The sequence below is a fragment of the Ammospiza caudacuta genome, chromosome 25 (genome assembly GCF_027887145.1).
Source record: "Ammospiza caudacuta isolate bAmmCau1 chromosome 25, bAmmCau1.pri, whole genome shotgun sequence".
NCBI classification, from domain to species: Eukaryota; Metazoa; Chordata; class Aves; order Passeriformes; family Passerellidae; genus Ammospiza; species Ammospiza caudacuta.
Window position 1 is genome coordinate 7,915,743 of NC_080617.1, and position 67,471 is coordinate 7,983,213.

The 67,471-nt window shown below is 54.4% G+C and overlaps 4 protein-coding genes and 1 long non-coding RNA gene across 7 annotated transcripts; 1 reads left to right on the forward strand and 4 right to left on the reverse strand.

Moving 5' to 3' along the window:
• Nucleotides 1-9,939: 9,939 nt before the first annotated feature.
• On the reverse strand, nucleotides 9,940-16,854 carry LOC131568051 (transcription elongation factor A protein 3-like). 3 transcript variants are annotated; one of them, XM_058819914.1, is made up of 14 exons: nucleotides 16,448-16,846; nucleotides 14,941-15,003; nucleotides 14,733-14,838; nucleotides 14,254-14,419; nucleotides 13,935-14,003; nucleotides 13,661-13,729; nucleotides 13,461-13,535; nucleotides 13,118-13,195; nucleotides 12,865-13,019; nucleotides 12,511-12,572; nucleotides 11,487-11,636; nucleotides 10,819-10,965; nucleotides 10,668-10,739; nucleotides 9,940-10,530 (listed from the first exon to the last, which is right to left on the reverse strand). In XM_058819914.1, the coding sequence occupies exons 1-14, from the start codon at nucleotides 16,844-16,846 to the stop codon at nucleotides 10,522-10,524; spliced, it is 1,620 nt and encodes a 539-aa protein (XP_058675897.1). In that variant the 3' UTR covers nucleotides 9,940-10,521. The 3 variants fall into 3 exon arrangements, with proteins under 3 accessions (XP_058675897.1, XP_058675896.1, XP_058675898.1); XM_058819913.1 differs by lacking the exon at nucleotides 9,940-10,530 and having other exon boundaries at nucleotides 10,635-10,739; nucleotides 16,448-16,851; XM_058819915.1 differs by lacking the exons at nucleotides 9,940-10,530; nucleotides 14,941-15,003 and having other exon boundaries at nucleotides 10,635-10,739; nucleotides 16,448-16,854.
• Nucleotides 16,855-17,092: 238 nt separating this feature from the next.
• Nucleotides 17,093-35,182, reverse strand: ASAP3 (ArfGAP with SH3 domain, ankyrin repeat and PH domain 3). The gene is made up of 27 exons (XM_058819904.1): nucleotides 35,144-35,182; nucleotides 34,413-34,568; nucleotides 30,565-30,637; nucleotides 30,056-30,201; nucleotides 28,492-28,566; nucleotides 28,318-28,367; nucleotides 27,933-28,059; nucleotides 25,842-25,927; nucleotides 24,998-25,073; nucleotides 24,788-24,874; nucleotides 24,430-24,539; nucleotides 24,129-24,198; nucleotides 23,506-23,593; nucleotides 22,952-23,000; nucleotides 22,676-22,863; nucleotides 22,428-22,561; nucleotides 21,927-22,021; nucleotides 21,483-21,663; nucleotides 21,065-21,150; nucleotides 20,842-20,957; nucleotides 20,685-20,752; nucleotides 20,405-20,512; nucleotides 20,047-20,290; nucleotides 19,686-19,959; nucleotides 19,051-19,195; nucleotides 18,781-18,903; nucleotides 17,093-18,511 (listed from the first exon to the last, which is right to left on the reverse strand). Exons 2-27 carry the CDS (start codon nucleotides 34,533-34,535, stop codon nucleotides 18,437-18,439), a joined length of 2,997 nt encoding a protein of 998 aa, XP_058675887.1. The 5' UTR covers nucleotides 34,536-34,568; nucleotides 35,144-35,182; the 3' UTR covers nucleotides 17,093-18,436.
• A 2,846-nt stretch (nucleotides 35,183-38,028) lies between these two features.
• On the reverse strand, nucleotides 38,029-45,078 carry E2F2 (E2F transcription factor 2). The gene is made up of 6 exons (XM_058819824.1): nucleotides 44,794-45,078; nucleotides 39,866-39,953; nucleotides 39,295-39,514; nucleotides 39,033-39,191; nucleotides 38,754-38,868; nucleotides 38,029-38,514 (listed from the first exon to the last, which is right to left on the reverse strand). Exons 1-6 carry the CDS (start codon nucleotides 45,076-45,078, stop codon nucleotides 38,029-38,031), a joined length of 1,353 nt encoding a protein of 450 aa, XP_058675807.1.
• A 6,843-nt stretch (nucleotides 45,079-51,921) lies between these two features.
• On the reverse strand, nucleotides 51,922-53,546 carry ID3 (inhibitor of DNA binding 3). Its single transcript, XM_058819795.1, has 3 exons — nucleotides 52,977-53,546; nucleotides 52,706-52,777; nucleotides 51,922-52,241 (listed from the first exon to the last, which is right to left on the reverse strand). The coding sequence occupies exons 1-2, from the start codon at nucleotides 53,295-53,297 to the stop codon at nucleotides 52,721-52,723; spliced, it is 378 nt and encodes a 125-aa protein (XP_058675778.1). The 5' UTR covers nucleotides 53,298-53,546; the 3' UTR covers nucleotides 51,922-52,241; nucleotides 52,706-52,720.
• A 6,779-nt stretch (nucleotides 53,547-60,325) lies between these two features.
• Nucleotides 60,326-61,696, forward strand: LOC131568016 (uncharacterized). The gene is made up of 3 exons (XR_009275687.1): nucleotides 60,326-60,657; nucleotides 61,151-61,319; nucleotides 61,482-61,696. It is a non-coding gene; the product is annotated as an uncharacterized LOC131568016 (long non-coding RNA).
• Nucleotides 61,697-67,471: the final 5,775 nt, after the last annotated feature.

Consider the following 67,471-nt stretch of genomic DNA (forward strand, 5'->3'; position numbering starts at 1 on the left):
GGGCTTTAAGGTCCCTTCCAGCCTGAACCATTCTGTAATTCTGTGATCTTGGATCAAGTCCTGCTGTCTTGCAGGGATTGCTTCTCTTAGGAAGTCCTGTGTGGCAATGCCTCAGTTCTTATTTTCTCACCCACACCCTGAAAAATAAATAAGATATCAAATTGAGATGGTGAGAGCAATGCTGAGGCTGTCGAGTAGCACAATTCATGTTGCTCCTTTGCCCGGTGAGCTAAGGTCCATCCAAGGGGATTTACAGCTGGAGCCACTAATGGCAGTGTTTTGATTTACTCAGAGACTGAGAAATTGACAAAGTGTATTTCATGGTGAGAAGATACTCTCCTCTGGAATTTATTGCTTTTAATCAAAATGGACATAAAAATAACATGCAAGAGCCATTAATCTGCTCTGGCTGGACTCCAGTCAAAATCCATGGAAACCTCCAGAGGTTAATGAAGGAGGAAGCAGGGGAGATGAATTCTTCATGAGGATTTTTGGAAATTCAGAAGGACACTGAGACTCCCTAACAGTACCATGGCTCTCACCTTGCCATGATGCTGTTAGGGAGAGCCTTGCACTGGATCTCTGGTGACACTGGGACAGCTGTGTCCTCTGCTGAGGTGGGGGCCAGGGCATTCTGCCCTGGTATAGAATTATGATAGAAATATAAAAGTATCTAAAATTTAAATATATAAAAATATTCAGAGCTGTGATCCAGAGAGGGGAAACTGCCTTTTTTATTCCCCCTTCATAGTGCCTATCTTCATAGAATCATGGAATGATTTGGGTAGAAAGGGACCTTAAAGCCCATCTAATTTCATACTGCGCCACTGGCAGGGACACCTTCCACTAGACCAGGTTCCTTCCTTCCTAGCCTCCTCTCCTCCCCCTGTGCTCCTGTCACCATTCTCCAGTGTCTGATCCCACCTATCCCAACTCAGAAAACCAAGTAGTCAGCACAATGGGGGCACCAGGAAGGAGCTCAGCTTGTGGTGAACCACATTGCGGGGGCTCCATTGGCATCTAGCTTCCCTCATTTATAAGGATGACCCAGGACATGCACAGAATCACACCTTGGGGAACTGCAGCAGAAAATGTCACTTTGTTTTCGCTAGCTCTGAGGTGTTTTGGGGTTTGGGAGAGAATGGACCAGATGCTCATTGAGCATCAGCCCAACTGCACTGGTAACCACCGAGTTGCGAGTCCAGGCTGCTCCTCCATTTCCCCAGGGCTCATCACTTCCCCTCCCTCCACTGACAGCTCTAGATAAATCAGCCTTGAAGAGGAAAATGGGCTGATTTGTGTGTTTTGTTTTCCCATGTCAACATATCTGAGTGTTTTCATACCTTGCGGGGCAGCTGCTGCAAAGAACAAAGCCCATCCGTCAGGGGAGTTAAAATTAGATGAGATTCTTCTCTGCCTCACCATTCTGCGTGGCTGCATGTGAGCTGGGGGGTTTGCAGCATTGTTTCCTCGGCACTGTGTGTGGAGGGGCTGTCCCTTGGGGCCGGGTGTCTGCACACTGAGATGGCCAGAGTCGGAGCTGAGTCCAGAGGCTGGATGGAAAATCTCTGCTCACCACCTTGCAGGCAACAATCCCTCTCCCATAGGTTGGTGATATCTTGAGGGTGATGCCACCAGTATCCCAGAGATGTCCTTGAATATAAGAGGGGCTGTTCTCCTGCCAGGCTCAAGCTGGTGTCAGTGCCAGCCTGCCCAGGGCTGGGGGCAGCAAGGTTCCTTACAAACACAGGGTGAGTGCATTTGCTAGTTCATCTTCTTCCATGAAAAATGCCTCCAAAGTGATGATTATTTCATCAGAGGGGTTAATGAGCCCCTTTCCTTCACCCATCGCTGGCCTTGGGGCAGGGACAGCGACAGCGAATGGCTTGTGGGCACCAAGCTGTGCTGGCAGTGAAGGAAGGACGGCCATTTCACCCCATCCCTGGGGAGCTCAGTCCCCACAGGAGCCTTTTTCCCTGATTGTTGCTTATTTAGGTATTTTCACCACCCCACTGCCCCCTCTGTGCTGCCTTTGTCTGACAATGGAGCATTGACTGGGAACCGACAGCATCTCCCTGGATTTTGGGGAGCTGGGAGCCGGAGCTGTGCCCCCCTCAGCTTTGTGCTCAGAGGTGGCAGAGCTGCTTCCATTCAATGCATTAACAGCCTGTGAGTCATCTCAGAAATGAACCATCACAGGGAGCAGGGAAACACAGCAGCATGGAAAAAGAAAGCTTTTTGCTGTTGGTGGAAGGAATTGATGTCAATGTGACCCCTGGGCTCCCGGAGGGGCTTTCAGGGTTTTTCTGGACAAGGAGCAGGTCCTTTGAGACTGAGACATGGGGACTCAGTGTCCTATTGCTTGGGGCTGGTTGTAACATGGGAACCAGGTGTCCTGGTGCCTCGGGCTGGTCGTGACATGACAGGTAAGACTGTTAGGTCTGGGTTTCCCAAGGGATAAGGTCTGTTTGTCTGTCTCCTGTGAGTCTGACAGGAGATTTACCAATGTCTGTCACTGTACCAAGAGGATGGGGGTTAGACCCATGCCAAATGTGGCTTAAACCCCCAGGGCCACCTTTGACCACACTGATCATGGAGGAGGCAGGCTTCTTTCTCAGCATATAAATGTTACATTTTGTGCAGCTTTTTAGCTCTGAGCCACAGTGCAGGGGAGATGGTGCTGCCATCACCCACAGCCCTGGATGCCAGTACCAGATGAGATGGACATGTGGCTGCTCAGCTCATTGATTCACCTCCTTGGAGGGCCCTGGAGATGCTGGGGAAGAGGCAGGAGTTATCTTTGATGTTGGGAATCCAGGTCAGCTGCAATCCTGCTGCTCTCTAACTGTGCCAAATCACAGAGCGCAGCTTCAGAGCCTCTTGCTCTGGACTCAGACCCTGTGTCTTCCCTCCCCTTTTTCATGCTCCTGCAGAAGTCCATGGGACGATTAGGTTTGGGGCTGAGAGAGGACAGGAAACCTCCTTGCAGTGTAAACCTGGTGGAAAAGCACAGGAAGGTTTGGATCCGGTTTAGTTTGGGGCTAAAGGATTGAGATTTAGGGGACTTGTACCTGGAGGCATCAGGAGCTGCAGAAAGAGCATCAGCTCCCAGAAGCTCTTAGTTTTTGTGCCAGTCATTCCCTGCCAGGAGCCAAGATGTAGAGGTCAGGGAAGCAATGGCATGGGAGCAGTTGTGGTTACAGGTGTTTTAAATATGTGATTAAGGCTCTTTCCTGGTTATCTCTGAACTCTTGGTCAGCAGCTGCCAGCTTTTCACCTGGCTCATCCCTGACTTGTCTGAGCTGGATCTCCAGCAGAAAAGCCAACTGCATCACTTGTTGGTGATGAACATTTGTGGTGATGCCACCCCCGATGCAGCTGCCTCCAGGGATTCTCCCTCCAGCCCTTTGTCAGAGCTGGGGATCTTGCTTTGCTTCAGTTCCCAGCCTGATTCCACCAGGTGCCTGCTCCCACATGTCCTGGTGGCCTTGGGAGAGCAGCCAGGGAGGGCAGCGCAGGGTGCATGCCCTGTGCTGTATTTTTCCAGGACAGCCACCTGCTTCCCTCCCTGCTGCCAGGGGCAAAGCCAAGCCATGGGGCAGAGCCTCTGCCGACATTGCCAGTCCATCAGCCAGCACCGGGAGCCTCTGGAGAGCAGGTGGGATGGCACAGCTCTTCCATGGCCATGGTGATACCCGGGGAAAAGCAAGAGACACTAGGGAATGGAGTTGAAACCCATCAGTGCTGGGTCTCAGAGGAAATCTCTGGCTCTGTTTGTATCCTGTAATGAGAGCACCACTGACATCCCAATGCTGGGTGTTTTGGCCATCCTGAGGGTAGGCTCCCCATCCAGGATGAGGACAGGAACAGGAAAGAGCCGGAGGAAGAGGAGCAGTGACAGCAAAGACTGCTGTGCTCAGCCTCTCCCAGCTTCAAAGGCAGCTCCCCCTCCTGCAGCCTCTCTAGCCTGCAGAACCTCAGACAGCTGATCAGAGAAGGCGATTTCTCTCCCTCTTTTCTTCCTTCTTTTGAAAGGCACAAAACTCACCCTTTCACTGCCTGCATTTTGCAGATGTGCTGGGATCTGCACCACCCCCTCTCCCACTCTTCCTCCCTGAAAATATCCCAGCCTAGCAGGAAGCCAGTATCACACTCCAGCCACATCATTGTCCCCTTCCTGAATGCCTCTGCCTTGGGAAGACATTTTCAGGGAAGATATCCCCTCTGATTATCAGATTGTGTTTTTTTTTTTCCTTAAGACCCCTTTTAGGGCTGCAAACCTGCTAGGCTCAGCTGGGCTGTCTCCAGAGAGCACTTGGCCAGCCTGGCCTGTGGTTAAATGAAGACTAGTAATAAGGAAAAATTGAAAGTGGTGATTTAATGATTGGAACAGCTCTTCTTCCACAGCTATCTGTCTGCCTATCTAAATACATATATATATTTTCTAAACACAAAGTGCCAACATCCCTGCTCTGAGATGGGTGAAGCAGCTGAGAGCCAAGCACAAGGATTATAAAGAGCAATATTAAATAACTGATGTCCAATGAAAGCCTTAGGTGGAAGGAAATACTCTGCAAATAGATGCTTATTTACATGGAGAAGAAAAGAGCTGGAAACAGGTTTTTCCTCTCTCCCAAGGTTTGGGCTTCAGCAGGTTGAGGGAGAGGATATTTGATGTGTAAATCCATTCCTGCTGCCAGGTTTGGTGGAGGCAGAGCCATGTCAAGAGCAGCCCTGGCTCAGGACGGTGTTGGCTTAGAGAAAATGTTGTTGATTTAAAGGATTTTTTGAAATTTGAGTTTTTAACTTTCCCTTCTTAGCTCGCCCTCCCATGGCACAGTAGGCAGCAAAACTTGGTCAGGGATGGACACAGCTCCCAGGAGCTGTCCCCCTGTCCTCACCAAGGAGCAACACACACACATCCATATGGATGTGGCAGAGAGACTGGGAGCATCAGAGCAGCAATGTCGCCAGGGATGAAGGAGGCAGTGTTTGCCCATAACCATCTTCAAGGTGATGTTCCAACCTAATTCCCAATTCCAGAATGGATTTTTCCCATCAGCCTGATGGAAAGACCCATTCTCCTCCCTTCTACTAATAACTGCATTCCATTAACAACTTGAATGTTCTAGGCTAAGTGTTCCCATTTCTCCCACAAATGGGGCCCTTCTTACCCACACAACAACACAACACCCCCTCTTCCCCATGGCTGTGGGACCAGAGCTGAGGGTGGGTGCCAAGGAGACAGTTTTTAGTCCTTGCTGTAACCGAGATATCTTCTGAGCAAAGCAATTTCTCATTTTGCCTTGTGGTTCTACCTTCCCCGTATCCAAGCACAGCCAGGATCCTCTGAGGGCCTGGATGACTCACCTCAGCAGAGATGTAAGGGCATTAGCACGATTCCTCCCTGGGCTCTGCATCTCCCACCATCAGGAGTTTTTATATTTCAAGCATCTTTCCTGCCCCGAGGAATTGTCACGTTTACCTGCAAAACGTCTGTGCAGAGGGAGCACGTCGAGGAGACAGCAGGGATGGGGTTGGACCAGGGAGGGGGGGTGTAGGGATCAGAGGGATGGGAGCACACACACGGAGTGTCACAGCCACACTGATGGCAGCGTGACACACGTGTTCCAGCACAATCAGTGCCCTCATCCTGAGTTATAGCTGGGAGCTGCAGCGGGTCCCTCCTCCGTGGCTGCTCTTTCCCCACAGCCCCAGCACTGTGGCGAATTCAGTTGGCTCACTAATTACATGCCATGCCTAGACCGGCTGCTTTGCACAGTGCTATTAATTAGCATTTGTTTCCCCCATGGCTGCTGACCCTGCCAGAGCTGGGAATAAATTGGCTGCTGTGGGTGATGGGTTTGCTGCGCGTGGCCGGCGCTGGTGGCACGGCTCCTGGGTAATGACGTTTTTACAGGACACACTATTTATATTCTCATTTTGGAAAGACAAGACATTTTGTTGGAAGAATGTGGCCCTCAGTGCCAGCTGCTCTCAACTTTCAGGCTTCCAGAGACCTTGGAGAAAAGGCAAAGAGCTGAGACAGGTAGGATTGTTCAGCCTGGAAAAGAGGCTTTGAGGTCACCTAATTGTGGCCTTGCAGCACCTGAAGGAGCTGTCAAGAAAGACAGACAGAGACTATTTACAAGGGTCTGGAGTGGCAGGACAAGGGGAATGGCTTCCCACTGCCAGAGGGCAGGGTTAGATGGGGTATTGGGAAGGAATTCTTCCCTGTCAGGATGGAGAGGCCCTGGCACGGGCTCCACAGAGCCCCTGTGGGTGCCCCATCCCTGGAAGTGTCCAAGGCCAGGCTGGACAGGGCTTGGAGTTACCTGGTTTAGTGGCAGGGGGTGGGACTAGATGGGCTTTAAGGTCCCCTCACACTGCAAGAACTCCATGGTTCTATGACTATGAAAGGGGGCACAGATATGGCTGGGGGAAGAGCTGCCAACCTGCCCTCCTGGGGCATTTTTCCTCAATAAATAATTGACGTGGGGCTGGGAGACTGGGATGGTGTAAAGCAGGTGGAAAGATACTTTGGGGACATTACAAGCAAATGAGGGCTAGAAAATGTGCAAAGATGATTCTTCTTCTGCAACACAAGCCCTGCCTGATCCATGCATTTTGATGCAGAGGATCACAGAGTAGGGATGAGCCTGAATATCCCACTGAGCCCCTTCAGGCTCCTCTTCCTCTTTCCCATCACTTTGGGTGCTCTGCCTGCACTAAACCTGTCCTAAATCATGTCAATCTGTAGAGCAACTGTCCCTCCCTTCCCCTCCCCCCTTGTTCACCAGCTCTGTCCTCCAGCCACCTGGCACTTCATTATATCACTCAAGATTAATCCACAGCTCCTAATTGCCGAGCGCCCAAGAGCTCCTGGCAGGGAGGGAAAAAAGTGTCAGGCAAAAAAGCCAATGTCTTTTTTTTCCTCTGCAATATTTAGGTCGATGTGGGAAGCACAGAGATGGGAATTTGTGCGGTTTGAGGGAATTGGGGGGGGGGGGTTTATAGCATTTATTGGGGTTTTTTTGCTGTCGTCTCCTCCATCCTGGCTATAAGAGGGAAAAGTGTGCATGGTTCCAGCTGAAAGTGAGGAAAAAATGGATTTTGTGGAGGGATTTTTGCATTTAATGGGGGATCTTTGCTCATTTCTCTGAGTATTCAGCTAATGGAGGGGAAAAAAAAAGTCCATGCCAAGCACTGTGATTTTAGGCAGGCTTAGATCAAAGTGTTCTGCAGACTCAGCAAACCTCTCTGGCCAAGAAAAAGAAAAGGCACAGGGTTTTTCTTTAGGAAAGGTATATTCTGTAATTTTTCATGCAACACATTTCACTTTAAAAATAAAGGCCTCGGTCCAGTTTGGGTTTTTTTGATGCTTTTAATCATCACAAAGCCTGGTGTGCAGAATTGCAGCCATACACCTCAACGAATCGTTTCCTTCCAATGGACTGCAAACACTGCAGATGAAAAGTGATTTTTTTTTCTTTTTTTTTTTCTCCCAAGAAAAACACCCCAAAGCAAATACCCAGTCAGCTCAAATCCATGGCTTTGCTCCAAGTATTTTGGCTTGGCTGAAGATCCAGGCTGGATCATGTGGCTGTCCTGGGCAATCACTAATTTTTTCAGAGCTGCTCCAAAGCAATTGAATCACTCACATCAAGACAAAACAATGAAATAGAAAGGAAATTCCATTTGCATCCCAACCTGGGGCTGGAACCAGAAGGAGGCTCAGCAATTTTTTCCTCCTATATTTCAGTGCTACTTGTGCCTCATTCAATGCTGGGAGTGTCCTGCTGGTTACCCCTGCCTGGTTCCTGGGGTGTTTGGGGACCACCACACACTGCATCCTTTGACAAGCACCCCTACGGAATCCAGACCCAAAGCCCTGCATTCTCCTGCCCTTCTAGCAGAGGCAGCACCTTGAATTTAGGAAAACCAGTGCTTAGGGGTTTATTAAAACAAAAAGCTTGAGGTCTGGGGAGGCAGTGAGTGCTTGTGCCTAAGGGATCATTACCTATTGATTGGCAGAAAGTGTAGGAATGAGCAGGGGAATCTGCTCAGTTTGTCGCAGAGACTGCCAGTCATGGAATCATGAAATATTTTGGCTTGGAAGGGACCTTAAAGCTCTTCTCATTCCACCCCTGCCATGGGCAGGGACACCTTCCACTAGAATGGGTTGCTCCAAGCCCTGACCAGGCTGGCCTTGGACACTTTCAGGGATAGGGCAGCCACAGCTTCTCTGGCTACCCTGTGCACAGCGGGAGCACTAGGACCCACACTGAGAGATAAAGACTGGCTCCAAAACTGCTTTAATTCAGTTCAGTTCAGAGACACGAACCACCACCAGCTACTCCATTCCTTTCCAATAAGCCCAGGTGCTTGGGAAGCCCTGGCTGAGATGAGACAGAGTGGAAATTTTCCAGAGGGTCCCTCTGGGATCAGCTGTCCTGGTGGTAGACAGGACACATGATCTCCTGCTCCATCCCTGTGCACAGGGACCTGCCACTGTGCTGTGGGGGTCGGTGACCGGGGCCAGGGGAGATACAGATGCATAAAGTGAGAGGATGGGGAAATGGGGTTGCCAAGGAAACCAGAGAACAGCAAAGTTCTGATTGTTTTCTCAAGGCTGGAAAAATGCGGGGGAGAAGGGCAGCGGCAAAGCCCCGTGCTGCGGGTGAGCTGGGGGGGCTGGACTACGGGGCATGGTGACCCCTGGGCAAGCCAGGATTGCAAAATAAATAAAAGTGGCCACGCGGGAGATTCTGTGTCCCTGAGGTGGCTGAGGGCTGTCTTTGGGGAAGGGATGTGGCCTGGCAGCACCAGTAGTGGCTGTCCGCTCATGGGGAAGCCTGGCTGGAGTTGGACACTCTGTGGAGTTGTTAAAAGTGTTGCAGGTTGGGGATTAAATATAAAAATTCCATCAGATAGAAGATTCAGCATCTTCTTGGAGTCGCCCGGAGGTATTTAAAAGATATGTTGATGCGGCACTGGGGACATGTGGTTAGCGGTGGGCTTGGCAGTGCTGGGAGAGCAGTTGTGCTCAATTATCCTGGAGGCCTTTTCCAACTGAAATGATTCTGTGATTCATGCAGAGATAGGTAGGGAGAGGCAGGAAGAGACGCCAGCCTCTGCTGAAGCGTTGGAGCATCCAAACCTGGAGCTTCGGGGTGGGTAAATCAACCCCTGAGCAGGAACTGTAAGGGCCTTTCCATCATTGCGTGGCCACGACCGGCCCCACGTGGGGCTGGAGCTGCAGCAGAGGTCCTGAGGGCTCTTGTGAAGGACACAGAGGGATGCCAGGAGATCCATCATAACATGCTTGGAGTCTGGCTCCCTCTGGTATCACTTAAACACTTTCATTAGACTGGACTGCAAAAAAATTTAGGTCCAAATTCCCTATTTCAGCCTTGTTCCAGGCAAACACACCCTGAGGCACCCTGGGGATGGCTGGGAGCCCCAGTCCTGCCCTTCCTGTGCTCCCTTCACACCTCAAGGTCACACTGATGTTTTATTCATTCCCTACAATCTGTTATATTCCTTAATTGCAGCCACACACACTGTCACAAGTGTAAATAATTGCCTTGGAGGCTCATTAATCACTTCAGAGTGTTAACAAGCACCACAGCCCAGAGAGCTCTTTCAGAGGGCTTAAGGGTGGTGGGGACCCCCCAAACACAGAGGATTTAGCACCCAAGTCTGGGTACAAATGCCACGGCCCGTGAAAAAATTCACACCTCAGGCCAAGATTTAAAAATTAATGATCGGTTAATTAACAGCTTCACTGTCCTTCTCTGCTCTCACACTCTGGCTCACACAAGCATGGGAGCAGCACCCTCCACGATCCTGAGGCTCAAGCTGGAGAGCTATAAACTCGAGACAGACATCCCAAACCAATCTTAAGAAAGAGTCAATGCTGCAGAGATAGTTCACACCTTTATTACTCTGACTGGAAGGGTTCTTCCTTGCTCCTCTCCCTGCCATCCTTCCTTCTTTCCTGGGCCATAGTGCCTTCAAGCCAGGATGGATGGTCCATTTGTCACAGAGCAGAGGGGCACAGTGGCATCCCAACAGCATCTGGACATGCTGCACCCACCCTGTCCCCTCCATGTCTCTCCCCTCCGTGTGCACTTAGGTGAGGAAGAAGGTGTTTGGGTTATGACCTGGCCCTCTGCCACCCTCAGCTCCCAGGCACAGCCCCATCTCCACGGAACAATGTCTCTCCTGCCCTCAAACCAGGAATGAGTCTGTTTCCAGTGGGATCCCAGCACACGCCAATCAAAGGGCAGGAATTTGCAGGGAAGAACCATTGAATTCACAGGGACCTTCTTGAGTGAACTTGACATTGCCGGAGGCCAGGTCCCCAGGATGTTTGAAGGAGCCCAGTGCAAGGGTACAAAGAGCTGGTGCTTAGGGACTGGGGTCACCCTGATCCCTCCTCCCCAACCCAGCTGCCCAATGTGGTGTCACAGCATCTTGTCTTGCACCATGTTCCCTCCAGCCCAATCGCCAGCCACGTCAGCAGAACTGCAGGAGAAGCAGAGCCCAGGACAGGTGATAAGCCCTCAGCCAGCACCCAAAGCACCCCTTCAGGGGGCTCTGCTACCCCTGAAGGCTAGGAAAGGGGTGGGTTACCCAGAGCCTCTCCCCAGATGGTCACAGACCTTCCAGCGGTTCCCACACTCGTTGCACAGCACAAACGTTGTCATGGGCTCATCGGCGCTGCGCGTCTGTACCTGGGGTGGAGCAGCACTGCCTCAGTGAGACCCTTACAGCATCCCCCCGAGGCAAGCTCCCCTGCAGACCAGGCCTGACCTGGTTGTACGTGCAGTTCTTCTTCTTGCATTTGCCACACTGGAAGAGGTCGGTGACGGTGCCGCCTGTCTTGGCCATCTGGTGCTCCCGGATGGCCTCCTGGGTCATGGCATTCCGCAGCTTCTTCAGCTCATCACTGGCCATCTCCTGCCACCAGCATTGGCCCACATGGGTCAGTGTGGCCATGGCTCTGCTCACATCCAAGTACCACAGTCCAACACCTTCCCCATCCTCTCCCAAAACAGGATTAATCCTGCTGTCTGTGCATGCTGGAGGGCTTAAACCCATACTGATGAAAAAATCATCCCATCTTCAAACTAAAACTGCTGTCTGCAGGGATCTGTCTCCCCACAGGGGAAACTGGGCTTCCGAGGAGCCTGATTTGTGGACCGTGGCTAAGGAGGACAAATGGGGACACTCCAGCCTGATTCCTGCCAGTGAGACATCCCACAGCCAGATCTGTGTTAGGCTGGGGGTCTGCAGGGCTTTAAGGGGACCTAGCAGTGCCAGCTTTCTCCTAATGCTCCCCATGTCTCATTCAGCACTGGAGTGGGACAGAGATGTGCTGGGACATCCCCACTGTGGGCAGCAGCAAGCCAAGACCCAGCACTTGGGCACCACAGAGGAAGAGATCCAGGGGCATCAGCCCCATGCACCCCAGTGCCCACCTCAGCAGTCATGCGGGCGATGAGGCTGGGCTCGATGGCCCCGCACAGCACATTCCTGCGCAGCCCAGGGTTCTTGGGGTCCTTCAGGTTGCTGATCCTGCTCCGCACCCGGTTGCGATACTTCATGTCTGTGCTCTTCAGCTCCTGGAAGATATGTGGGGTCCGTCAAAGAATCAACACAGGGAGATGGGGGATGCCAGCTTGGTGCTGCTGTCACCAGGGCCAATGGTCACGTGGAGGTGGCTGATCTCAGTGGGGCTTTCCTCCCTGCGGGAAGTGTCCCATCCTTGGCTTTAAGAGGACGAAGCACAGCTTCAGATGTGGGGAGGAAAATGACTTTCCACTACCTTGGAATGTCTAACATCCAGGCAAGGCTATGGGGCACAGGGACTATCACCAAGCCCTGTGCTGGGACAAAAGCTCATGGTGCAGAGGACTCTGTCTACTCCCTCCTCCCAAAGAATATGAGTATGGACGGGTTGGTGTAGCAGCTTTGGGCACAGGGTCTGGGAGGCACCAAAAAGGGCACCCAGGAGGTGAACCACCCTGGCGTTGGTCCTGGTCTCAGTGGGCTGCCAGGAGAACCCCAAGCCTTGAGTTGGCGGTGGGCAGAGGTGGCTCCATCCCTTCCAGCATGGCACAGCCTGGACACTGTGACAGACTGGTTCTAGCAGGAGACACAGGCACCTACAGCAGGCTCATGGGAAAAGCTTTGGCTGGGTTTGGATTTATTTCCCCAGGGATGAAGGCAGGCCCCTGACCAGAGGGGACTGGGGAGGACACACAGACCCCTGGACAAAGGCATGTGCTCAGAAGCTTTGCTCAGAATCAGCTTCCGCCTTAGCCTCAGCATCCTCTCACTGAGGTCTGGGCTCCCTCTGCAGGCAACGAGCAAGGCAGAGTCTGTCACCCTCTGTCCTTGTCCCTGTCACCCTCTGTCCTGTCCCCAGCAGCACTCTTGAGCCCACGTACACCCCCCCCCCCCCCCAGCAGGAGAAGCCTGGGGACCCCTAGGCTCCCAAAGGATATGGTCTTCAATCTCCGATGCCATCTTCTCGCAGTTAACACCGAACTCCTTGTAGTCGTCTAAAGGGTAGAGAGGTTAAGGGGTGACTTTCAGGTGTGAAACCAGCCACAGGTCTCACTGTACCTCCCCCAGAAAATCTCACCTCTCCCCCAGAACTTGCCCCAGACCCTCTATCTCTAAAACACCTAGTTTTACCCATCTTGAACCTTACCAAGATGCATCCTCACATCCAACCCCCTTATCAGAGACCCTACCAACCTTTTCTTTCCTTTGGGGCTGAATGCTCCTATTTGGACTGTCCCATAGGAGAAATAGCCCAGTGTAGGGTCCAGCACCCCCAGAACTGCTCACCGTCCATGTGCAGTGCAGCCGTCAACATCTCAATGCACTTGTCCCGCACCGAGTCCCCTGTGAGGTAGCAGGGGGCCAGGAAGCAGGGGCTGGCAGAGAAGGAGGGGCTGCTGGGCATTCGCAGCACCTCAGGCTTGGCCTTGCTGCTGTTGGCTCTGCAGGGGCACATGGAGGGGCACGGGCAGGTGGCAGGGTCCTGGCACAGCCGCAGGGACCTGCCGGGGTCCTTGGAAGTGGAGTGGGTCTCTCTTACCTTTCCTCCTTGCTGTCACTGGAGTTTCTCTGGGAGCTGGTGGGAGCTGGAGAGAGGCTGGTGCCCACAGAGGCTCTCCTGGGAGTGGCATGAAACAGGACAGTGGGGATGACACCAGAGACGGGGCAGGCAGGACAGGGGCAGGGACTGGTGGCAGGACCTCAGGCATCAGCACATCGATGAGAGCGCTCGCTCGGAAGCCAACAGGAATCTCCATTTGCTCCTCCCAGGAAATATCTCAGTGCTGTGGCAGGATCAGGGCTCCCAGCCACTTCTCACCCCCTCCACGTTCATGGAGACCCTAAAAGCATCCCCAGGCTGCCCAAGGACACCCTCTCCTTACCTCTCCCCTGACAGTCTCTTCTGTGTGGAGGAAGAGGAGGAGACAGTTGAGGACCTGGAGTCAGCAGAGGCTCTCCTGGCAGGACAAGCCCCATGTCAGAGTGCAGTAGCTGGGACAAGTGATGGGTCCACACCCCAAACACAACCCAGTGAGGGGCCAGGGTCTTGCCTCTCCCATCCTCATGCAGCCCCAGGACCCACCTCTCTTTCTTGCCATCCAGAGGTGATTTCTTGGAGGATGCAGTGGGGCTCCTGCCATCACTGGACTCTCTTCACCACGGCCCAAAGGAAGGGAGAGAAGCTCTCAGCAAACCCAGCATACTCTGGCAACCTGTGAGCTGGATCCTGTCCATCTGCATCCCCCATCCCTGAAACCCCCCCCCCCCCCCCCCCCAGGCTGCCAGCAAAGCCTCCTCTGGGTTGGCAGTGCCTGGCAGAGCCTGGCGTGAGGGTCAGGGCATCCTTCAGCAGGTACCTCTCCGGGCTGGAATCAGCAGAGTGGCCCTGGGTGGTGGTGGCATGGGAGTCACACTTGCTGGGCTTCCTAGAGATAGAGAGAGCACGGGTCAGATAAGCACTGTCCAAAATGACCTAGTTATAGAGAAGGGAAAATAGAAAATATCCACTTCTCCCTCCTCCAAAATCGGCCCTGGTGCTGTCTCAGAGGCAGTTTGGTCTCCAGAGGTGCTGCCAGCATCCATGGGTAGGCAGAGATGGATAAACTCCTAAAGACCAAGGAGAGGGTGGTCTCATATTGGCCCTGGTGTCCCCCAACAGCAGGCAGGAGCCCTAACCTCTCCTTGTACTTCTCCCTGTGCTTCTCAGCTGTATTCTTGCTGTGCTTCACCCCTTCACTGGGGCAGCTGGAAACATCCAGCTCCTTCTTCTTCTCCTTGTCTCCATCTGTGTCCTTCTCCTTCTTCTTATCTGCATACTTCTCTTTTTTTGTGGTGGTGGACTCTGTGGGAAGGATTTGGGCGTCACAGTCACAGCCCAAACCAGCATAGGGCACCTGCAGAGTTGCATCCTGAGGTGGGGAATGATTGTGGAGATGCTCAGCCCTTGGTGGGGCACGCATTGATTTACACCACTCTATCCCAGAGTGAAAACAAGCCTTTGGAAAATCTGAGTTACAGGTTATAGGAGCCTGCATGTCCTGGCTCTGGACTGATTCCACTCCATCCCCCCAGAAAGCATTGGGGCTTGAGGTGCAGGGATGGCTCAGGGAGGATTGAGATTTGGGGGGTTCTCGTCTCCCTCCAGCATCGCTCACCCAGAAGTCGCTTCCAGTTTTTGATGAGGATTTTGGCTGAGGCCACCACCTCTTCATCTGAGCAGTGTTTCCGCACTGAGTTCACAGCCACTCCAATCCGCGTGGTCTGGGGACACACACCGGGAACACATCCTTAGGGATGCGGTGGCTGGCACAAGGCACAGGACAAGCTACCCCATGGGGTGTCCCCCCACCCAAACCCCCTCACCTGGAGCAGCTGGATGGTCATGGTGTAGCCAGTAAGAGACTTGAGCAGATCCAGTGCCCCTTCCTACAGCAGGGAGAAGCCACAGGAGCCCTTGAGGAGGCACCAGGCAGCACCAGAAAGGGCATGACAGGACAACCCAAAGCAGCCCTGGGCGGCTCCCTGGGATTGCCTGACCTCTCACACCGATAGAAAAGTCCCACACCCAAATCCTCCTGGATCATCCCAGCCCCAGGTCACATCTCCAGCTGGATAGCATGAGCTTTTCTTAAAACTTGGGAAAACCCCCATCTGCAAGAAAAATCTGGGCTGGTGGGACTTAGGGACAGCTGGGGGATTTCCCAATGTCCCCTGCTCAGGGGTGTGAAGGTCCATGGGACACATCCTGGTACCCTGCAGTGGCAGCTGAGATAAGGATAGTCCAGCACAGAGCCTTCCTCCTCCTCACTGTCTTTCTCCTCCTCCTCATCCTTGGTATTTTCAGAGCCCCAGCAGCAGACACCAGTTCCCAGGTATCCCCCTCCAGGGACACTGTTCCCTGGAGTCCCACCAGGAGGGGCTGGATCAGATCCCCCCAGTTTCATGGGTGCAGGGACATTCCTGTGTTGTAGGTGGACCCTGGCTCTGTCCCATCCCAAAGTGTAGCAAGAGAAGTATGGAACACCCCTGTCCCTTGACCCCTGGGTAATTCCTGGCACCAAGCAGAGCCATGGGATGTGGTTTGATACCAAGCGTTGGCATCCCAAAAAGCCACCAGATCCATGGAGACAGCAGTGCTGCCCCCGCAGCCAGGAGCCTGCACCTTGTCAGGGCAAAGGCCAGTGGAAACAGTCAAATATTAACTCTGAGAGCTGGGCTTGGCACATGTAACAGGCTCACCAGGATCCTCACTTGGCACAAGGGTGGCAGGGCTGGATCGTGGCTTCCCCAGAGCACAACCACCCAGGAAACAGCGTCTGACCCCTTCCCCTCTCTTTGCATACTTGTGCAACAGGCAGGGCTGTGCCTGAGGGTGTTATATCCCCCAGCCCAGAGCTTTTCCTTGCCTGTACACGAGCCTCTGGCCCTGGCACTGATCAGGTGTTGGTGCACAGGCTGGGGGCCAAACACCTGTCGCCCACAGTGCGGCACTGCCAAGCAGTGTCAAGAGCTGCCACCCATGGGACAAACACCCCTTTCCCCCAAATCCCAGAGTCTGGGAGCAATGGGGCACAGGAGAGAGCCAAATTAGAGGCAAAATTAAATCCCATGGGTGTTGACTATGATGTCCTGAGGCTGGGCTTGGGTGACACGGGCAGCACCCCTTAAACCCACTCAGCACCTCCAGGGACAACGTGAGGGCTGTAAAAAGCAACCCCCCCCCCCCCCCCCGTCCTTTCCCAAGCCACACAACATTTAAACATGCATGTAAACAAGCAAGTGTGTAAATAAGCATGTGTGCAAATATGTACACGTGTAAATTTGTATGTTTAAATATGCGCACATGCCCCGAGGAGCTCAGCCACCTTACCGTGCTTTTCCTGGCCACCATCTTATCCAATTTTTTGGCAATCCGGACCAGCTCCTCAGCGGGCCCCATGGCGGGGGCTCCAGCGGAGCAGGACACTGGCTGTGGACACAGCTGGGCACTGCTGACATGGGGTCCTGGGCAGCGGGGTGGGAGGGAGCAGAGAGGAGGGGAAAAGGGGGAAAGGGACAGGAAGGGAAGAGAAGGGAAGGGAGAGAAAGCAGAAAGGAGGTGGGGCTGTCCCGGCCAGTTATAAACTCCTGCCAGGAAAGCAAAATAGCACGGGGGAGGGCTAAATATAGTCGAGAGCCACGGCTGCAGGAGCAGAGGAGGCGCGCCCTGGGGCGCTCGCGGCCGTCTGGAGTCCGGGCAGGCACAGGGCCCGGGATGGGGCTTGGCCATCGGCATGGCTGAGGTAGGGAATCCTCAGGGGCACGGGTACAGTGTGCCGCAGGCTCTGTTTTTCCCAAAGCTGATCCAGCAGCAAGAGCCCTGGGGGAATAATCTTTATATTTCATGCATTGGAATGTTCCAATATATGTGGAATTCCACTACACAGGAATAGTTCTTATACTGGAGTACTCCACATATTGGAGTATTTTGGTACTGAGAATACCCCATCCCTGGAAATGTCCAAGGTCAGGATGGACAGGCTTGGAGCAACCCGCCTGGTCTAGAGGAAGGTGTCCCCCCTACATTGGGGTGGACGGAACAATCTTTAAGGCCCCTTCCAACATTCCGTGATTGTGCGATGACAAATGACACGCTGCAGTCTTTGAAGCACGACGTAGATGGTGCGCGAGCAGAGCCAGTTGATAGTATGCCAGCCTGGGGCAGGAGCCCCCCAGGCCTGGCTGGACAGGCAGCAATACGGGGCACAAGCCACTGGGATTTGTAGGTGGCAATAACCTTGCCAGCCTTGCTTGTCCCTGCTCCAGCACGTACATGGGGGGGCTGTAGTATGAGCATCCTGCTCTGGATCCATGTCCCAGCCTAGCCGCACATGGCTGCTCCCAAGGATCATCACACATGCCAGGGACTGGGAGCCTTGGGAACACATCAGCAGCATCACCATGCTGGGGATGGCAGGGCAGGGGTTGTACCCCCAACACACTCCCAGGTGCTTAAAAAATGATGTTTTATTAGAAATCAGACGGAAAAGACTTTAAAAAAGACTTTTTTGAGATGAAGCATCTGACACAGAAATGAGAAGGGTAAAGCGAGGGGGTATGGAGGCAGGTGGCTCCCAGGGGACACTGCTACAGGGGTTTGCAGGTCCTAGAAAAAGTTGCAAAACCCCCTCTGAGACCCCCCCCCTCCCCCCCCAGGGAAGGGGCAGTGATTGAGGGACATGGGGCAGGGGCTCTGTGGTAGCACCTGAAACATCCCCTGCCCTCCAAATCAAGGAATGGCATTTTGCTACCAGTTTTGGAGAAGCTTTGCAGCATCCCTGAACTCCACCAGTCCAGGCAGCTCCCAGAACCTGGGGTGGGGGATGGACACAAAAAAAAAAATCCCCTCTCCTATTTCTTGCCCATCCCAAAGGCTTCACAGTTGGGGTACAGAAGGAGGCTGGTGGTCCATGGCTGCCCCAGGATGAGGAGGAGGCTTCATGACTACCTGGCAGAGGGTAGGGGATACCAAATACAGCTCCCCCATCCCAAATTCCTTGCAGAGAAGGAAGAAGAAAACCCAAGTGATGGGCAGAGACCACAGGAATGACAGAAGAGCAGCAGGAGCAGGGGCTGGCACAGAAACTTCAGCCCACCAGTGCAGCAAGCATGCCCATTCTCTGCTCCTCAGCCCCCCACTGCTGCCATCCATGGACGGTTTTCCCAGTGCAGGGGATCTCAGGGCCCCCTTGGAGGGCAGTGGTCTCATGCCAGGATCCTGGGCACATGTCCCTTTGGCCTGGCTCTACCAAGCCCCTAGCAGGGAGCTGGCTCTACTCCCAGTCAATGGGACAGTGACAAATGGGCCACCCCCAAACGGTCAGTCTTGCAAGAGGTGGACGAAGCTGGCAGGGAAGACTCCAGTACGGGAGCCATCACCCTCGATGAAGCCAACCTGGGGGTGCAGAAAGAGGGTTCAGGGGAGTGCAAGTCTTATCTTGAGATATCAGCCCCAGAACTTCTTCCCCTGCTCAATTCCAACAGGCATTTAGAGAGGCAAAGCTGTGGTGACACATCAGTGGAGCCCTCCTAGCCCTCCTTCATGCATACATGGGGCAGAAATTCCCCATCTGTGCCCCCCCAGAAAAACCCAGCCTCCTTCAGAAAAGAACTGGAGGGGGGAAAGGACCAGGACCAGCAGCTGCCCATGCCATGCTGACTCACCCAGATCTGCTCGTCCTCCTCCCGTGTCACCACGATGACCTCCCCCTTGGAGAAGGTCAGCTCTCGTGCCTTGTCTCCCTTGCAGTCAGCCACTGCCTTTACTCGCTTCTGCCTCCTCTTGGCCTGAAATGGGATCAAAACAGGGTGAGATACCCCCCGAAGCCATCCAAAAGGTGGCAACAGGGATAGGACCCCCTGATCACTCCATCTGCCACCCCAGGATAAGAGGAGCCAGGACACTTGGGGATGCAGAGGAGGATTTGCACCTACCGGAGCAAATCTTCTGGGCATGGGCACAGGGGGCAGCTTGCTGACAGCAGGGTCCTCAGGGCCACCAGGGCTCTGGGGGGACCCAGCTGATCCCATTTTGCCCACCATGCCACCAATGCGCCGGTACGAGCGGGTGCTCTCTGAGCTGTGGGTGACAGTGGGAACAGTGTCATCCCCCCGTCTGCTGTTGCCTTCCCCCACCCTGTTCTCCATCCTGTGAGGTCTCAGGGAGGTTAGGGCTTCCCCCATGGGACCTGGATCTCACCCACAGCCCCCTTGCTGCTGATGAAAAGGGTCCCCAGCACCCAAACTCCCTCAAATGAGCCCATCCCACCACATTTTCCCAAAGGGGAGAAAAAATATGTATGATAACTGGCAGAGGATCTTGGTGTCCTCCCAAATAATCTGCATCATTGTCTCCAAGGACAACCCAGCATCCCCATAGCTGCCCTTGTCTCCTCCTGCATCCCAGGGTCACCATCAGCTTCTTTGGAGATCCCAGAGGGTGGGGACCCTTTTGCTTCACAGCGATTCTCTATGCCCATGGGGATGGCAGAGGTTGAAATTCACCCACCAGCACCATACAATGATCTCCCAAAACCAAGTGCAACCCCAGTCTGGAGCAGGGTCCCTACCCAAACTTGACAGGGGGGATGTCAGGGACTGTGCTGCCTGGCAGGGGCTGTGTGGGTGGGGGACTCAGCTCTGGCCCCCGCCGACTGCTGCTCGTGTCCGTCTCGGAGCGGGTTTCCCAGTAGGCTGCCCACTGGCTCTCAGTGGGGCTGCGGGTGCTGGGAGTGCCATCCAGGGCACCCGTGCTGCTGGCACAGGGCAGGCTGTGTGGTGCTGCTGCCTCCGCTGGCCCAGAGAAGTGGGGATCCGATGCCTGCCGGGGCAGTTCAGGGCGCTCTGGGGGGACACACGCAATGGGGAGAACAAACTTGGTCTCTGGGGGAAGGCACAGCCCCACCATGATGACCTCCTCCTCCAACTCACCGGTGGGGCTGTGGCTGGGTTTGGGGCGAGAGCTGCCCCGCGTAGGGTTTTTGAGGGGCAGTGGCGGAGGGATCTCCTCGCTGTGAGCTCGGCGGGGCGCCGTGCGCGAGGGCACCAGGATGCTCTCGTAGGTCTTGTTGGTGATGTCCATCCCCATGCAGCTCCAGCGGGTCTGGGGGCAGGCAGGCAGCGGGCTGGCGGCCAGTGGTGATGTGCCCTTGAAGGAGCGCTGGAGGGGGCTCACCTGGGGGTACACACACAGCTCCAGGGATGTCCCACGGCCACCAGCCCCCCAAAAGGGTGTGCACTCCCACAGCTCCCTTACTGGGGATGTGGAGGCCCCACCATCCCACAGTACCTTCTCCTCCAGCTCATCCTCACTGTCATAGGGCAACTCTGATAGGGGCTCCCAGTCATAGTCCACATGGATCTGCAGAGATAGCTTCCCTGCCTGCGCCTGCTCCAGCTGTCAGAGGGATAGGGCAGGTCAGGAGGATCTCGGGATGGGGCAGCCCACAGGGGTCTCGGCACTGGAGGGACACGTTCCAAAAGCCCCCCACCTTCATGCCAGTCCTCCTCAGGCACTTGATCCCTTCTCCCCACTCTGAGCTTCTCCCCCATTCCTCCATCCCACTTACCAGCTCCTCACACTCGCTGTACTTCAGCCTCCTCGCCACATCCAGAGCTGTCTCACCTGCCGCATTCACTGCCCAAGGGACAAAAGGGGGACAAATCCAATTTGCAGCTTTACCACTCCCACCAAAGAACCCCAAAACCGCTGTCCCAAGCTTATACCTGTGGTGAAGGCGGCTTTCCCTTTCAGGAGCAGCTTGAGGCAGTTGGGCTGGTTATAGAGTGCACCGTAGTGCAAGGCCGTGTTCCCATTCTGTGTCACTCGGTCCAGCGTTCCCCTGTGCAGGGCCAACAGCAGGAAAGTCAAGGCTTTGATACAAGCACCCTGTACATTCCTCCCGTGAGAGAGAGGGGCAGGGAACACTGGGAGCCCTTGGGGACACACCCATTCTGAATGATGAAGTCCACCAAGGGAAGGGATGATCTGTCGGCATGGCGTACGGCCACGTGCAGCGGCAGCTCGCCTGCATCCTGCCAAGAGATGGGAGGGAGAGATGACCCTGAGAGTGCTCATCTTTCCTCAGGAAAAAGTGAAAAGAAGTACTGGATCCAAGAATGCTCATCTTCCCCCCTGAATGAAGGGAAAAGGAGTGCTGGACACATGTATGCTCATCTCCCAAGATATGGAAGGGAGAGGAGAGCTGGCCTCAACAATACATCATCTCCTGTGTGTAGGAGAAAAGAAAGCTGGACCTAAGGATGCTCACCTTCCAACCAGCATATCCCTTCCCAAAGCCCAAGGCACCCCAGAGAACAGCCACCCAGAGAGGGAAAATCCATTCCCTGTTGGGTGCAGGCCTCACCTGACCCTCAGGGCTGGCCAGGGGCTTGGTCAGGTCATGCCCCTCGGCAAAGGCCTTGAGCAGGGCCAGGAGGTCACGGGCTTGAATGGCTTCCCAGAGGCCGTGGGGGTTGTCCTGGCTGCTTTTCTGCACGTAGCGTCGCTCCATGTACTTGGCCATGATGTATTCCTTGCGCGCAGCCCTGCCAGAAGGGGGGCTTAGATGGGCATGGAGACGGGCTGTGGAGCCCTGTGCTCCTGCCTCCTCCTGAAGCCTCAGGATCAAGGGTAAGTGTCCAAAGAGGTGCAGATCCCCAACCACAATCCAGCAATGACACCAGGATGCCTCATCCCAGGGCTGTCTTAGATGGGCAAAGGCAGCAAGGGGACAAGAACAGGGCACACACCATGCACTCCTTTTCCTTCTCCTCCTCTTCCTCCCAGCACACCCAAGTCCCTGACTCACATATCACTGCTGGCTGAAGGCTTGGGACAGTCCTGTGTGGGTAGTGCGGCCTCCATGATCTCATTGAAACGAGTGTTCCCAATGCTAACAGCCAGCTAGGGAGAGAGGAGAACAGAGGGACATAAACCCTCCTGGTCACACTCACCCTGTTCCAGCCAGATCCCATCCCAGAAGGAAGGAAACCATTGGATCCATCCAGGGCTTTCCCAGAGCAGCATCTTTGCCAGGATGATGCTCTTCTACGGCAGTGGAAATCTATTTTAGGAGGGAGAAAATCCTGGGGAGCTGCCAGCAGCCCCCTGCTTAGCAAACAGCTTTGCAGAGCCCCCCTTGCCCACACCACTGCACTGGGGAAACTGAGGCAAGTTTGCAAGCCCTGGAGCAAACTGGGGACAGATGGATGGAGAAGAAGAAATTAACCCTGTGTCACAGGAGGTTTGGGACACACAGAGGGTGCTTCCCAGGGTGCCAGGAGATCTCTGGGCTCAGAAAGCACCTTACCAGCAGCTCAGAGGTGCTGAGAACATCCAGAGTGAGGGACTGGATGCGGGAATAATGCACACCCAGCTCCCGATGGATGCCAGAGCACTCGATGCACGTCAGGATGCCAAGGTTGGTAGAGAGCCACGTGGGATCTGCAGTGGGAGCGGCGCGGGGCTCAGCGGCATGCCCAGCCCCCAAAGATGCTGCGACCCCCATGAACCCTGACTCACACCCAGGGCGGGGGGACACCCCAGGCCCTGACATACCTGGGGCACCGCAGTCACAACACTGCTTGTTTCCTGGCATGTTCTTCACCTCACTGATAACCAGCCTGGTGAGCTCCTGCATGCCGCCGTCCACCCCAGTGCCTGCTGCCACCCCGCCACTGCCCCCATCCCCCTTGAAGGCATTGCTCAGGGCTTCATCCTTGCTGTTCTGCAGCACTGAGACCCACCTGGGCAGGAGGGAGGAGGAAGAGGAGGATGAGGAAGGCAGAGCAGGATCTGGCATGTCAAGGAGGAGGGATGGGCTGTGGCACTTACACAACACACTCTTGCTCATCCTCTGCTTGGAAGTGATATGTCCTGTTGTCTGTAGGGATGGGGAGAGAAGAGACAAGGTGAAAGGAGAGAAGCTGTGTCTGCCACATCCCTTGAATTGTTTAAGCTTGGACAGGGCTTGGAGCAATCTGGTCTAGTGGAAGATATCCCTGCCCACAGTGCAGGGGTGGAACAAAACAGTCTTTAAGGCTACTTCCAACCTAAACCATTCTAGGATTCTGTGGTCTAGGGATGCTGAGGAATAAGCTGAAATCTCTTCAAAGGAGCTGCTTAATTACAAATTAAATCACTGCACATCACTCTCCCATCACCTGAGCCCTGTCACAATCTCTTTTTGTCTCAGCTTTCTAGCACTCACTGGATTGGTCCTTCATCTGTAAAGACAGCCAGGAAGACACCCAGAGCCAGATTAAAGAGGGTGACACTGTGTTTCAGAGGGAAAACCCACTCCAAAAAGGGAAAGGTCCCACCAAAGCCTCCACCTCCAGGTCAAACACCTCACACCCCAGTCACTGCACCTCATCCCAGGTACTCACGTGTCACCAGGTCAAAGCATTTTTTCTCCTCGGCATGGGGCCGCACCTGGCAGGTGAGGAGGTTCAGCTTCACAGGGGGACGGTTTATCTGCAGGGTGAGAGGACCAAGGTGGGTTAAAGGACCAGGAATGAATGGGATGGGCATCACCATCTCCAGGGGCAATTGTGGTGGTACAACCACCACCACAGATGGTTTCTCTCGGGATAACCATGCCAATCAGACCCTGTCTGACTCATTTCAGAAGAACAGGAACCCTTTGCAGAAGAACACGGCTCCAAGAGGGGCCTCTGCCCCTCCTGCAGTTTCCAGCCTCCACCGCCAGGGGGCAGCCCTTCCCGCCCAACCAGCCCATCCCCTTTGGGTTCGTCTGGACCCGCATTGTCCGTCTGTCTGTCCCCCCCAGGATCACCTCCTCTCCCATGGACAGACACGGGGCACCACCCTGGGACCCCTGTCAGATACAGGGGACTTTCTTTGAACAGTCCAGTCTCATCCTGCATTGATTTTTAAGCCAGGCAGATTTGTGATCAGTTTTGGCAAAATTAAACCTGCAATCCAATGGACATTAAGCCCCAAAGGGTGCACAAAAAAGGGTCAGGTCTGCAGCCCCCACGCTCCCCACCGTGCTGTGGGAGATGGTCAGGCAGCCATACTTCACACCACACTTCCTCTTCTGCCACACTTTGCGGATCCTGAGAAGAAGAAAGAGGAGGAGTGAGGATTGCACAGCTGCAATCACCCACATCCACATCCCAAACCAGCCATGCAGAGGCCTGATGGGAGTTCTGGACATGGGGTTATGCTTTCTCTAACTCATAGAATACTAAATGTCCTGTGAGCTGGATTTCAGCTCTAGACCTCCCACAAGCACTGACAATATCAGGACAAAGCCAAGAGCTCTCAGGGATAACACTCATCCTCACCCATCACTCTTCTTGTACAGGAATCCTGACTTCTCTGTCCCATACTGCTTGTTGCCTTGGTGCTGATGGATACTGTAGCCACTGCCAGAGTTCTTCCTGTTCAAGTTTTCCTGAAAAAAAGACAATAAAAAAAGCAAAGTGAGAGGCACAGAGGTGGCTGCTGCCCCAGGTGACCTTGTCCTTAGAGGGGTGCAGTGTGTCCAGAAGATGCCAGACAGCCCCATGCCCTCCTAGCATCCAAATGTCTCCAGGTCCCTGGAGAAGTTAACCCAGCTCCCCTCTCCCAAACTAACCCCAGCGTACCCAGCACCTCCCAATGCTCCTTCCCAGCTCTTCCCTGCCCATCCTGCAGTCTCACCTCCTTGTTCTCCAGCTGCAGGATGTTGCGGAGGGAATCACGGGTCTGTGTGAGCTGCTTCACCTCCTCCTCCTGTGCTTGGCGCAGCTGCGGAGGGAGCAGCTGCCCTCAGGGCTGCCCTGAGCACAGGTGCTGGCCGGGGCTGGCACGGGGATGGGGGCATCCCAGGGGACAGGCTGAGGGCACTGCACGGCAGCGTGAAGGCCTTACCGCATGCAGGGACACGGCGAGCTTCTCAATGAAGGGGTAGAGATTCTGGGCAGCCTTCCAGCCGTCTTGGAAGAAACTGGGTGTTTGTTGAGGGTGATTAAGATGCAGATGGGGAAGATGGAGGAAAAAAGAGGGTTTTTAGAGAAATTGTGGCAGGAGATCATGGCGATCCCCTCCCTGGTACTTGCTTTGTGGCTCCCTGGCTACGGGGATCTGGAGAGAGCCCAGCAAAGGCCAAGCCTAGCCCATGGGGTTTGGATACCCCAAATATTTGGGAGGTCTGGCATGCAGGATTGGCCTCTTGTTTAATCCCAGCTCAACTCACTGGGGAGCAGTGCTGCCAAAAGCCACATTCTGGGGGGTCCCTGGGTCACAGTCCCAGTCAAAGACATGCTTTTGACCACCACGACAGTCTCAAACTGCCTCAGTTTCCCCACTTGAGAGCTGGAGGAGATGATGACTCCCACACACTGCTACTCCAGCCCCACGGAGCAACGGGAAAGGCGAGGGGATGTTGATCCTCACTCCAAACACTCTTGTTACAAGCCCCATGGCTAAAGCCAGAGCTGCTCAGCTGAGCTCATCCCTGGAAATCTATCCAGAAACCAAATAATCAGATACATCTCAAGCCAATGCCCCTCCCACTGCCCCATGGACACGTTTACAGCTTCTCAAGACAACAAAGCACATTTCAACTCCCCAGAGAAAACTGAGAAGTGATGGGCTCTGCCCAGTATCTCCACTAACAGCTTTATGGCTCTGGGATGAGAGCAGAAGACCCCAGAGCCTCAGGGGACCACCCAAGGGTGACAATCAGCCCCATCTTGACCCAGGTGGCACCTACTTGTGCTGAGCATGGAAAAACTTGATGAGGCTCTGCAGGAAATCTGGTCCCTGCTTCATCTGAGACTCTCTGGCTTTTAGCAGGTACTGGAGGGGGAGAAAACACCTGGTTAGGTGACAGAGACAAGGACCAGCTGAGAATAACCCAGAGGAAAGAGCAAGAGCCTGCCTAGCCCTTGATTCCCTTCCCAGCACAGGGAGGAAGGTTAAAACACTGGCTGGGTTTCAAGAAGTCAAGTCATGATGTTGGATTTGAAGGCAGCTCGCTGGGGACCACCCTCAAAAACCTGGCTCTGGAAGTCCTCCCAGACATGGAAAGTTCAAGGACTGAGGCAGGCCTCCAGGCTTTCCAGCCAAGCATGCTTCTCCCACTGCTCATTACTTCTGGAGTTAATAAATAACCAAAACTCAAGGCTGCTTGTGAAGGAAAGAAAAAACACAACAAAAAAGGCCAAATGTTTTTGAAGGTATGGCCCTTTTATTCCCAAAAAATCAGATTCCAAGAAGTGAGCACCTGCAGCACACCAGCACTGGAGGTCTGCTGGGGTGCCTCGTGGGATGGGGAATTTCAGCTTTATGCATCAAACCCATCCATCAGCTGCAAGCAGGGAAGGAAACACACTGACTCTAGCTCACCCTAAGTAAAAGAAGGAGGGGAAGAGATTTTTTCCCCCTGCAAGCTCCTCTCCAGGTGCTGGAATGGTTTTGAATGGTGAGTGAGGGGAGGGGGAGGCAGCCCTGAGCTGTGGGGGTTTTCCAGGGTGAGACAGAGCTCCTGGAATGGAGCCTCCCCGTGCCCCAGGCACTGCAGACACCCTGAGGGGTCACGGGACTGGGCACGGCTGTTGAAGTGCTCCATGACAGCTGGAGAGGCCAAGTCAATGTCAGGGAGCACATCCCACGTAGAAAAGGCCACGTGTGCCCAGCTCCTGTGGGATGTCCCTGCCCTGCCACCCACAACCCACGGTGACAGTGGCAGCAGAGCATCCCAGGCAGCGGTGGCTGGGACCTGTGAACAAAGGGATGCTCCCAGCAGCCCTGGGCCCATGTCCAACTGCTCCCACAGCCCTGAGGGTGTGAAATGGCCCACAATGACGAGACACCACCACTCCATGGAGTGAAACAGGACCCTGGAAGTAGCAAAACCCACTTTCCAATAAACCTATGTGCATCGTATGGGCCCCCAGCCCCCCAGAAGAACTGCCCTCCCATTTCCAGGGCCAATGCTGGCAGCTCTCATGCATGCAGAAACACGGGTGCACATGCCCTGCTCCAGCTCCCACCTCTCCATGTGCTGTTATTTATCCCACAGTGGAGCTATTCAAGGGAGTGACTCATCTGGCCGGGTCCCAGCTCCGAGGCAGGCACAGCCTCCTACCCACAACCCTTGTTCTTTGCTGGGCAGGCATGGGGTGGCACCTCAGGAACATGGGAGACCTCTGGGACAACCCATGGCAGACTTGTTTCCTGCTCTGCCACCCTCCAAGTCTATGGGGCTGCTGAGTGTCTGGAGCCAGGACACTTGGGTTCCTCATTGCTGCAGGGCTTTGAAATTGAGTCTTCTTCATTTATTCCAATCTGACCTCTTGAGCATGGACTGCAAGGACCCAGAATTGACAAGGATCTGGGGTGACTTGTGACCTCCTTCATCACAGCCAGGAGCAGTTTTGAGGATAGGCAAAAACCACAAAGGCAACCTCATGGACGTTAGCCAAAAAGCTTACTTTTTACCCAAATGCCACCCAAGGAAGGGTAGGAGTGGAGCTGGGGGGACATGGAAGGAACCCCGAGGCCACCCTTGTGGGGCACCATGGGTGCCATTTGGAGCTGCATCCCACAGGGACCTCAGTAGGGGGATGGGATGGCATGGCATGGGATGGCATGGAGATTCCCGAGCTGGGACTATGCTGGGGCACAGGGAGAAGGGGACAGACAAGGGTCCCCCACAGCACACAGGTGGGGCTGCTTTGGTGTCAGATACTGGGAGAGGCTCTGATGTTCCTGCACAGCTTCTAGCAGAGAGGTCCCCTGTGCCCCCTGGGACTCTGTTCCTGGTGGGACAAGTCCCCAGTCCCCTTGGCACAGCCCCCACCTCAGACATGTGGAGCTGCAAGAGCCGCCGCTCCTTCTGCATGTCCTCGGCCACCTCCGCTGCTGCTGGCTCCGCCTGGATGACCCCGGCCACGCGGGCTCGTTCCTTCTCCTTCTCCATCTTTCCCCTGTGGAATGGGATGAAGGTGGGCTGGGGACATCCCTGCTCTGAGGGGTGTCCCATGCAGGAGGCTACAGTGGGGATGGGAGGAGAAACATCTCCAGGCCCTCTCCAGCCCCTCTCCCTTTCCCCTTTGGGAAAAGCTGGACCAGAACCCTCTCCATGACAGACTGGCACCATCGGTGCCTGGCTCCAGTCCAGGGACAAAACACCTTTGTGCAGAGTGGGATTAGGTAGATTTTGCCAGAGGCAGCATGCTACTTACACTTTGGTCTCATAATCCTTCCAGGCCTTTTCAATCTGCTTCTTGGAATCCTGTGGCAAAGGAAAAAGGAGGTGGCAGCAGTCAGGGAAAGCAAAAGAGCCGGTGGCACTAAATGGGCCAAGAGGTCTCACTGCAGAATGTCACCAAATGAGTGACCCTGGGGACAGGACTTACCAGGCGGCCATCCTTCAGCTGCCCCTTCAACAGGCTGTCCAGGGGGAAGGACACGATGTTATTCAGGTTCTGCACCTGCAGAAGGTAGACATAGGGCCATCCCACGGTGAGGGAAGTCAGGGAGCGGGAGCCCCAGGTCTTCCCCAGTGCCAGGGACCTCCCCCCAACTCTGTCACTGCCCCAGGAAGGGTTAGGAGGCTGGAAGGGTGGCTGAATCCAGGATCCTGGCAGAGGGCACGCCAGGGCTTGTTGGAACTGGCTGCAAGATGTCTGACGAATGTGGCCCTTCCCACAAACCACACCAGCAGCACAGCTGCCGAAAACAAAGCTGTCTTCCCCCACTGACACCTCATCCCTGTCCCCGCTCCTGTCTCCAGCAACCAGCAGCACGACCAGCCCCTCCACGGTCCTGTGATACAAAGAGCCCACCCATGTCAAAGGGGCTTCCCAAAATGCCTCCATTTTTTGGGATCTGGGGATAGCAGTGCAGCCACTACTACCCCTACCAGTGCTGTGCAGGGGTCTGTGGTGGGGACATGGGAGCCCACTGCTGTCCTGGCCTCCCTCCATGCAGCCCATGGAGCAGCACCCCATTTTAGAGCTGTGAGAGAAGCTCCAGCACCCACATGGGACTTCCCCAGTGTATCCAGATTTCTTTTAAAGGGTTTTGGTCCTCTGCAGCACCTGAGGAGAAAGCCAGCCCCAGGGCACAGGACCACCCCCAAACCAGGGGTAATGGGGTACTCCAGAGAGACTCTAGGAGGGGAAACAGCTTTTTAGATCTGGTTTTGGCACAGAACTCACTCAGCATCACTTGGGGCAGGAGGTGGAGACCCTCAGAACTGGTCCAACTCCTCCATCAGGACAGTTCTGCAGAGCTCTACTGGAGCATGGGAGTCCAGCAGGCTATGACAGCCAGGATGGGGAAGGGGAGGAGGAGGGAGGCCCAGATTGGGGTAACTGGGAGAGGAACACACAAAAAATCTGAAATTCTTGCTGGGGGAAGGGCAGCAGAAATCAATTTCCTCTTTAAGCAGAGCCAGGGGCCAAAAACACCCTTTGGAGAGGGGGATTTGAAAGTGAACAGAGAGGGGGTGACATGGGACCCCCCCAGGGATTTGCTGCTGGGCATGCACGAACCCAGCTCCATTCAGGACCTGAGTTTTCCATCAGAGCCATTCCTGGCCCGGCTCACAGCCGCCTCTGCCTGCTCCCCATGGCCCCACTGTGCAGCCCAGCGCGGCTTTGATTTACTCTTGGCAAGCAAGATCAGAGATGCAATTGATGTGAGAAAAAAACAGAAAGCAAGAAAAAAGGGAAAAATGAAAATAGCAGCCCCAGCTTCCCATTAGATCCCAGTGTCAATGGCCCCAGGGGGCTGGGAGTGAGCTATAAATCCAGTAACAAGGGTATCAGATGGTCTGAGAGCACTGGGAATATGTCCCTGAGCCCAAGGTAGGAGGTAGGGATCGCTGCATGTGGTGGAGGGCAGCTAAATTGGAAGGAGGGGAGCTGCACTGGTTGGTGGGGGATTCCAAATCCAAGTGGATGTGGGACAGCTCACCAGGTTCTTGAAGAGTGCAGTGACCTCACGGGTGAAGACCGCCAGGTTTAGGAAGCCGGTAGAGAGCTCATGGTTATTCTGGGAGAGGTGGTTGTTGCCAAAGTTCTCCAGGGCCTCACTGTACTGTTCTTCATTCTCCACATGGGCTGTATGGAGAGACACCAAAGAGGGACATGCAGTGACCCTGCAGCACCCAACACATTAGGGGCACACCATCTCTCCAACCCCTTCTAACAGAGCTAGCCCAATCCTAATGCAGGACAGCAGCAGTGCCACAAAAAACCTCCTTAAGGTTCTCAATTTTTCCTTTTCATATATATTTCAGACAGTTTTTTGCATCTAAGCAAATTATCAGGTCATATCGTGCGGTTCCACCAGCAGCTAGCATCCACCTCCTTACTTTTTTTGGGTTTGCCCGGTTGTGACCATTGCTGGTGGAGGATGGGGCTATCACACAACCACAGCCCCATGCTCTGGGAATGCCCATCATCTCCCTAAGCCCAACTCACTGAGCCCGGAGATGTGAATAGCTTTCACATATTTCCTGATCCTCTGGAGCACAGCTTGGTCCCCATCCAGGCTCTGCAATAGCAAAGAGAGAAAACAAATGGAGCTCATTAGCCAAGCATGGCTGCCACTCCCCCAGCCCAGCTGGCCCTTGGAAAGGCTGCAACTCTACTGTGCAGATGTGTGGGGTGCAATCCAAGCTCCCAGGGCTGGGAAAGGAGCTGGAGGCATCCTGGGATGCTGGAACCACAGCGTCCAGCCGGTCTCCTGCCAGGGCTGTGATCCCAATAGCTTTGCTGCCAAGCAGGGCTTTGGCTGGCTACAGAGAGGAGGGTTTGAGCAAGACAGTAGGAGGAGGTAAGAGGCTCTTTGGATCCCAGCAGCTTCTATTAAGCATAGAAAGCTTAATAGAAAGCCAGCCTCGCTGGCTCTTGCAGGGACTGTTTCAACCAAGGAGGAGTTGAAGCATCATGTATCACATAAGCCCATCCCCATGGCTCAGAACCAGGCGAGATGTGTGAGGGTGCTCAGCTCTCACAGGACCCACATCCTGCTGATGGGGACCTAAGTCCCATAAACCCTTGTGCTGATTGTGTGCTAAACCACAACAATCCCACAACGAGCAATGTGTCTTTCCAAACCCCCCAGCTCATGCATGATCTTGCCCCATAGTCCCCAGCACCATGAGTCTCCCTGCAGCCCCATCACTCAGATCCTGCTCTAGTTTGCAGCTCTCCCCATCCTCCCATCTCCTCCTATCTGTATAGCTCTGATTTGCCCCCTAAGCACCACAACAAATTCAACCCCACCAAGCCCTGTGACAAACTCACCCCACTCAACCCAAGGGCAAGGGGCTGTGGTGCTGCCAGCACAAGCATCTGAGCACACGCTGGCCCCAGCATCAGGAAAGGGTTAAGGGTGGCTTGGCTGCAGGTACCAGAGCCATGATAACAGGCTGGAAATATTTAGAGGGCGTGAACAGCAAAAAAGGGCAGGGATGAAACCTCGGAGGAATTACAATAAAGAGGCTCTCTCTCTGCTTGAGCTCTGTTGAAGGTTTTCGGGCTGATGTCAAGGCTGATTTCCTGACAGCAGGGTCAGCCCAACTTCAGCACTGCTCTGTCAGATGGGATGCTGCCAGGATGAACTGGCTTGGAGCAGACTGGGGTTGAGGTGGGAGCCAAAGCCCCTGCTCAGGAGTCTTGCAATGCATCTACAGAGGGGAGAATGTTGGGGTGCACCAAAGCCCCTCATGGCCCATCTCTGTGTCACATCCGGATGCACCAAACTCTCCAGAGCAGAGATATTCCCTGCCTCTGGGGGAACTCGGGGCTGGATGCCTGGATGCTCCAGGCTTGCAAACCTGGCAGAGTCTTAGGAAGGGGAAACTGAGGTAGCATGAGATGCTTTGGAAGCATCACTGGGAAAATGTGGGAAGACACTCCTTTCAAGTGTCCAGGATGGAGCAGCGCATCCTGGTGCCAGCTCACAGGTGCTGGATGCAGAATGCAGAGCTGGTGCAGAGCAGGGATTATCCAGGGAAGGACACAAGGGCTTTCAGGAAGGGATCTGTGCATCCACCAGTGGGCACAGGGCAAGCAGAGACAAGTATTTGGGTGGTTAACACAGAGGGAATCACTGTACAGTGCTGCTGGCACCTGCAGGCAGCACTGGCATCCCCAATGTACCAGACTGGCTGCTGGGAACACAGTCCTTGGCTGCTCAGGAGTGGAGGAGCAGAGATGTCTGGAGCCCCCGATGGCATCCATCATCCCCCAGGCCCAGCTCAAGTGCTTCTGGTCAGGGGGCAGCTGAGGACATCGGCATAACAAGGATGTCAGCAGGAGGAATTCCCCATGGGATGGAGGAAGGGATGAATGCACACCTGCACCACAGCTAGCTGGGCTCGCAGCTGAGGGACCTCAGGCAGGATGCTCAATGGAGGCCATTCTTCTCCCTCCTCCGCTGCTGCCGGCTCGTGCTACCCAGCGAAGGAGCCGCCGCGGGTGCCAGAGCCAGGGTGCCAAGCTGTCAGGCCAGGAGCAGTATGTGGCACTGCCCTGGGGGACAGGGCGAGCTGGGAGCTCATCTGCCAGCAGCCTCTGCCATGTCACCCTGCCCTAGCCCAGAGGTACCCAGTCCCCTCTGATGTGCGCACAGCACCAACCCACCAAGGGCTGGATTCAGCCTTCCAAGCCCACTCCAGAGACCTCAGGCTCTGTCTCTGCAGCAGCCCCAGGGATCCTGAAGTCCCACAAACCCCAAGGAGAGGACCCTCTTTAATCCCAGCAGGTAAACTGAGGCACAAAGTAGCTCTGGGCAATATCAGGATGTCTCCTTCGTGTTGAGCAGCAATCTCCAGTCCTCTCCCTGCTCACTCCTGCCCCTGATTTGAGAACAGCTCCTATCTTGGGTGCAGGTGGCCATGCTTTGTCCCAGGGTCCTGGTGGGATGTAGCCATCCCTTCCCATTCAGCAGTCACTGGAGTTCGACCAGCATCCTTCGCTCCCTCCTGCTCACCAAGCCACCTGCCAGTATTTGGGGTGGTGACAGGGTGGGTTATGGCTCAGTTTGGTCACAGAGCGTCTCTCCCCTCCTGCAGTGATCCCCAAATCCACCACTGATTATCCCCCTTGCCTCATGCTATCACCATGTTGCAGCTCCAAAGATAGCAGGGAGCTGGTTTGCTCAGATTTCCCTTCTCCCCTCGTGCTAGGACCAGGGGCATGCCAAAGGTCTAGCAGGAGGTTGGCCTCCTCTCCAGACCCTCCAGTGGCATGGAGGGTTCAGCCCTGCGCCCTTCATGGCACATATGACACAGTAGTCACGATTCCCAACTATCTCTCATGCTTGCTGGAGCTTTACTAAGCCAATCCCAGAGATTCCCTGTCATTCCCGAGGGACGCATCTCTCCCCATCCCTGCATCCTTAACCACAGCCTCTCCAAGCAGCCAAACAAAAATCCTGCTGCTCCCTCCTGGCTAGAGCTGCCTCCTCCTTCCCCACTGGGAAGAGGATCCATGACAGTGACCAGCATGTGCCGATGGAGACCAAGATGCTACATGGTGCGTTCCCAGATCGCCAGGCATGGGACACCCATCCCATTGCCCCCAGGTATTCCAGCAGCCCTGGCACGGGGGGCCCCCCACTCCCTGCCAGCTCTGGCTCTCCTTCAAAGTCATTCCTTAGCTAAGAGGAGTTGGCAAAAGCCACAGGACCAGCTGGAAACTGCCTTTATTCCAGGCGGGAGGAGGATGAAGGCAACCCACTACCTTCACCCTTCCCAAAAAGGCTACTGATGACTTTGGGGAGGTTGAAAATACTCCCCAAAGAAGAGACCCCCCAGCGACACCACATCCCATCGGGGCTGGTTCCAGTACAAGAGCTCGATAGTGGATAGAAATGTGGGGCTGATTCTCTGAGGGCATGTCCTGGTCCCCGGGAGGGGCAGGTGGGGATGCTCTGGCCCTACAAATAAGGAAATAGGCCGCCCTGGCCTCGGGGTGATGGGGGATATGTCCTGGCCTCGGGGCGGGGAGGGGGGCACTTGAAGCTTTAAAGAAGCCTTTGCTCATTTCGACAGGCTTAGCTCCCCATAAAAGTACGATGGGGCTGCTCGGGAGATACAAACGGCCCCCCATCTGAGGGTCCCAAACCACGCATTCAGGATGACCAGCGTAGTCTCGGGATGAAAGGGTGGGCTCTAAAAAACAGAAGACCGAGGGAGGCGCAAGCATCAAGGGACTAGCACCTATTGGCGCGGAGGTGTTCCCAGGCGGGATGCGGGGAATGCTCCCAGGCGCAGTCTGCGCAGTCTGACCCCCCGACCACACCCCCCGGCCTCGCTCACCTCCTCCAGAGCCCCCACGGCCCCCCGGCACTTCTGCATCTTGGAGGCAAAGGCGGCGGCCGGGGAACCGAGGTCCTCGCTGGCAACGGCCAAGAAGTCGGCCACGCTGAGCTGCTCGGGCATGGTGCGGAGGGCACCGGGGGCTCCGCTCCTCCCCTGCGGAGCGCCCCAGGGTGCCGGCTCAGCCGGGCTCCGCGCACCGCACCGCGCCGGCAGCCCCGCGCCGCGAGCCCCGCACCGCGCCTCCCTCCGCCCGCTCCCGCCCTCCGCCGTCACGCGGCGGCCCCGCCCGTCCGCACGTTAAAGGCGAAGAGCAGCGGTGCTCCCCAGGAACTGCTCAATGACCCCCGTTCTGGGACGCAGGGAGTGCGGGGTTCCCCCGTGCTCTGGTGGCACGAAGAGAAAACCCTGCGGTTTTTCTTCTGGATCTGCACCGCCAGCCTTGCCTCGGCACCCGCCTTTCCCAGGCACCAGCGTCCCCCTAACGCCAACACCCCCCCTTTCCGAAGCACTCTGCAGCCACCTAACCCAAGCACCCATCTCCGCCCGGAACCCACCTCACCCCAGCACTCACCTCTCCCAGGCACCCCAGCAACCACCTCTGCCCATCTTGGTAGGAGATGGAGACCACACACAGTGATGGTTTAGGATTATGCCCAGTCCGCTCCAAACACCGGTTTAACTGGAGGTCACTCCCACCCTGCCCTTCCTAGGACCGTGAGGGTACAAACCTTGGACAGGGGATAACCACTGGAGTCTTTGGCTTTTTGTCCCGCTGGAGGCAACTTCTTTGTTCCCTCTCCCGTCCCCTCATTTGTCCCACCTCTCAATTGAAGTTGGTGTCCCATTCCTGTTTATTTGCTCTTCATGGAGGATGGGGAAGCCAGGGCACCTCAGGTGCAGGCAATTAGGTGGAACAGACACTGAGCAAATCCCACTGCAGGACTGGGGTTGTGGACAAACTGGAACAGAAAGGGGCAAAAAGCCTCACTGTGACTGGTTTGCCATTAGAGAGGCCAGCATGAGTGCAATGGGGCTTTGCAGACCCCTCCCCATGCCCCTTGCACTGCTCACCCATGGTGAATCAGACCCTCGACCCTTTTACTGAGCTAGGAGTGGGGCTCAGTAAAACAGGTATGTGCCTACCCAGGACCAGCCCAAGTCCTCCTCTAACACACTGTTACTGAGGTGCTGAGAGGGACTGGGGAACAGGAATAGCCATCACAAGCCTTGGGTGAACAGCTCCGCTTGAAAGATTCCAGCTCTCTGGCACCGGCAGGTAGGCGAGCCCACAGTTTGGGGTATCCTCCCCCCGTCTGGGAGCAGCCAACATCTGCCGAGCTCCCAGGACAACCCTCGGCAGGGCTCTGGCAGGCAGAGGGTTAAAAGGCTGCAGCCCAGGCAGGACTGGAGCAGCAGGGATTTGGGGTAAGAGCCTCGGAGCAGACAGGCAGCCCCCGATCCCCCGGGGTACCTGCGGTCCCTTGGCCGGTGTGGCCCTGCCACCTCCTGGCTGGCCTGGGGACTGCGCGGGCGGGGACAAACCGTCCAGGGGGATCCCCTTTGGCGCGGTGGGACACTCAACCCCACGGGGGATGTGGCCTCTGTGCCCCTCGCCCTGCTCACCTGGCCCGGGGCTCTCCTCCTCCACATCACCAGACTATGCAACGCCAACACGTGCCACGATCCCGGGTACGAGACATCACCAGGTACCATCAGCCACCACTGGGTACCACCAGAAATCACCCGGGTACTGTTGTTGTATTGTTGTTATTATATTCTTAAAGAGTCCATACCTTCTAGCTTCTGTTCTCTGTAGTGCAATTCCTCGTAGCTTCCAAAGGGGCTCAGCCAGGACTCTCGACCCTACCCCTTTTATCCCAGCTATCTTTACAAGCCACAGCTGCTGCCCAACTAAGGACTTCGCAGCTGTGACTCATTTAGAATAGCTAGGACCCACTTATCCAATAATCCAATACATAGGACTCTCACTACATTTCCCCCTTTTTCTATTAGTAACAGATATATATTCAAATATAATATAGATATTCATTAGGACAATATATACATTTCCCCATGACTCAAAGATCCTCGCAGGGTACCACCACATGCCACAGGACATCATCTGCTACCACTGACCATCACTTTGCCACCAGCACTGGTGGCATCCCCAGGTCACAGGAGACACATGGGGAAGGACCTTACATGGACACAGCTCCCCCAGGATCTTGCTTTGCAGACCTCAAATTGGGGTGCACAAGCCCACCCAGCCCCAAGATCCATAGGGAGCTGAACCCTAGCCTTGGTGGGACTTTTCCTACATTCCTGGTTGGAGGGGCTCTAGCTCAGGCAAAAGCTCAATCCAGCCAGATTTGAGTTGGAAATCACCAATCTGAGCAGGTCAGACTCATTCTCCTCACTCCAGTCAAAGCTTCATCTCCAACCCCTTCTCCACAAGTGCCTACAGAGCAGACTGGCCAGCTAAAAAGCCCCAAACATGGCCATTGAAACAGGAGCAAAACCAGCTCAGCTCCCCTCTCCAGCCAAACCATTCCAACATTTTGCTGCTTAGAGGAAAACAGCCCTTTATAAAACCAAAATTTTATTTTATTTCAACCCCTCCTGGGCAGAAAACATCAAGTGCCACAAGTTTATCCAAGCCAAAACATTCTCACCCACACCATCTCTTGAGCCAACCTAGAGGAGCACCAGCAACCCAAGGAAGGACAACTTAAATAGACCCACTGACAAATCCAACCCCTCCCAGCCCTGCCAGCCCCACACCAAAGGGGGAACCCGGATAAATACAGTGCAATAATTACAGATATTTAGCAAAGAATGCTACAGTTAAAAGCCCTATCCTACCCCATGTCCCAGGGCTTGTCCCAAGCTGTTTCCCAAGCTCCTCTCTGCCTCCCCCAGGCATACCGGTTCCCAGTACATTCCAGTTTTGATACTGCCAGCACCAGCAACTCCAAGAGGCTGGAGGGAGCTGGTGTGCACTGGGGCAGAGGGGCTGCAGCCCCTCAGGGAATATGGCTCCAAATGAGGCTAGAGATTTGCCAGAGCTTCATCCTTCCCTCACCCAAAGATGACTTCAGCTTTGCTGCCTCAATGGTTTTTTAAGTATATTCCAGCCGTGGTGGGGAAAATGCCACTGGAAATGACCTGTTGTGACTGTGAAGAAGCAGTTTAACTGAGGAGCAACTGGAATGACCCCAAACCATGACACAGCCCATTCTGGGACGAAGTTTCTCTGCCACCCAAGGGCACCCCTAACCCATGTGGGGCACCCAAAGGCACTCCCAGTCTACCAGCATGCCCAGGGTGGTGGGAGGTTATGGTGGGAATCGGTGCCCCATGGATTTATTGGGGGATGCTGGAATGGGTCCTGGATGGATCACAAGGCACTCTCAGAGCCCAGTGAGGTGACAACCAACCCAGGAAAGTGCAGAGAAGCCACACTGGGTGAGCAACACAAGGCCCCTCTCCCCCCAATCCTCAGAAAACCCAGTACTCCCCAACATACCCCAATCTCTCCAGTCACCCCAGAGATTCCACATGCTCAGGACACAAGTGGCCGGAGGGAACAAAGGCAATGGGGACTGGAGGACACTCAGTGCTTCAGCAGGTCTCCCAGGTCATATGTCTCAAAGAGGTCTGTTACACCCTCGTCCTCAAGCCCCCAGAGATAGTCATCCTCTTCCAGGGGGGGCGAGAAAGCAATGAAGGGTCCCAGCTCCAGGCGGGAGGGGGTGTACGGCAGCTGATCCTCTGTCTGCTGCAGAAGGTGGGCAGGGGAGCCCAGGAGCCCAGGCTCCATCTCCAGCAGTGAGCTGGGTCCCCCCTGGATTGGGAGAGGCAGAGATGGGGGTGAGAGAGGAGTTCCTGTGCTGCCCCAGCTCTGGGAGATGGGGTGGAGTAGCTGTGTGGCTGATGGGGAGCTGTTTGTCAGGCAAAGGGGTACAGAGTGGTCCTGTGGGGAAGTGACAGCAGAGGGTGCAGGGTGGTCCTTGTTGGGGCTTTCCTCCATGATCTCCTCTGGACAGAGGTACACCTCGATGGGGCCGTTGGTGCTCTTCAAGTAGAGCTGAAAGTTCTCCTGGGAGGGCAGAATAAGGCTCAGGGGGGGCACCCAGAAGGTCACCCATATCCAACTCCACTAGCCCCAACCCATGAGGGATCCAACTGGGGCATTGCAACCCTTGAAGGACCAGCTCAGAGTCAAACAGCCCCATGGAGACACCCCAAAACCACCCAGGGTCATGCTAGGCTGTGTCCTTGGGATACCCTAGAGGGACCCATCAAGCGTGTCACGGATCCAGCAGCACCCACACACACCTGGCTGAAGTCTGGCACCTCCAGCTGCGTCTCAGGGGGAGCCTTCACGGCAATCACCGTCTGCTCCTGGAAGCTGCTGATGGCACGGAGGTCCTGGTAGGTGACATATGCCAGCGTGGACAGGGACGAGGTATAGGAAAAGGAGGGGCTGCAAGCAGGACATAACCATTGCATCCCTCCAAGCACCCCCCAAGCCCAGGGGAATACAGCTGGAGGAGAAGGGGCTCAGAGAGATGCCCAAGACCCTGCCCTCCCTCCCATCTCCCTCAGCAAGGATATCTCTGGTTGGACTCATTGTCAGCCAGCTGCTGGATCTGCAGGGCACAGTCCTGCACGAGCTGGTCCAGCATCCTCTCTGTCCTAGCCAGTTCGGCCAGTTCCTCATGCAGCACTTGTTGCTTCGCCACCATTGCTGCATCCTCAAAGATCCCTGTCCCCCTGCCAACGGAGATGGCATCTGAGTGATGGCACAGCACACGCTACATGTGTCCCCAAGCTACGTGTCCCCCACCCTGCCCCATCCCTGTGTCCCATCACTTACATCCACTGGATGTGGTTCTTGGATTTCTTGCGGATGAGCTGGATGCCCTCCAGTACATTGGTGATGTCGTAGATGCGACGCTTCTGGACCTCCAGCACCTCGGCAGCTCGATTCAGATCCACAACACCGTCGGGAGACTCATTCAGCAAATGGATGAATTTTTTGGTGAGCAGCCCCAGTGAGGTGTCGTAGCGAGTCTTCTCCCCAGGAGACTTGGGGGCTGTGGGGAAAAAAGAGACCGCCCATCCTCTCCTTAATTTGGGATGTGGGATGGAGGTAACATGGGGCTAGACATCAGAGGCCACGTTTTCCTTTCTTTAGTGTCAGATTTGGGACAGAGATTATATAGGGTTGGAGAGAAGAGATCTCCCCATCCTCTCCTTAGCCAGGCCCGTGAGATGGAGGTATCACTGGGCTGGACTTGAGAGACCCCCCCCCATCCTCTCCTTTGTGTGGGATATGGGCAGGAGGTGACATGAGGTAGCGCTAGAGGGGACATGGTTCTAAGAGGGAAGAGAAGTGGGGTCTGCTCCCCAGCTTCCCCTGCCCCATCTCACCCCACATCACTTACTCCTGGGGCTGGGGACCTGTGCCAGTGTCCAGACCTTCCCCTTGGGCGTCCGAAATTCAGGGCCCTCCAGGTCCAGCTTCCTCTTGGCCTGGAGCATGAGAGAAAACCCTGCATTGTGGCCAAGCCAGACACCCCTCTCATTTCCCCCCACTGCCCCAGGGCCATCAGCCAAGCCCCAGGTGCCACTGGATGAGCCTCTTGCAGGATTCCCTGGGTGAGGGAATCCTGCAAGAGGCTCATCCAGTTGCAATACTCCTTTTGGGAAGGGGCACAGCAGCACCCAGCAGTGAGGTGAGAGGCCACTGGGAGAACTGGACAGAGAGGAGATAAGGGGTCCCGTCACCTTCCATGACTTCCTGCACACCCTGGCAAGTCACAGGGAACCCACCAGGATTCCCCCTCACCCCCAGCTCCTGGCAGGGCTCCATGCACTGACCCCTGGGAATGCAGCAGCTCCAAAGCCAGATTCTCACCCTCCCACCCTGCCCACTGGGGTGCAGGATTTCACTTCCCCCCTCCCACCAGGTCATGGTTGAGGCAGCCGAGGGCACCCAGCTGCCACCAGCACACCTGGGACCAGCTGGGTTCAGCCCCCCCAGGACCCCTGGACACGTGTACACAGCTGGAGGGAAACTGGGGTGAGGGAAATATGCTGGGTTCTGGGAGGGGAGACAAACATCCCTGCACCTGCTGTCCCCTCACCATGGCAAGCAGCTCCTTGAAACCCCTCCAGGAACCCTGAGCAGCACTTGGGCAAAGGGCCCCAGGGAAAAATACAGCAGAGTAAATCCACAGGAGAACTGGAGGCTGTCACCAATCCCCCCGCCCCCCCCACCAATACAAACAAATCCCCCAAGACCCCTTCACACGCACAAACACGCACAGGGTGATTTGTGGAGGAATGCTTTGGCTCAGCAGCAAAAAGAAGACCCCCAGCCCCATCCCAAGTCCCCAGCAGTACCTGCTCCCAGGCCGGGCTGTCCCACAGGGTCCCTCCCAGTACGTCCCGCATGGCACCCAGGTCCCTGTGCCGGCTCCGACGGCGGCTCCCTTGGGAGCACAATGCACTGTGCAGGGAAGGGTTGGGCACCTCGGCCTCGTTCCCACCCGAGGGGGCTGGTGGGAGAGGCGCCAGGGGCTGTTTTCCTCCCCCCAGGGAGCCAGGTTGGTCCCGAGCTCCTGTGGGAATCTGTTCCCTCCCACCCTTCCCCTAGCAGGTTTTTCCCAGTGAACTTGCCTCCAACCCCAGCCTCGTGGCCCCAGATCTGCCCCGCAGCTGCCGGCACCACAACAGTTAATGCTGAGCGCATGGGAAACACCTGCCTCAGATAAGACCCCATCCATCTGCCAGCACCCTGCCCCCCGCCGGTATCCCTTGCTTCTCCAGCATGGATGGCCATGGCCAATGTATGTTGCCATCACTGTTGGAGAGATCAGCTGCACCCCACCTACCCCAAGTCATGGGGAAACTGAGGCACAGAGCAACCCACAGCAGGTCCTGGTGTTTCCAGAGACCTCCAAAGCCCCCGAATCCCCCGTCCCCATGTGTAGGAGGGGATAAAGGGGACTCCTGCTTCCCCAGGTGCAGTTTTGGGGGTTTAGTGGGCTCAGACAGCGGCAGGACCCTGAGTTCTGAGGCCCACCAGCAAGGGACAATGGACAAGGGGCTCCCTCTTCTGACCCAGCTGCCATCCCCCGAGCTGGGCAGGACTAGGCACAGCGAGTGGCTCCCAGCACCCTACCGGCACTGGGGGAAGGGTGGGGGGGGGAAGATGAACCAGAGTAGGTAGGGGAACAGGGACCACACCCAAAGACCCCCTCCAAGACGTGGCAGGACCACCCCACACCGCTTGCCAGCCCCCATCCATGGCTCTCCAGGATGTGGGAATATACCATCTACATGCAATATGGTGGTGGGAAATCAGGCTTGACCCCAAAATTTCGGGTGTATATAAGGCAGTGAGGGGGCAGGCTGGGCCCCCTGCCAGCTCTGCCTGCCAAGCAGCCCTGAGCCCAGCCCTGGCGCCAGGGGCTACACCCTGAGCCCAGCCCAAGCATCAGAGCATCCCTCAGCCCCCCCGCGGAGGGCTTCTCCTGCCAACCTTCCTTTCAGCAGCATCCGCTGCCTTCTCCGGGCTTGCCCGGGCTCTGCCCGGTCCTTCACAGGGCCCCCCCCCGTTCCCTCTTTCACCGGGGGCGTGGGAACGCAGCGCCTGGGGCTGGGCGCCAAGGGCCACTCCAGGATCCTGCGGCTTGTGCTGAGGGGCTGCTGGGTCACACCCTCACAGGTGGGTCCCCCACTGCCTTGGGGGTGGCTGAGGGCTAGTAGTGCACGAGAGGCAGACAGGGGAATGGAGGCTGATCCCAGATCTGGGAGACAGTGAGACCACCGTGCACTGGGGAAGCAGACAGTACCCTCAGCCCAGGCGCTGCTCCCTACTCTAGGGTGCAGCCAACATCTGCATCCCCTCCAACAGCCCCATCCTGGGAGATGTTTCCCGGTAGTGAGGAGTTTTAAAAGCCATAGCCAAAGAAGCCTCTCCAAGGGCAGCAGCACAATCACCACTTCCCCACCCATCCCTCCCCCAAAAATCCCCCCTTTTGCCTATGCAGAAAATCCTTTGATGGGATCAAGGCGGGATGGGACTATGTCACCCCTGTAGAATCTGAGGTGCTGCTGAGCAGGTTCTCCCACAACCCACAGGCGCTGCCAGTCTTGGGTGCTCTTTGCACAGATGGCTCAGGCCTGCCAGTTTGTTCAGAACCACAGAGGACTCTTGTTCCTGTTCAGGGTGAAGAGCTGGGATCCCATGGCAGAAACACCCCTCTCTCCAGTGCTCTCGCATAGCCCTAAGCCCCTGTAGAGACCAAACATGGGCAAACACTGATGACGGGATTGGCATGGGCTAAAACCACTCCAAAATACACATTTTTCCCTGAAGGAAAACACATTTAATTACTCCAGAACCCTCAAATTGGAGAGTATGGTAAACATAAGGCTTTTTCGGACGGTGAGAGACAACCCATCCTGCTTTCCCGTGGGGTGATAGGCTCCTCCATGTGATCCCAGATCACTCATGTGGCACATAGCCGTTAGGAGCGGCTGCAATTGCCCTGCTTGGGAACTGGGAGGAAAGGCTGGTATCTGATTGCCTGCACACAAAGGCTGTGCCATAAACAGGGTGTGTGCGGCAGGAACCCCAGCTGTCAGGGCTTTGAGCGCCATACTGGGGCTGGAAACAGTATCTTCAGCACCACAAATGGGATAATGGCAGCAGGAAGTGGGGAGAGGGGGGAATGCCTCTCCAAAGCCACCAAGGGGAGAGAGGAGCGTGTCGTGTCCCCAGTTGTCACATGAGCCCCCAGACCCATCACAGCACACGGAACATCTCCTTGTGTGGGTGATGATGGTGGTGATGACAAAGAGGCAGGTAGCCCAAAACCTCTTCATCCCAGATGTCACTTAAGGACAAGCACTTCATGTCCCAAGTGTAACACAAGACCCTCAGGCCACTCCCCAGCCACATTTAGGGGACGGTGGCAGGAAGGAGTACCCTGAGCACTGGAGTGGGTGATGATGATGATGACAAAGGGGCCACTAGCCCAAAACCAGCTCTGCACACCCACAGAAATGGTACTGGGAGTCTGTGGGGTGTTTTTAAGGGAGGGGGCAGAAATTATGGTGTCTTCTTAAACAACAGACCTTGGCAATGCAGGATGTCTCACACAGTTTGGAGACAAAGAGGCCAGAGAGGAGACAGGTGGTCCCAAAGTCCCCCGGGATGGAACTCGAAACAGCCGCATCCAGCCCCCCAGCCATGGTACAAACGGGATGCAAAGACACTCCCTCTCCCTCCGCTGCAGCAATGTCCCCAGCTGGCACCAAGCATCAGGGATTGGGAAAAGGGGAGGGGGCGGGAGAGGAATAAATAAATAAATCAAGCTTTGGGAACACTGAATCAGTGTTAGTGGGGTCTGGGATCCCTCCCAGGACCGAGGAAAACAGAGGCGCACAGTGAGGGCTGGATGTGTGCCCAGGCTGGAGCAGGCAGGAATTAAATGCCAGCTGCTGGCGGGGCCGACGACTCGGAGGGGGCCCTCCGGGAGCAGGGACAGGCTGGGCAGAGCCTCCTATGTGCCCTGACAATGGGCACGGGGCCAGCCTCACTTGTGCCTCACTTTCTCTGTTTAGGGGTAGCTTTGTAGCTTAGTGTTGAGCTTTATAAACACAACCGTGACCCCGTGGCTTGGCGGCAGGGATATGGGACAGCAACCCCCTACCCAACTCCCAGCAGCAGGGTCTGAGCTATAAAGCCTTGGGGTGATCCGTGGAGGATGAGACCCCTCCCAAAAATCTGACATTGCCAGCCCCACTGTAACCACGGAAAGAAACCAAGCTTAGAAAGCAACCCCTGTTCTGTGTCCCCCCACCTGCCCGGGTCACCTCTGGGGGTCACAGCTCCAAAGTGGGGAGAGCCAGTGGGCACGGCTGGTGCCCCCTGCCCACAGCAGGCAGGGGGTCTGCCTGTACCCATTCCTCATTTCCCCACCATAAAAAGGGCTTCTCAAAGCGCCTGGGATTGCTGACCCGGTGTTGAGGCACAACCCGGACTTTTTGCAAGCTGGAGAAGGGCAATGAGGCCGAAAAAGGCCAAGAAGCGGAAGCTGGAGCCCCGGGCACGCAGGGGCGAGGGGAAGTTGAGAAACATCTGAGCCATTTCTCTGCGACTTCTGATTTCAGACTTCACCCTCCCCCACCCCCAGAAAGACACATTAGAGGGTGCAAACTCCAATATAAGCTGGAAAATTTGAGAGGGGGGCTGTACATGCTGAGGCCACCTACCCCTTGCTCCCCACCCAGCACCATCCCTAGCCTCCCGTGCCCCTGAAGCAGCACCCGAGAAAGAGACGGGATGCAGACATCTTACCGGCAGCCGTCCCGCCGAGGCCGAACAGAGGGTCCTGAGCTCGGGACCTTGTGGGGTGTCACAGAGGCACCCGCACCGCAAAGCGGGGGCGCTGACAGCCGCTGGCGTGTAGACCTGGGTGAAACAGCCTGCGGATAACGGGGGGCTGCCCAGGCTGGGAGCCCCCGGATCACAGGAGACCATCACTGACATGACCTTCTTCGAGTGGCGGTGGGGAGGGGGAGGCGGGAGGGCGGTACCCCCCATCCCCGGGGAGGGGGACACTCCCCTGGGGACCCGCAGCATTGCAAAGTCCTTTCTGAGAAGCCCGGCCCGGGGAAGGGGGCAGGAGCACCCCGCGATTCTGTAGCCGGGAGCGGGGGGTCACAATCTCAGCCGGGGCATTTTGGGGGAGCGAGAAGGCGTTCCGGCGGGCGATGTCACCGGCCGGTCCCCAAATTGCCCCCCAAAAAACCCGCAGAGACGAATGCGGCGGCGATGCCGCCGAAACCGGCGGAAAATTCGCTTTTGGCCCCAAAAATCAGTCGCACTGGGGCCATATGGGGCCGGGGTGGCCGGAGAGCGGCCCCGCCTGGGCCGGGACCCCCGTGCCCGGCTCCACTCCCGCCCGATCGCGCCCGGCCCCGAGCGCTTCTTTTCTTTTTCTTTTTCTTTTTTTTTTTTTTTTTTTTCCGGTTTTTTTTTTAAGCGCCAAAACCCGTGCCGCGAAATTCGGAATTCCCGCGGAAAATGCCGCGTGCTGATTGGCTGTCGCCGCCGTGGCCCCGCCTCTCCGCTGCGGCCGGGAAGGACCTTAAAGTGGCCGCGCGGCGGGTGGGGTCATCGATGCAAATAAGGGGATGGACCTTCTTGAGACCACCTGCTGGGGGTAGGGGTGCCTGTTTTGCGGGCGGAGGTCTTTTGCGTTGGGCATCAGGACTAGGATACATTTTCTGTTACTTATTTTTTCGAAGATACTCCCCCCCATCAATCTGGTGGGGTCCACCCTGGGGGCTGCGACCCTCCAACCCCATCATCCCGCATTGCTCACTATCTCTTATCTCCATCAAGCCCCAGTCCTCATCTTCTCATCCTTATCCCACCCTTCCCATCGCTCCCCCATCCCTATCCCCAGTTACAGCAACCCAGGGTAGGGGAGAGGGAGCCACCTCTATTTAAAACAAAAATTTTGGCCTCCACCAGCCAGAGGCTGTCAGGTACCTCCTCACCCTGCAGACAGGTGACAGTGCTGTTGGTGGAGGGCAGGGATCTCAGAGGGGCTCAGCATGAGGAGATTTGGCCCCTGGTTCACTCATAGTTCATTCAACCTGCCACCCATTGCTCCACATGCACCCCACCCACGTCCTTAGAATGAATGCACCAGGTCTTCCTGGATAAGTGGAGAGAGAAAAAGGGGATGAAGGGCACCCAAGCCGGCCTACAGGGTATTTCAGAGTGCAGCAGTAACAGGAATCACCGAGGCAATGGCAAACTCCCGAGCGAGGGCAACTCTGACCCTTACTGGCACCAGTAAAAGGCCACCGCAGCTACTGAGACAGGCAGGGGTTTAATTCTGCTGAGGCAACCAAGCCACAGCAGTTGGTTTCCCTTCGTCCCTCTCTATCACCTTGTTTGTCTCTGTCCCCTGGTTCCTTTCCATTCCCTGATTTGTCTCCATTACCTGGTTGGTAATGGAGACAAATGCCTCCACCCATTCATTCCTCTCCATTTTTCTTCTCTCCATCATTCTCCTCTCCAGGAAGAGCCAACTTCATGCTCAGGTTGGGATAAGGATAATAATGTGCAGAGGTGGACTTTTGTGTGAAGAAGCCTCCTGGAATACAGACAGATGGATACACATGCTGGGCATGGCCTCTGCTATGGACAAGGAAGGACACTCAGGTGGGAGAGGCACCTAAAAATGTGCCAGGAGCCTTGGATCAAGGATAGTCATTTGCCTCCCACCGTGCAAGACTTTGAGGCAGAACAAAAGGCCTGGCAGCAGCGACGCTACCCCAGCTGGGCAGTGCAACTCCTGTGCCAGGAGTGTGGCTGAGCTTGGCAAATCAATCCACCCAGACCTTCTTCTCCCTCTCTGTGGGAAGAAGGCAAAGCCGTCCTGATCCCAGTGCATAAAGACAAGGCCATGACCAGCAGCGTGGATAAATTTGTGTCAATTGCCTGCCTTGGGCTCGCTCCAGTGGATGACTCTTGGGATAAGGACATTGGGGTATGGGGTGGGCCTGGCAGCTTGTGTCCTCAAATCCTCCAGTTTGGGCAAAGCAGAGGTGACATCCACGCATGTTGGTAGTGTGACCTCACTGGGGCAAGGGCTGACCCAGAAGGTGGGAAAACTTGTTGGCCCTCATCCCCTCAGCTGTGCTGTGCTGTGAGTCAAGGGCATGTTTCCCACTACCCAATATTTGCTCAATAAGCCTTTTACAGCCATGGCTTTCCACCAGCAAAGTCCTCTCCCATACTGGAAGACACAGATTTGTATCTTCCTGTGACACCAAGGTGTCCAGAAGGGCAGGCCCTGCACCAGCTTCTGGAAAGGACCTTGGAGACTATTTATTTCACTCTGTCATGTTACAGAGGTCTGGAATGACCTCGTGGATGGCCTGAAGCACCCTCGTGGACAGCTTCCTCACCCTGGAGCAAGGTGAAAGATCCCATCACTGTTCTGGCCATAGTGAGAGGAGGAGCCAGGAGACCTCTCCTAGCTTCTCCCCTGAGGGTCTTGGGAGGGTCTGAACTGCACCCCAAAAGCAGGGTGAAGAGCTGATGGCGAAGAACAAGTAATTGTGTTGTTTTTCCCAGTGCAGATTCAGCACATGCAATAGTGGCGCTACACCTGGGCTGCTGCATCTCTGCACAGACCAAGAGAGCACCACCAGAGGCTTAGGGGTACAGCCCCCACACCATCGCTCACCTCAGGGTCTGGAAATTCTTTTGCATATTCAGCTTCGAGGTGAGGGACCTCATCAGGATGCAGAGCACAAGGAGGAGGTTGACTATATCCCAAAAGCAGGGGACTGAAGCTGGGCTGTGGACCCCAAATGAGATCCCATTCCCTAATTTTCCTCCCCAAGGAACATTCCCAGGAGAGAGAGGGTATAAGGGGTGATGCTGCCCTATGGCTCTGCCCAGACTGGGGGGAACAACTGTCCAAAGAGCATGTTATGGGCCACTAGGCAAGCACACGTGGTCAGCAGCCCCCACAGCCCAATGCCACACATCCCTGTGCCTGGAATGGGGGCAACAGAGAAGGTCCCAGTCCTTTCTGAAAGGGCATCAGAGAAGGTCCTGATCCTTCACAAGGAGAACAGCAGAAGAGATCCCAAATCTTGCCGGGATAGGCATCGGGGCAAATCCTGGTCGTTTCCAAGGGTACACCAGAGGAAATCTGAAATCCCAGATCTTCCCGAGGGGAGAACCTTCCCGGTGACCCGGGCTTTTCTTCCTCTGCCCTGGAGACGGCAGCAGCGAGTCACGGCTGCGGGGCCCGCGCCGTTGCGGATCCACCCTCCCTCGTCCCCGACAGATTTTGGGACATGCGTGAAGCCTCAGTCCCACCGTGGGACAAAGCCCTGATGTCACCTGTGGGAGAGGGAAGACCAGGGCTGACAGGAATAAGCGGGTTGGCTACCACGACGGAGGATGGTCTCCATCGGGGTGGGGAGGGAGCGGGAACAGCTTCCTCTAATTCCACAGCATCACTGGGAGGTCCAACCAAGGGGGTGCTGAGCCCCTACGCAGGTTGGTTTGCAGGATGAGCCCTCCTGTGCATACATGCACACGTGTGTAGGCACGTGTGTAAGTGCACTCACGTATGCATACATGCACCACATAAGTGTGCCTGTATTTTAAGTGTGCACAGACGTCAATGCCCGTAGGCATATTGTAAGTATTTATGGGCATGGATGTAAATGCATGCATGCGTGTGAGTGTGCCTGGACACGTGTCAGCATCTGAATACACATGTGTGAGTGCACATAGCTGTGTGTAACTGAACACAGTCACATAAGCACATCTGCCCGTGTGACGTGCACTTACACATGCGTGTCAGTGTTCGTAAACACGTGTGTAAGTGCACACAGGTGTGTGCAAATGCACAGTCATGTGTGCATACATGGACACACATGTGAATATGCTCATGCCACACGTGTCAGTGAGTGTATGTGAGTAGACACGTGCGTGTGCACACCCGCGCTCAGCGGCCAGAACCCCCCTCCCCGCGTGAGCGCGCCTGGCCAAGGTCACGAGTGTGCGCGCAGCATCTGTGTCAGCGCGGCTGGCGCGGAGCCGGGCGGGGGGGCCGCGGGGCCAGGCCTTGGCCGGGGCAGCAGCGGGAGGAGGAGGAGAAGGAGGAGGAGGGAAGTGCGGCTCAGACAGCGCGGCGCCAGCAAACACCTGCAAACAGCTCCGGGCACACAATGGCAAATACAGGTGGGAACCGCCGCCTCCGTCAGCGCAGCGATTGCATCAGACTCCGTCGCTTGCCAAGAGGCGAACGAGCCGGATCACGGGCCACCGGCACCGCGGCGGGGCCGCGCTCGACCTTCACCACTCACCCCCCCCGGTATTAGTTTTTGCCCTCTTCACCCTATTTTCTCCACCCCTGCAGTAGTTGGGGTGGTAAAAGTAACGCCGGGCTTACTCGGCCAGGAGCATTTTTCTCGTTCCAGCTGTTCTCCCCGAGGTGAATCTCGGCCCTTGCGGCTATTTTTAGCTGCGTGTTTTTCCCGTTTTCTTTACTTAATTTTTTTTTTTTTTTAATCAAGGTTTTCCAGGAAAGCATCGGCATCCCACAACAGCCAAGATAAATCTGCTCCATGGGGTAAATCTTCTCCCCGAGGTAAATCCCATCTGCCCCACGGGGTAAATCATCCCATCAAACCCCCTGAGGTAAATCCCAGTCCCAGCAGTTATTTTTAGTTGGGGGGGGGGGGGGTCCTATTTTTTTTTTTTTTTTAAGAGGCGTTTCAAAGAAAGCACTGGACACTGACAGCCCAGTCCAGGGAACTAGTGGGGTCTGAACACGGCTTGTGCCAGAGTCTGGGAATGCCGGGGTAGCTGTTCCGGGCAAAGCGCCGGGATCCATCCACCACGGGGGAGGAGGTAGCGGTCCTGGGAGGCTTCTTGGGAGCTAGAGCCGAACCCCCACAGCCCCTGACCTCGGGAATCCCCTGCCCTGATGCCTGAGAGGGGATAGGGGCAGGGGCCACCTCCAGTCGCCAAGGGCTGCAGTCCCCCTCCACCTCCCCAGTGTCATTTCCATCCAAAAGGCCCCAGCAGGACTGGTTTCTCCCACCCTATCCTAGCCCCACTTCTCTAAGTAACTTCTGCCCCAAAGTAGGCTCACTAATGCTCCCACAAGTCCAGGATTTCCACCACCATCATCTCTGATGAGGGACCCATTAGGACCTGGGATGGAGTGCTCAGGCTGCAAGAAGCTCCACCTTCCAGGTACCAAGACTCATCCCTGCCCCTGGCTCATGCCCAGGATGCTTTTCCCACCCATCCCACTTAAATCTCTTTGGCACATCAGCACTGGCACAGCTGGACGACCATGACACCCAGGTGAATGTGGAGACACTCGCCCCTAACCCACCCCTTGCCTTTTCCTCCAGAGCCAAAAACCAGTGGAGATAGCAAAAGCTAATTTTTTCACTGTGAGCATAACAGCAGTTCTGTTCCCAGATGCAGTGGTTTCTGGATGGACACCTTCACCTGCCTCTCACCATGCCCGGACAGCCCATGTCACTGCATCCTACCCCATCCAGAGGTGCAGGAGGATACCATCCCTGGGGAGCCTGGGGACATCAAGCTGGGAGGAGGGAGGAAAGTTCCCAGGGGCTGGTGATCCAGTTGGACCAGGTGGTGCTTTTTGGAAGCTCCACGTGCTGCTTTTCTCTGTGGAAATGCCCATGGACAAGGAGCATTTGGCAGGTGCCTGCTGCACCCCAAGCTCCTGTTCTTCCATTGGGTAGAGTCTGAAGCCAGTGTGTTAGGGCAAAGCTTTGTATCACTCTGTGCTCCGAGACCCTTGTGTCTTCTCCCTTCTCCTCTTCCCATGATGTACCCCTGGACGCTGGAGCACCCTGGGGACACCCCAATGCCAGGGGGCAGGATCCACATCATGCCTGGCTAAGCCCACAGCAGCAAAACCAGAGCCCAGCATAGGGAATAAAGATGATGGTGCTACAGGTGGGGGTGAAGTCAATTTAACTTCATCCTGGGCAGGCCAACACCTTCCCCAGGGAGCATGATCCAGCTCCACAGCTGAGCCAGGCCGGGGTCACATCTGTTCTGCTCCCGGGCCAAAGGGAAACCACAGCATTACCCAAGGAGAGGGAAAAGCATTTTTGCTCCAAACACCTCTTCCCTGTAGTGTTGACGCGAGAAGATCGGGCCAGGCAGGGGCTGCTCTCTCAATACTACCTGGGGCAGCAAAAGCAGTCCAAAAACTCCTCTACCCATATGGGGTATATCCTGGGGGAGCAACATCACCCCTTCCAGCCCAATCGAAGCTCAAATCCAGTATCATAGCACCTATCAGCCTATTTTCACATGGCTAAAAGTGGAAAAAAAGCGTATTTTTCCCTCCTTCCCAGGGCTCCAGCTACACTTCTAGATGGTCCCCGGGGCTGCAGCACCGTCTTCACTCTTTCAGTATCAGGTAAGCACAGCGGCACACAAACTAGCTGGCAGCCACCTCGGCCAGGAACGAGCAGCCCAGGGTTAATTCCTCCCATACCTGAGCTGACATTTCAATGCTATTACACAATTATAGAAATTCCTACTGTAACCCTAGAAGTTCCCATCAAAGTTTGGTAGGCTCCCACCCCCCAGGGGGTTTTCCCACCCAGAGGTACACCCCAGCTCCTTCCATCCCAGCGATGAAGGAGAAAAACCAATCAAAATTATCTGTTTTTTATTATGCAAAAATGATAACTTTTATAAAAAGTTTATAAAGCAAGTACAAGGCATATTCGCAGAAAATCACCTTCCTGCACAAAAGGTAGAAAAAGTTATACTCTAGTATAGAGCTCCACAATACACGAGGCCACAGCCCCAGACAGTTTAGTTCATACTCAAGGATGTTTGTTCCCCCCTCCCCAAAGCCCCCTAATCCCCACCCCGCCATCCCATTAAACACCTTTAAAAAAAAGGACTCGCTGCTATAATCCAAAAATATACAGACAACCTCCGCTTCATCATCAGTCCATCATTAAAAATATCTCATGGGAATTCGGGTCCCAAACTGGGATGCTGAGCTCCGTGGGTGGGATGCTGGCGGTGGAAGGCTGGGGGGGTCGGAACCAGCCGCTCCCCACTCGCGGTGCCCGGGCCCGGGGGAGGCGATGCCGGGGCCGGTAGGTCGCAGACAGCCCGGCGCCACGGAGGAAGCTGCTATTTACCTCCGGCTGATAACGAACCAGGAACCGACACTCGCTGCCTGTTTGCTAATTGGCACAGGGAGGTGAGAGAACAGAGGGGGAGGGAGGAGAAAAAAATAATAGTGGTAATTAGTGCGGTGGTAAGTGGAGTTGGGGATGGAAATTTGGGAAGAGAGGGTGGGAGCCAGGAAACCAAGTTCCTCGGGGACTGTATCTGGCTCCCGGCTGGGAATGCTGGGGGTGGGTTGGTGCTGGAGTTCAGGTGGCAGACTTGGGGGGGAGTGCAGAAAGGGGGAGCACTGGTCTGCATTATTTGGATCGGTATCGGTGGTGGGGTGCGCGTGGTGAAAAACTGGGGCGAGGGGAAATTAGGGAGAGGGGAGCATGGGTTGCTGGGGTTTGGCCCGCTGGGGATTTTGATGTTGGGGGCGGGAGGAGGCCCCAGGACGCCACCTGGGCTGTGGGCACATGGGGAGGGGGGGACTGGGCTGCGGATGATGGTGGCCGTGGTGATCGGAGGCGACACTCACCTGGTGGAGGTGGCGTTAGTGACACAAACTTCTCTCGTCTTTGGTGCGGAGTTCTGAGGCGAGTTCAGCCGCCTGGAGAGAAAAGGGACGGGTTTAAGATTACCCCGGCAGCGGGTGGTCCCCACTCCTCCCCACCCACTCCTCCCCATTCCCCACCAACACACTCGGGGACCCAGCAGCACCCCTGTCCCGACTTGTTATCACCTCCAACCTAACAGATCCTCTCTCCCCAAATCGACACACCTAGCCCCTAGTCCGAAGCGACCCTTACCTTAAGGGAAAATAGGGTGGCCTCGGAGGAGGGGTCACGGCCCTTGGACCCCTCCTCCAGCACAATTTGGAGGTCGAAGATGTAGTCTATGACGTGCTGCAGGATCTCCACCTGGCTCACCTTGGTGCCTTGAGGGATGCCCGGCACCAGCTCCCGCAATTTGGAATAGCAGTCGTTCATATCGTAGAGCAAGTTCATGGGCTCTTCCAAGGCCGGGCTCTTGTTGTGGCTGCCCCGGGCGATGGCTAAACTCTGCTCCGAGAGGCAGCAAACAGCCTCGTAGCAGCTCCGGACGGATCGCACCGGGCTGATGGCTTTCATGGTGGGCTCAGAGCAGGTCTGGAGATGCAGGACGGGAGGATGCCTAGGAGCCTCAGGGGCTGTCGCGGCAGCGGGGGTTTTGCTGGGACCTTCGAGCACCAGACCGCCAAAGAGGGGAGGCTCTGAGAGCTTTGACTCTCACCCCCTGGACCCCCAACTTTCGTACTTCGCTGGTGATCGGAGAGGGTCGGGGAAAACGGGACGGGCGCGCGCCGTCATTATATAGGCAGCGCCGCTTGACCGCGCCCACCACATGCAAATTTTGATCAACACAACCCCCTTTTATGTAAAATAACCATTAATCTCTTCCCTTTTATGTTAACGATGCCCTAAACCCCGCCTCCGAGGGTCAATGAAGCTCCACCCCTACACATAAATGAAGTCTTAAACCCCTCTACCTCACCCCCCCGGTCCCCCCCCAGCACCCCAGATTGACCCTTGGTGGCCCGACGGGGGATGACACGACCACGCAGGTCCCCCTCCCCATGGCCAGACCCGCCAAACCTCTTGGGGATTATCCATCCCCCCCTAACCCCTTCAAAACCCTAGCACCCCGAAACTGTCCCACTCCCCTTCCCAGTGAATTGCCCCTATTTTTAGACAGGACGATGGGGTTTCCCACCTCCCAACCTCCCTGTTTTAAGGAAATTAGTGCCGCCCTTTTCCTCAATCCGCTTCTCATCTGACCTCCAGACTTTCTGGCGTCAGGAATTATCTTGTGACCAGCAGAAAAAAATTAATTGCGGTAAAACTGAGGTTACGATGGAGAAACCAGATTTAGGTCAGCGCCTGCGAGAAGCCTGGAAGGTTTTTTATTTTGGAGGTGGGAGACGAGATTTATAGGCAAAGGGGTTATCCCTAGCAGAAGTGATTGGCGGCGGGGGGGGGGGGGGGGGCGGGCAGGGCAGGCAGGATATGAAGGAAACTACCCTTCTACCATAGCTGCCTTAAAACTTACAGAATCCGAGAATGTCCACAGAAAAAGCCCAAAGCTGGAGCGATCTGGGGTCCCGGGTGGGTGTCACTGCAGCGGGTGGCACTTGGAGGGGTCCCGCATTAGCGACAGCCCTGCAACACCCCGACAGCGAGTCAGGATGAGCCTAAGGGAAAAATCCTCTCTCCCCCAAATATTGACTTTGGTGGGATTTAGTTATGGGGTTGTTGTGGGGGCTTGGTTATGAAAGTGCAGGAAGGGAATGTTACAGCCAAGAGGGTTGGAGGGAGGCACTCTGGGAGCCTGCTTGGCCCAGGGCTCCCTGATAATGACGGGGGCAGGGGGCTGAGGGTACAGGACCAAATTACTCCTGGCCACGGCAGCGATTTATTCTAGATCTGCCCAGATCCCAGTTTGGTAGTGCTGGGGTTTATTTCCACCCCCAAAGGGGTCTGGGGACTGCAGGCTGAAGGGCACCCCTCCTCCCACATCTCCCCCAAGCCATGAGCTGCTCAACAAAAAAACCTTGAAAGCAGCATCCAACACTCTTTGTGCTTGGATTATTTTTGTACCTTTTATTTTTCTCTCCACTCCCCCCCCCCCCCCCCCATCTCCCCGAACCCCCCACCTCCTCACTCGTTATGACTTTCCTGGGAAATCACCTCTGTGTAAAGGATAGCAGCTTGGGAAGATGCATAATTACCCTCATTAACCAACTCCCCCCTTCCCCCCCAAAAAAACCGAACAAAATAAAGTTAAAAAAGAATTAAACATCTTTTAAAAATAAATTATTACTGTAAAACTTCATGAAATTAACACAGATCTTTAAAACGTTTACAAAACATTTAGAAACTCTTTTCAGACCACCACCTGAATCCTTCTTATGACTTCCCCTCAATACAAAACAGCAGCGTACAGCCTCTGCTTATTCCCATACAACCCCTCTCATTTCCCAAGGGATGGCGGGGGGGGGGGGGGGGGGGGGGGCGCTGAAAGGCTTCAGAGGGACTGGGAGGGGAGCTTTTGTTTGCAGGGGGGTTTTGTTGGCGGCGGTTCCCACAGGCCCTGCCTGGGCGGCGGGACCCGCTGCCTTTGCCCAGCTGTGGCCCGGGCCCTCCAGCTGTGTTGATCTAACTCCCGGCCCCAGACAGCCTGGCGCCAGCCCTGCGCACGTCATGCATTCACAGAGGGATGCGTGGCCAAGGCAACCTCCCCCCCGCGCCTCCCCCCGCACCGCCACCGCCACGGCCACGCTGCCGCCGTATTCCAGGGGGAGTCATTCCAATCCTGGGATACCCCAAGTGTGCGAGAGGGCTGGGAGCACAAGAATGCTTTTATCTGATCACCCCAAGTTTGTGTCACAACCCCCCATTCGCCCGGATGGGTCACTTCACTTTTGACCGGGACAAAGCGGCGCTTTTAGGGTACCCTTGCGGTGTCAGCTCCGGGTTTGGGGTGTCCTTATGCAGTGGCTGCGGGAGGAGTGGATTTCTTGGTGTGGAGAACAGAAAATGGGGGAGGAAGGGAGTGGGCATGCTCTGGAGCATGATGATTTCATGGTGAAAGGGCCCACACTGGGTGTTTTGTTAAAATGAAAAGTAAAAGAAGCAGCAGAAGAAGTAGGAGCTGGGATTTTTCACCTCAGCAAGCACCCCAAAATTATACCAAAAAGCCCCTTGTGGGACGGGTGACCATGTACATCACTACAGCTCAGCTATTGCTCCCTACCCACCTTTCTCCTTTTCCTGGGAACAGATTTTTAATCCCAGGGGATTTGCTCATGCTGCAAATATCTGCAAAGGTCCTCAAAACTTAGGGGGGAGCCTCACAAGTAGCTGCTTCCCCCCACCCCAAAATAATCTGCTCCTTCGGTTTGGGTTTGGTTTGATTTTTTTCCCCCCTGAAATAAGTCACTATAGGTGACAGGATGTGAGGGATGTAACATGGAGTGGAAATGGCCAGATTTGGCCTGGCTGCTGCAGGGCAGGGAGGGCGAGTGTGGGGGTCCCTGTGTCCTGGGGGAACACCACCAGCATTTTGGGAGGAATTTCTTGTGTTTTGGAAGCTGGGGGCTGTCTGGAAGCCCTGGTTGCAAGGCAGGGATTTGATGGGAGAGGAGAGGAATGGAGATGTGGCAGGCTGCCCAAGGCAGCTACAAAGGGAAGAAGGGCTCTTCCCCAGGGGTCATCTGGATTCTTTTTCAGATGGGGCTGAGGTATAAATCCCATTTACCAGGGATCTTCAGAGACCTTCAGGATCTTTCAAGAGCAAGGGAAGCTGAGGGACCTGGCTGGCTTGCTCTGGCTCAGCCCAAATGGGAACAAAAACTCAGAGATTAATTTACAGATTTTTGGAGATGCTTCAAGCCACCCCCCCCCCCCCCCCATTCCCATCTTGGGCACCCACATGGCACACCACAGCAGCACTTTGAGGGAGTTGTGGTACTGGAGAAGAAATCTAGATGGAAACTCAAGGGAAAAAAGGGATTCTGGCTTCTTAAAGGGCTCTGAGATCTCTTTCCAACATTATCCCAAAGGCCATGGGGAGGCAGTCCAGTACAATTTGGTGATCCTGCTGAACACTGTGCGGCAGGTCTCTTGATATTTCAATTTGTGCTGGGGCCAAGTGCTCCTGGATGGACAGCGAGTCCAAGATAGGCAAGGACAGGCAGCGACAGGCATTGTGGCCCTGCTCTGGCCATTAGTCATGCAGAGAATGTGCTGACAGGTTCCTGTGTAGTTTGACAAACCCTCCCTGGGGTCCCCGTAGCCACAGTGACACCCCTATATTGAGCTGCGATGTCCCAGATTTGGGGTGTTTCAGGATCAATGGAGATTATAAATTGGAGCTGGGAGATTGGATGGATGGATGGATGGATGGATGGATGGATGGATGGATGGATGGATGTTAGTCCACAGCCCATGCAGAAAGGAGCCTGGCTCCTTTTTGAGGATCTGTGCCTCAGTTTACCGCCTTCACGCACCACAGGGACCCTCTGCCAGAGCCAGACAATGCCAGAGGCTCAGTAATGGGTCATGAATGGGGCTGGATGAGCAGACAAAGGCAGAGAATTAGTGGGGGAAAAGGAGTGGCACCTACACCCAAAAAGCAGCAGTGAGGTGCCCTGCCCCCCCAAGCCATGTCACTAGGAGACCTGATCCAGCCCTGGGAATGTGCAGCTGTTTGTGCAGGCGATTAGCCCCAGGACCCTCCCCTCAGCCTGAGCCCAACCTAGCCTGGAGGCAGCACCCAGGACAGTCCCTGCTGGTGATCATTGGGGACCAAGTGAACACCATGAGGCATTACCTTGTTCCAGAGTACTCAAGGGAGGGAGAGGAACACTCTCATCTCTCTGGAAGGGAACCAGGAACTGTGACATGAACTGTGGCCAAGCTGCTCAGTCACTGTCCATGCCTCAGTTTCCCCACACTTCCTGTCATCCAAAGCCCTGTCAAGAGCAGAGCCATGTCTCCCTCACCCTCAGAGCCAGAGGGAACCATATATTCCCATGAGGAGTCACAGCTGCTTCTTCAGGGCAAACCCTGGACATCTCTGTTCCCTGCAGAGGAGAGGCTGGGACATTTGGAACATCCCTGGGTAGTACCAAGAGGGGGGAGAGACAGTGGGGTTGGGCCTAGGTGGTGTTGGGCAGGCAGCAGTGGCTGTTCCCAGCACCAGGATTCTCCTCAGCTGCTTCCTGCTGCCCTATCTCACGGGCACATCTGGGGAGCTGGGAGCAGTGCTTCCACTGCCACTGCTTCCTATGCCAACCCCCCTGCCCCAGCCACCGTCCTCATCACCTCCCCCCATGGCTGGACAGACCCCACTCTTCCCCTCCCCACCCCTGACACGGCAGCAGCCCCTCTGAGTCCATCTGCACCCTGAGGGGTCTTTTCCCTCCTGGGACCCTTTTGGGGCACCCCCAATGTTACCCTAATGAGCATCCTCATGTTACCCTAAGGGGGCCAAGACTGATCAGCTCATGCCATGTGACCCCCATAACCCAGGCCTTGTTGAGGGGGTCCATGAGAGTGTCCCCAGCAGGGTAAGTGCTGAGGTGCTGCTGTGCCACTGCTGGAGATACACTCACAATTTGGTGCTCAACCCACCCCTTGCTCTGCTCCCTTCTCTCTCCAAAATCTTTTTGATTTCTCCCTTCCCAAATTGCATCCCTGCAAAAGGAGGAGGAGGATGGGGCTGGGGGTGCAAAGGCTGCAAGCGTGAACAACCCTGGCTGCTGCGGGTATGGAGACACTGGGCCCAGAGGAGCCTGGGCCCTGCTGCCACTGCCAGGGTGACAGTGAAGCAACTCCCACAATATCCTCGGGGGGCTGGGGTGCAGCAGCAGGGGGGCAATGGGCACCCAAACCTGGCACTGTCTGCCACAGCCTCCCCGCAAACGTGGGGTGCTGCAACCCTGGCATGGTCCAAAGCGGGGAAACAGGCATGGGGATGAGGAGCCCAGCCTGTGTTATGTCGGGGTCCCAGGAGGAGTTCTGCTGCTCCCTGTAATCCCGGCCCCCAATCCCTCCCTTTCTCAGCACCCCAAATTGCTCCTCCCAGTTCCTGCTGTGCTGCAGGATGTGGCATTGCCAGGCAGCCCTTACTATAATCAGAGGCTGTTACAACTCATCACACCCCCCACCCTACATTGCCTAGCCCTAAATCACACCAACCCCAGCAACCCTCCTCCAGAAAACCTGACACACATCCCCAAAACCCTTAAACCTCCCAGATCCTCTCCAAAACCCAACACAAGCCTCTGGCCAAGCCATCCATCCCCACTACCCCCAGAAAGCCACATCACCCAGCATCACACAAAAGAGCCCCTCCATGGAAAAACATGGTGGGGAGTGGGGGGAGAGATGTTTTATCTTGGCCTCCATCTGCCCCTAATAAGGCAGGTTTATTTTTAGTGGAGGTGAAAGTCAGAGCCACCAGCTCAAGAGCTTTTTCCACTCACATCTGCATTTGTACAATTTGGGTTTCCTGTTGTGGTTTCGGTGCTTTTCAAACCTGCCCAAATTGTTATTTTCTTTGCTCAGCAATGAGCGACACAGATCGCTCCCTCTGTATCCTCAGTATAAATATCTTGCCAGCATCCCCTGCCCAACCTCCCCTCTCTAACCTCTCCATTCATCTGGCCCCTGACATGCCGATATCTTGGAATGGGGTCCAAGCCTCCTCATGGGGCTGGGATGCGGGTGAAAGTTCAGACTGGACCAAATAATTCCTGCCCTATATTGTGCCTTTCCAGCCCCAGTGTGTGATGAGATGCCACTCTTCAGACTCTGAGTAGGCAAACTGAGACAGGCACGGTGTCAGTGCTGTAGTTTGTGGATGGTGGACCAACAAGCCTTTGTTATCATTCTTTCTTTTCCTATTCTTAGCTAGCCTTCTGATGAAATCCTTTCTTCTATTCTTTCAGTATAGTTTTAACATAATATATATCATAAAATAATAAATCAAGCCTTCTGAAACATGGAGTCAAATCCTCATCTCTTCCCGCATCCTAAGAGTCCTGTGAACACTGTCACACCAGGCTGTGATGGAGGAGCAGATGAGTGGGGAATGAGGGGGGGTTATGCTGGGTTACTCTCCCCCAGAGAGACCAAAAGCTGTCAGAAAATTCACACGGAGGGGTGGGTGTAGAACACCAAAACCTGTCAAGTTTTTCGTTTTTATAGGTATTGGCAAAGATTTGGAATTTATCTTTAAAACCATTTGGAAAGAACGATTTGGAAAGAATCTATCCGTTCTGTTGTACACAGGAATGTAGGAAACTCTGACTAGAGATGCGTAGTCGTTTTGAAACCAATGTTATAACGTTTTTACGTAGGAATGAACCAATCAAGTGCCCTTAAACTGTAGGAACAGCTGCTGGGCCCGAAGTGAATAAATACAAAAGGCTCTCCGGCAGCTTCAGCCTCCGTTCCCTGCCTGCCCCAAAGCGCGTCCAGCCCGGCCCGGGCAGGGGGGCGCTGCTGCCGCCTTGTGGGCACAGAGCGGTACTGTGCACAGAGGGGAGCGGTGAAGCACAGTTAGGAGGGCAAAGGGGCGTGGCCGGGCTTGAGCGGCCGCCGTGCGGGGCGGTGGCTGGGAAGAACGACATCGGCGGGGCCGGTTTCGGCGGGCGGCGGAGGCGCGGATGGTACAGAGCTGCTGCCATTTCAAGATGGCGAAGCGCCCGCGTAGCAGGACCCTGCATGAACCGGGCCGGGCTCCGGCCACACACAAGATGGCGGCCGCGGCAGGACTTCGGCAGAGGCGTCGCCGCCGCCGCTCCCTGCCGCTGTTCGCGGGGCTCCGGTGCCGCTGACCCCGCCAACCGTTTTCTCCCGCCGGGAAAAGCAGCAGAAAATGGCGCTGAGAGCGCGGGATCGGCGTCGGGACCGGGTTGAGGCAGCCGGCAAGAGAAACGCCTGTGTGAGGAATGGGGATGCTTAAGGGTACCACAACAAAGATGGCGGCTCGGTCGGGGGTGGCTTCTGCCAGTACCAAAGATTGCGGAGAGGAAATCCAGGAGAAATGGGTGCTGGGATCCTGGGCTTGCCAGACACGTTTTGTACTTGATTGCAAGGCAGTTTTCCTGCCTCTGCAGGGGGTGAAAACTGGAAAGGGGAGAGAAAAAACCCTTACTTTTTGCGCCACACCCAAGATGGCGTCTCGGGACGGCACTCACTTGCCCCTCCCAATAATGGCGGCAGTGTGCTCATGCGCCTTGGGTAGGGAGAAAAGGGCGGTACAGAAAGTATAAAAAAAAAAACTATATATGAGAAGGAATAAAAGCTCTATGTCACGTCCAGCAGTAGAAAATTTCAGGCTCCCAGGGAATAAATAGTTTTCTTTAAATCATTATAGTTTTGGGTTTACTCCCAGGTAGCCTGAAAGTTACTACTGCTGCTTTTTTATTCTAAAGCTAGAAAGGAAAACCAAGATTAGAAATACACGGAAAGAAAGAAAGAAACGCCCTGAGCGGCTCCGAGTTCGGCCGAAGGGAGCCGAGCCGCGCCGAAGACTCCGCAGCCGACAAAAGCCGAGTTTAGCAGATAATAGCCGAATTTAGGCGAGCAGCTGTGAGCCTTGTGGTGAGCGTGCATCATTGCTGGCTTGGGATTGAGTGAAATGCACTAAGGAAACCAGCTCTGGGGAGGGAGGGAGGGAGGAAGGGAGGGGGCGAGGGAGGAAGGGAGAGCGGGAGGGAAATCCTCTCTTAACATTTACCAATTCTGTCAAACTCATCACGACAGGACAACGCGAAGACTGAAAGTGTAAGATGTGGAGGGAAACAGAGAATCTGACACGAGCATCGAACGCACAAGTGCACGAATTTTGCTTTTTGCTTGGATTTAAACTCAGAAGTTGTGAGGAATTTGGGAGTGAGAAGGGATATTTCAGAAGGAGAAGAACAAAAAGAAGTTGTTGTTACAGTCTTGGCAAAAGCTTTTGTTCTAGCTAATAAAAGAAGTTAGTTTAAATAAAAAAAAGAAAAAAAAACTGGAGTATTTTTTTCCTTCACTATTATATTCATTGGTGGCATATGGTGTGTTGTATTTCTTGGTATTATTAACTCTGTGTAAGTTGTTTTTTGAGTGAAGCTGACTTTCTGGATGGGTTGGTTTGTATTTGAGCTCGGATTAATTTCAAGAGGTTTCTTTCATAGACTTCTGATAGGTATGAGTGGCATTTTGGTTTTGTTTAATGTATGTATCAACATACAGCTTTGGTAGGGCCAGCTGGGCTGCTGGAGTTTTGGGTGTGAATTTATTAGATGGCTTTTGTTAAATGCAGTTTTTAATTTTTGAAATGTTTTTCAATGTAGTGGTTTTAAGGTGGTTTTTAAGAATTCATTGTATTGTTTTCTGTTGTTTGTAGTTGGTGTATGATAAGGGATGTGGTGTGACTTCTTGAACGCTATGGTTTTAGTGTTCCTAAGTTCTGATTTCTTTCCGGTTCGTTACGTGTTTTTAGTTGTATTGTTGGGGAGAGGGGCATTTATATGGTGGGTTTTTATAGGCAATATTTTTTAAATTTAGTTAGTGATATTTTTTAATATTTTAATAGTTTAGATTTTTTTATTGTCATGCTTTTACTTAATTTGTAAAATTTTTTCAAATAACTTTTCCAGATTATCGGTTATTATTTGTGCATAAACGTAGAGCTTTTTTTTGTTAGTACTGTTTTGGGTCAGTTGTACAGTTTTGAGTGTAGTGAGTTGGTTTGATTTAATTTTTAATGGGTGTTTGTTTTTATTAGTAGTTGTGTCATTTTCAAGGTGTATTTGAGTTTTTTGGGTGTTTGAGATATTGGTTTAGGAGGAAGTTTATGAGGAGAATGTGGGGAGGCTTTGGGCTGCTTATAGTGGGATTTAAAATTTATGTACAGTTAGGTGTATTTGAGTTTTTATTAGGGTTCAATGTTGTGGGATGTTTGTTCCGTTAGTAATAGAAATAGGTTTTGTTTTGATGTGCTGCAATGGGATGAGCGCAGGCTGCGTACAGGTGCCGACAAAGGTACAGTATTGTTGTGGTTCTGATGTTTCGGGTTAATGAACATATATGGTCTAACATGTACTTGAAAATAGAAAGAAATATAAATTGAAAAATAAATATGAAATTAGAGTGGTAGACATAAATATAGATAATAGATACATACATAAAAGTGTAATATATGGTATATAATTGTAGCATATATAGAGTGGAGTATAATTTATATATATTAAGAAAGATATATAAACATAGAATGTAAATATAAAAAAGGTTAAAATAAATTGGAGGGTTTTTTTTTGTTTTTTTAGGTTATAGGCTGTTGTTTTTAATAAATAATATAAATAGAAACAATATAAAAGTAGAAATCCAGATATACAAATATATAATTTATATACCGATATCTATAAATATTTAATATGAATAAATACAAGTAAAAGAAATACGTAATATAAAAATAATACATCTATTATTATAATAAAAGGTATTATCTCTAATATATATCTATAAATATAATAAATAAAAATTTTAAAGGTAGGTGTGAATAGAATTTTAACTATTGTTTAAATCAAGGGGTGTCCTCGGTTTTTATAGAGGCAGAAGTTTTATTTTAAATACCATAAGTCTTATAAAAATGTGAATCTTAAGGTAGAAATACATAATAATTATATAAAGAGAAATTGCTAAACTATGAATATAAATTTAAATATAAACATAAGTAAGTAAAATGCAGATTTGTAATATGGAATATAAATAACATTATACAGCACTATAAATTATAAATAGGAATATACATATAAAAATATGTAAATATATTTCAAAGGAAAGGAATGTTTTTGGCTTTTATTTAAGTAGAGGCAGATGTTAATTAAAATAAAACCTAAGTGTTACAGAAGTAAAAATCTTGACAGGGGAATATATAATCAATATATAAAAATATGTATAAAATAGATAAATAAGTGCTTGGAGTGGATGTAATGTAGAATAAAAATTTATTTATAAATTGACATTGATAAAGATAAATGTATAAGTAAGCAATAGACATTAAGATTTATAATGAATATTAATGTGAATGTAAATATGAAAACATCAGGATATATATATTTAAATATTTTTTTAAAGAAAGGGTTGGGGTTTTTTTTGGTTCTTACTGGGTTAGAGGATGCCTCCCAGACCAAGCTGCCACCTCTGTAAAGTCAGGCAGGTTTGAGAGTCCCGGGCGCCTCCAGCTATCTGCAACAAGGAGCCTGGGGGGCTGAGTTTTGCTTACCTGGGGAAAGGATCAGCATTAGTTTTCAGGAGCATGTGGCCCAGAGTGGCTGTCTGTTTGCCTTCTGAAATTCTGCATTGTGCAGGATGCCTCCCAGACCCCAGCTACCACCAGCATAAAGGCTGATTTGAGAGTCCCAAGTGGCTCCAGCAATCTGCCATCAGGAAACTGTGCTGCTGAGTTATATTTACCTGTGGAAAGGGTGGCATTGGTGCACAGGGCCCTTAGTGGCCCATAGTGGCCTGCTGTGTCCTGAAATTCTGCATTGGTCTGGATGCCTCCCAGCCCCAAGCTGCCACCTGTGCCTAGTTGATCTTGTTTGAGAGTCCCAAGCGCCTTGAACAATATGCCACCAGGAACTTGGGCAGCTGAGTTTTGCTTACCTGGGAAAAGGGATAGCACTAGTGTTCAGGAGCCTGTGGCCCGGAGCGGCCGGCCGTCTGCCTGCTGAAGTTCCGCTTTGGTCAGGATGCCTCCCAGACCGAAGCTGCCACCTCAGCCGAGTCGAGCTTGTTTGAGAGTCCCAAGTGCCTCCACCAATCTGCAACAAGCAACCTGGGGGGCTGAGTTTTGCTTATCTGGGGAAAGGGTCAGCATTAGCGTTCGGGAGCTTGGGGCCCGGAGCGGCCAGCTGTCTGCTGAAATTTAACATTGCGCAGGATGCCTCCCAGACTCAAGCTGCCACCACCGTAAAGTCAGGCTGGTTTGAGAGTCCCAAGTGGCTGTAGCACTCTGCCCTCAGGAACCTGAGCTGGTGAGTTACACTTACCTGTCTAAAAGGCAGCATTGCTGTCCAGGGCCCAGGGGCCCTTAGTGACCGGCTGTCTGCTGAAATTCTGTATTGCACCGGATGCCTCCCAGACCCAAGGTGTCAACACTGTAAAGTCAGGCTGGTTTCAGAGTCTCAAGTGGCTCTAGCAATCTGCCATCAGGACACTGAGCTGGTGAGTTATACTTACCTGTGTAAAGGGCAGCATTGGTGTCCAGGGCCCTTAGTGGCCCGTAGTGGTCCGCTGTCTGCTGAAATTCTGCATCATGCAGGATGCCTCCCAGCCCCAAGCTGCCATCTGTGCCTAAGTGATCTTGTTTGAGATTCCCAAGCGCCTCGAGCAATCTGCTACCAGGAACTTGGGATGCTGAGTTTTGCTTATCTGGGAAAAGGGTCAGCACTAGTGTTCAGGAGCCTGTGGCTCAGAGGGGCCGGCTGTCTGCCATCTGAAATTCTGCATTGCACAGGATGCCTCCCGGACCCCAGCTGCCACCACTGCAAAGTCAGGCAGGTTTGAGGGTGTCAAATGGCTCCAGCAATCTCCCATCAGCAGCCATGGCTGCTGAGTTTTCTTCTTCTGGGAAAGGGCTGGCATTGGTGTTCAGGAGGCCTCGCCTGGACTGGCTGGCTGCCTGGTGATATTTCTGCATTGCCAAATGTGCCTCCCACACCCAAGCTGGCACCAGTTCCAACTCCAGCTGCTTTTGCCTCGCCACGTGTCTCCTGCTACCTGCCATCAGGAACCAGGGTGTCCGAGATACGCTTTCTTGAGAAAAGGGCTGGCCTTCATGTTCAGGGGCAGGGGTCTCTTAGTGGACGGCTAGGTCCTGAAATTCCCCATTGCGCAGGATGCCTCCCACATCCAAGTTGCCACCTGTGCCGAGTTGAGCTGGTTTCAGACTCCCAAGCGCCTCCAGCAATTTGAAATCAGGAACCGGTGTTGCTGAGTTTTCTTTACCTGGGAAAAGGGTCAGCACTGGTGTTCAGGGGCCTGTGGCCCGGAGTGGCCAGTTGTTTGCCTTCTGAAATTCTGCATTTCCCAATCTGCTTCCCAGACCCAGCTGGCACCTATCCCAACTCCAGCTGCTTTGGCCTCGGCACGTGTCTCCTGCTATCTCCCATCAGGAACCTGGGCTGCTGAGTCAGGCTTACCTTAGAAAAGGGCTGGTGTTCATGTTCAGGGCCCAGGGGCCCTTCGTGGCCATCAGCCTGCTAAAATTCTGCATTGCGCAGGATGCCTCGCTGACCCAAGCTGCCACCACCGTAAAGTCAGTCTGGTTTTAGGGTCCCAAATGGCTCCAGAACTCGCAGCAAGAACATGGGGGGCTGAGTGTTGCTTTCCTGGTCCGCCCCCTCCTATGGGAACTTCTTTTAATGGAAATAGACCAATTCCTTTATCCCATTCTTTTTTGATTTTTATCCTCTATAGCTTTCTTCCCGTACTTTTAGGAAGAAGCAGGAGAGGGCTTTCTTTTAACTGATCTTTTAGTGTTTCGAGAAGGTGATTCCTTTAGAAAGTTCCCCTGAGCAGCCGGAGCTGTGGTTACCAAGGGAACGGAGCTCAGGGCGGGACGGGGGAACTGGGCACAGCTCAGGTTTCGGTCCTCCAGAGGTGGGATCTGCAGCCGGGATCGGCGGAGGGGCCGTTCCGGTGCATACCGAGCTGGAGCGTGCATGGCTCCCGCGTGGCTCACGGCGGCTGATCCGGCAGAGACGAAGCCGGGACTGACGCCGGCTGCAGCGGAGGGAGCCGAGCAGAGTGAGGACAGACGGGACCCCGCTCCGTGCGGTGACCACGGTGCGCACGGCAGGACCCCCCCCCTCCCTCCCCCGGCACGGCCGGCGGAGCGGCCGCAGGCCAGGCGGTCAGACCGAGACAGCCCTAACCTCAGCCTAACCAGCCCCCCTAAAAACAGCCTTTTCCCCCAAGAGCAGCAGCACAACACAGCAACCCTAACAGCGAGACCAGACAGCAGCCTTCACACACCAGGTCAATGACAGAACCCTCAGAGACCAACAGCCCCACTGCAAAAAGGTAGGGGTGACGTCTGTGGGCTAGACAGCAAGAGGTGGAGTTCGGAGACGGAGCACATCTTTTTGAGTTTTTTTGTCTAGGACTTTTAAAGGTATTTAGAAGATTTTGGAAGGGACTTTTCAGGGTATTGTTGGGGCTTTTTCCAACCCATTCTATGATTCTTTAGCATATTTTCAAGATTATGGTCAGGGTCAGAGGAAACACCCTCTGAAAAGGCAGAGTTTTAGGACTGCAGTGGAATGCTTTAGAAAGGGGCCAGCGGTGGCACAGCGGGTCGGGTCCCACACTGCCAGTCCAAAGGTTGTAAGTTTTAGACCCAGTTAAGTTGTTGTGGTTAGGGTTAGATGCTCTCAGGTTTGGTCCGGGAGAATTTCTGCACAGAAAAACTCACCCCGAGTTTCCTGACGCCAGTTTGCACTAGGAGGTGCTTGCCACTGCCAGGGCAGCCCGAGTTCTCGGTGGGGGCATCTTTGCTCCTGGAGAAATCCTGTGCCGGCCGTCTTCCCTGTAAAACCAAACTCACCCCTGCTGCGTGTCGACGTCCGTCCACAGGAGGCACGTGGCACTGCAAGGGCAGCGAGAGTTCTTGGTGTCGGCAGCTGCGGGCTGTGAGAAATTGTTCTCTGCAGTTTTGGAGGCCGAATCGCAGTTTCAGCCATGGGCACACAGAGAGGAAAGGC

What these genes read in the sequence shown, in the direction of transcription:
- LOC131568051 (XM_058819913.1), bottom strand. Translation starts at nt 16,846, where the DNA reads ATGGCCAAGCCCCATCCCGGGCCCTGTGCCTGCCCGGACTCCAGACGG. An exon ending in GCTGATTCCAGCCCGGAGAG is followed by an intron (nt 13,730 to 13,934) that starts GTACCTGCTGAA and finishes GCCGTGGTGAAG; the next exon opens with AGAGTCCAGTGATGGCAGGA. An exon ending in CGGAGATTGAAGACCATATC is followed by an intron (nt 11,637 to 12,510) that starts CTTTGGGAGCCT and finishes ACCCCACATATC; the next exon opens with TTCCAGGAGCTGAAGAGCAC.
- ASAP3 (XM_058819904.1), bottom strand. Translation starts at nt 34,535, where the DNA reads ATGCCCGAGCAGCTCAGCGTGGCCGACTTCTTGGCCGTTGCCAGCGAG. An exon ending in TTTTTCCATGCTCAGCACAA is followed by an intron (nt 25,074 to 25,841) that starts GTAGGTGCCACC and finishes ACAAACACCCAG; the next exon opens with TTTCTTCCAAGACGGCTGGA. An exon ending in ACCCAGCCACAGCCCCACCG is followed by an intron (nt 19,960 to 20,046) that starts GTGAGTTGGAGG and finishes GTGTCCCCCCAG; the next exon opens with AGCGCCCTGAACTGCCCCGG.
- E2F2 (XM_058819824.1), bottom strand. Translation starts at nt 45,078, where the DNA reads ATGCTGCGGGTCCCCAGGGGAGTGTCCCCCTCCCCGGGGATGGGGGGT. An exon ending in CCTCGGCGGGACGGCTGCCG is followed by an intron (nt 39,954 to 44,793) that starts GTAAGATGTCTG and finishes CTCATGCTCCAG; the next exon opens with GCCAAGAGGAAGCTGGACCT. An exon ending in AGGTGCCAGACTTCAGCCAG is followed by an intron (nt 38,515 to 38,753) that starts GTGTGTGTGGGT and finishes CTGCCCTCCCAG; the next exon opens with GAGAACTTTCAGCTCTACTT.
- ID3 (XM_058819795.1), bottom strand. Translation starts at nt 53,297, where the DNA reads ATGAAAGCCATCAGCCCGGTGCGATCCGTCCGGAGCTGCTACGAGGCT. An exon ending in CCACCCTATTTTCCCTTAAG is followed by an intron (nt 52,778 to 52,976) that starts GTAAGGGTCGCT and finishes TTTTCTCTCCAG; the next exon opens with GCGGCTGAACTCGCCTCAGA.